We start from the raw sequence: 72,089 nt of genomic DNA, 5'->3' as shown, positions 1-72,089 counted from the left end.
GTGTGTGTGTGTGTGTGTGTGTGTGTGTGTGTGTGTGTGTGTGTGTGTGTGTGCTGTGTCCAGGCTGAGTGAGGAGCAGATAGCCACAGTGTGTGAGGCGGTGCTGCAGGCCCTGGCCTATCTGCACTCCCAGGGCGTCATCCACAGAGACATCAAGAGTGACTCCATCCTCCTCACACTGGACGGCAGGGTGAGCGCGCTCTCTTGCATATGATAGCAGAGTCCAGAGAAGAGGCTGGAAATACTCAGTGCTCAAGTTATATAAATACTGTGGCATATACCATGTATTATGCAATTCAACAATTTAACCCTTTTCAAAGCAATTTTAGGATGATTTAGCCTCAGTATGGCTATGCCTGTGCCTAACATAGTCACCAGACCTCACACCAGATAAGAAATCCTGCCCAACGATGTAAAAATAATTGTAAAGTGCTATTTTTTTGCAATATTGTGTAGTGTATGCAATGGTTTCATATGTTTCCAATCCAATGTATCAAGGACATTGGTGTAATATATTACCGTACATCTGTATTTCTGCATGTCTCAATGTACAAAGCCTTTTATAAACTGTAACCTTTGCAAACCTTACTAAGTGAATAAAATGGGCAGGCTTTGCGACAGATCCAACAAAGCCATGACAGGTCATTCAAACATTTGAACAAAGTTACCATGACAGGTTAATGACATAGAGAAGGAGAAAGCAAAGCAGATAAAGCAATTATGACACAAATGACATTCCACCCACAGATGACATGGGACATATGTTTAGCAGGAGCTGTGTTGGCATAATGGCCCTACCATAAGGATGGTGTCAAATGAGAAGATTAGCTTGTCTATCTCTCTGGCTTTCATCTGTCCCATGGTTCTCTTCTGCTCTGCAGTTAGTGAAGCTGCTCGGAAGCCAGAGGCAGTTGCCTGTTACCCACTGCACATGAATCATCAGTTGTCTTAACTGTGACACTGACAAACACAGTGTACATCAGTGTCACGATGAGCAAGAGACTTGCAGCTCTTAAGAAGAGCTGATAACAACTAGATGTCGTATTTTTACACACACATGAATTTATATAGCAAATTTCATACAGCAATGCAAATCCATGTGCTTTACACAGACAGAAATAGAGAATAGCAAATACTGATAAATTGTTCATTCATTAGCATTTTTAATGTCTTCTGTAAATTGGTTCCAGAGCTGAGCTGCATAGCAGCTAAACTCTGCTTCACCATGTTTGGTTCTGAGAATCAGGGGGACCATAGACATTAGGCAACAGGGCTCAGGAAATGTGGATGTCATCAGCATGGCTGTAGCTTTGCAGCATCAGTATGGCATTGAAGATGAATGTTGATCACCATCAAAGCATATTTTGATAAATAAAAAGAGAATTGCCAATGTTTCTCAGTCAGATATTATACTTGTAAAATACATTTTGAAAAATAGTTCAAGGCTCTTTATATGGCAATTTTTATGAAGTATTTGATTGTTGCCAACTTGCTATGTTATCTCATGTTAATGTTTTCTATTGCCCTTATATTGGCTATATTATATGTTGCTGTTCATGCTGGTGTTGCTGCTCATTGAAGGTGTCCCAAATCTGTTTCTTCTCTAGGTTAAGCTGTCAGACTTTGGGTTCTGTGCCCAGATCAGTAAAGACATCCCTAAGAGGAAGTCTCTAGTGGGCACACCCTACTGGATGGCACCTGAGGTGATCTCGAAATCACCCTATGGCACTGAGGTAAGCACTATTGGATTTACATCGCTACATTTTACTACTGTTCTCTCTCTCTCTCTCTTAATGTTACATAGTGTGGGCTAATTTCCTGTACATGGCTTCAGTCTAGTCCTAAACTAATTGAGAACATCTGTGAAAATCTCCACTGACAAAAGCTTTTAGTCTACGGACTAAGATTAATCCATTTAAGGGAATCCGGCCCTATAGGTGTAAGGTACAGTATACCCTATAAGTTAGTATTATGTTGAGTGCATGATGCTTGCATAAGATTCTTGTATTGTGTGTAAGACATTTTGTAATCAGGTTTTGTGAAAAGTATTCAGCTGAAGTGCCCAATGTCCAACAGCTGACTTTCATAACACATTAAAAAATCCATTTAGCCATGACTGAGCTCCTGTCGTTGTAGTTTTAAAAATAGACTTAAATAGACTCTCCAAATGTGTCCCTCAACCATGTTAAATAACTGCTCAGAACAATATTGAATAGCAAGTGTTGTATAGACATGTTACAGCCTTGCTTTTGATCTTAACTTAGTCATCGAGACAGGCTGAATGTTCTTTTTCTGCACAGCAGTTTAGATTTGTATAGAGGCTTGTGGTGTCTGGTGTGAGGCTTTAGGTAACTCACGTTAGGTAACTGCTTCAGGTAGGTGGACACAATGGTCCTTGGGCATTTAAGTAATCCACTTAAAAAGGGCAGGTGAGATTATGATATTTTCCCTGTGTGTCATTTTTTTCCATTTCTGTCACAGTCATTTTTAGAATAAATGCAGGTTTTGTCCTCAATCTTTTTTGGGATCTTTTTTATGTTTCTTTGAGCAGGTGAAAGTTTGATCCTTTGGTCATTTTTGTCCTCGCAACTTTGTTCCTAACTCTGTATTATGTTGGCCGATGGGTATGTAGCCAGTGCCCTTTGTTGATGAATGCTGTCTTGGCAGGTGGATGTTTGGTCTCTGGGCATCATGGTGGTGGAGATGGTGGACGGCGAGCCTCCATACTTCAGCGAGACACCGGTGGCAGCCATGAAGAGGCTACGAGATGAGCTAGCTCCCACTGTACGCAACATCAACCAGGTCAGTGGACACACACCTCGTGGACCAAAGGCTGGAAGCACATGGTCAAACGCATACTGTATGCTCACATGCACATGTTCTAACACATACTGTATGTTCACATGCAGATGTTCTAACACATATGCAAACATACACAATCATAGACAAATATATACACAAACACACACACACATACAATTATATATTAGCAAATGTATTCTCATGTGAATGAAGGGACAAGTGCAGGGACACATACACACCAAAATGCTTTATCCACAGTGAAAAGCTTATCCACAGTTGATGCATGCTTTCTTCTGTTGCCTGTTTCTCCACAGATCTCACCAGTTCTGAGGGACTTCCTGGACCGCATGCTGACGCGGGACCCACTGGACCGGGCCACGGCCACGGACCTGCTGGAGCACCCGTTCCTGCTGAAGAGCAGCTCGCCGCAGTGCCTGGTCCCCCTGGTGGAGCAGTACCGCAAGCGCATGTCCCGATGCTGAGGCTGGCACACCCTCCTACACTACCCTCACAATGTGCTGCTGGAGTCCTGTCAGACCCCCCTGCCTGCCTACCACACACACAAACACACGCACACACACACACACACACACACACACACACAGACACACAGACACACACACACACACACACACACACACACACACACACACACACTACTCACCAGCCAGGCATCCTCTGACATGCCAAGTCATCACGTCCGGCTCCACTGGCGAGTTTGTGCCCACGTGGGAATTCTGGGATGGCATTTTGCAGGGGGAGAGAAAATGGTTCCCTGCATGGTTCCGTGAATGGGTCCCTCCTGGTTGGTTGAAGTATGGAGTAACCACAGCAGGGTTATCCAATGCAATGACACGAGAGGAGGAAAGCACTTTATGCGTCTGTGGGCTACGCTTCAGAGACAGTCATTTTCCCTTGTAATTGTGACAAGCGCAAGACCGAGGAGAACTCGATTCCCTGACTGGTTCCTCACTAAATGAACCTCTGCGGTGGTGGAAGGTTCCCCCCTGGGAATTCCTGAACTACTGAGCGGTCCTAACTTGTTTTTTTTTTTTGTTTTAAAAAAGGGTTCTCCCTTTTCAAATGCTCTACTGAGCACCATTGTTCTTCAGTTGATCATGCTTTTTAGGCTGTTGTTTTGATTATTTTTTATGTCCAACTGCAAACTTTTTCAACTGACTCTGGCTCTGCTCTGCCATGGGTCATGAAGAGCAGTGCTTTCCTTGTGTTCCTCTGAACACTGTGCGGTCGATTTGGACTTCCTCTGCATATGATATGCATGATTAAATCAGGGGCACATTTAGCTTGAATCTGAATGCGCAAAAAGCTTCCCATGTTTTAAGAAAAAAGATATTATGCTTCGTTGCCACCGACCATAATGGTGTTGTTCACTTTACAGCTGTGGTGGCAGACTTTTTCAAATGAGATTACTAAGTTGATATTATTGTTAGAACTATTCCCTAAAAGTGGTCCCTATACTTTTCCAAAAAAAGATGTTTGTATGATGTGATATTTTAAATATGGCACTTTGACCTCTCAGTGGTTTAATTTTGAAATTGTGACTCAAAATCCTAGCTGAAGGTCAAGTGATGTATATTTCAAAATCAATATAAACCTGTATGTGTCTGCAAGATGGCTGTAGTCGAATTATGAGATAACAAAAACCCAATTTATTATCACTATCACTATTATGTTATTTTGATTCACTTTAATTGGAAAGTGTGAGTGTTTACGTTGGGGATGCATTTTGTTTATGTTGTTAGGTGAGCATCCTATCAGTGGTACTGTGATAGCTTTTTTTCCCAGGATGTATGTATTGCTACTGAAACAACAACAAAAAAATCATTGTGAGACTGTTTTCTGCATTTGTTTTGCATCTAGACAAAGCACACAGGCTTGGTACAGTACATGACTCTAAAGGACCTCACCAGCTGAGATCACAGTGTTCATCACCTTGGTATTCTTTCCAGAATACATTTCATGGTTGTATTTGTATGTAGGTCATTCATGAAGAGAAAAGCATTATTTTAATTTTGTAAAAATGAATAAATTATGCATATTGAATATTCAACAAGGGCTACTTGGTAAGTAACTTAATTTTCACTGAGTCATACCACTACCCGGTCCTCCTCTGCTCACCCCAACCCATTATCTCCCTATCTGAATCAAGTAATTCATCAGAGTTTTCATTCAGTGAGCCAGTTCCATCAGTTGAGCAGACACATGTTGTTTTTTAATTGATTTTATTGTGTAGAGTATCACGTCGCTTGATCGACCAAAGCACAACCAAACACGTTGCAAACTGCAGTATGCATATGATCACATGATATGTATAGCATTAGACATTAGGCACACCTATACATATTCATCATGTACGAAAGAATAGTCATTGGAGCACGTTAAGCTGGCATCGGATCATTCTTCAACGACTCAATTGAAGGTAAATTATCAAAGCAAAAAACATCATTCTATAAAAAGTTATTCATTCATGATGTTCACGATATTGCATGTCTTGTAGCGTATTGTAAGCACTCGCATTGCTAACATGACAGATTAATTCGCATTATTATTTGACATACAACGAGGGCTGCCCTCAAATTCACACCTCACACCACTGATGCTGTCAACGCTCGGCTGACTGCTGACTCTCTGGTGCGTGTGTGACAGTGGAAAGGTCTCCGACCGGGCAATCTTCCCTTTGCCATTTCCCAACGGACAGTCTCTGACGAATCTCATAAATTCTGGGGCAGTGAAGCGCCTCAGTAACCTGGTACCTAGACCGGTGTAGCCGGGTGGACGGACGGTAATTTTTTCCGGCTGGATTTCTTCTCGGTGGAGGAGAAGCTTATTCTGTCGCGCGACCTGTGGAATGCTGCCACGTTTGAGTGCGTCTCTTCTCACCAAAAAACACCCGCCCTTGCCCCCGATGGTTTTTGACTCGTCCTCACTGCTGTTTTCCTCTTGAAAGTGACTGGTGCCATTTGAAAGTGGCGCTAGTTTGATAGGATTGTCCTTATTATTCGCCGGCTGTCGTGTTTTATGTATCTTTTCAAGGTACTCGATCTTCATCAAAGTTTTTTCGTCCTGCAGTGAGGCTCTTTTGAATTGCCTGGCGGAATGGCGCAAATCCTGGACATCACCCTGATAGGACTGTTTTCTGCCAGTTAGGAGCTCTAGGTTAAATGACTTTGCTTTGCCCCAGAGGGGAACGTGCCCGTTCACCTCCTGCCTGCCCCCTATGTCATGCCTTGTGCCTTTCTCTTGGCTGAAGTCTGTGGTTTTCCCTACTCTGGTGTCCCTCAGCATAGAGTTCTGGATCTGTTTGGTATTAAATAAAGTGTTTTCATCTTCTTCCCCAAAACTGTTTGTGGAGGGGCTGTTTGGGCACTGTCCATTAGTCATTCTCTCAGGGGAAGGGGGCTGGCGCTTGAATCGGGTCAGAAACCCATTGTCCCCGACACATACCTGTCTCTGGAAAAGAGCTGGCAGTGAATCCTCATTCTTACTGTGAAACGGCTTGGAGAACCTTTCAAGGACCTGCCTAGGGAGTTTGTTTGGCCTTCTCGACTCCCCATCTGGGTCTTTCCAAGAGTTCCCCAAACTCAGCCCCACCTCTTTCTTTGCCGGACCATTCAGAGCCTGGACGCACTGACTGTGTCCAAAGTAGTCGGCCACCTGTATGGCGGAATGTCCAGCCCGGTTTGTATGGTCCAGCTGCAGCCCCAGCCTCTTGAATGCCCGGACCAGGAACTCAAGCACCTGGTTGTGCCCGGCAAAGGCGGCGTACATCAGGACGCTGTTCCCCCAGGTGTCCATGATCTCAGGGTCAGCGTTGAACTGGACCAGCAGCTTGACCACGTCCAGGTGTCCAAGCTCACAGGCGAGGCTGAGGGCAGTGCGCCCTTGCTCGTCACGCGTGTTCACATCTGCCCCTTTCTCCAGCAGCATCTGGATGAACTTTGACCTGCCGGCGGACTCCTGCAGCGTGGCGGCGAACATCAGCGGTGTGCGGCCGCTCTCCGTCTTGGAGTTGATGATGCGGCCGTCCAGAGCGTCCAGCACGAAGCGGGCCAGGTGCAGCTTGCCACCGTGCATGGCGTCCAGGAAGGTCTTGGTGCCGGAGCCCTGGCACAGGTCCTTTGGTCGGAGCATACTGAACAGCAGAGCAGCCTCAGACTGGGAAGGTTTGTGCTCAGAGCAAATTGAGTTCTTTCTCTGATTGGTGTCTCTTTCACAGTTCTCTAGCTCTCTGTCTCTGTTTCTTTCCTCCTCTCTCTCTCTCTTTCTATCTCTTTCTCCTTCTCTCTATCTCTGTTACTCTCTCTCAGAGTTGGCAGTGAGCTTGGAATTGTGAGCCTGGCTGAGGAGCGCTCATTGGTTTTATACCTCCCTCTCTCCGCTACCCTCCCTCCACACACACACACACACACACACACACACATACACCCCCACACACACATATGCACACACACACACACACACACACGTTTGCTCTTTGTTGCCAAGGAAACAGTCATCTGAGGACCGTGATGCTGCTCTCTGCTTCTATTCAACATTACCTCCCTCACCGAGAGAAGAAATACACTGTTCAATACATACAGCAGACTTACAGGTGGAGAATTAGTCAATGGAAATTGAACAATGGTAAACATGGGTTTGAACATTTGAATCTCTCCATAGGAAAACAAAGTTTTCCGAGATAAAAACAGTCAAACATCTTCTCCTTTTTGTCTTTGCATCTGTTTCTCTCTCTTTGTCTGTTTCACTCTTGCTCCCTTGTTTCAACGTGTCACTCACTCCTCTGCTCCTGCTCTCTCCATATCCCTCTTTGTCTTCTCTCCGTTACCCAGGTGACCATTCATTCATTCACTCTCCGAACTCGTTTAGCCGTCCCAGAGAGGCACGTGCAGGAAGAATGAGCATGTGCTGAAATGTCCCGTTTTCAGTCTTTCTGTTGTGAAATGTCAGTCTCTCCATAACACTCTGCAGCATTAACCTCTCTGTTCTCAGCCATTTACTCTAAAATATCCACATCACTCTTATTCTTGAAGCTGTGTCATATTACATTTATTAATTAAATAAATAGATAAGCTGTATCGAGGGAGAGAGCTATTATGATATAGATAGATACAGTAGGTAGTTGCATGACAAAATTAAACATTTTCTGTTTGTATTAAAAAATTACTGAATGATTTGGAAAGATGTGTGTCGAAGCAAAGCAACTATTTTAAAGTGATTGAAGCTGTAGAATCACCTGTGGAACTGCATTAAATACCATTTCATGGTGACATTTTAGGTGAAGATGACATTTTAGGGGGGGTAGATTAAATCAACATTACTTCTTTAGGGGAATAGACTGCACATTACTTATTTTTTTACAACAAGTAACACGTCTTCATTTAATGTTGATCATTTGCATCTAAGCTGTCACTTTCATGATGTGTCACTGGTGCAAACTGCTGTCGCAGCTCCACAGTCATTCAGTGCACAGCAGGTGAGAATGGCATTGGCACTGAATAAGAGGCGAGGCCAAAGCTGCCCTCCTCCAAAGTAATGAAATAACCTCCTGCCGCTCCCGCGCCCCTCACTAGTCCCTTGGAAGAGCACTCCAGAAGATCATGCTAATCCATACACAGTCCTGCTGATTTCAAATTGCACACACACACACACACACACACACAGACATGTGTACAGCACACTGTTTTATATAAACCAAGATCAATATATAGACGTACACAAGCACACACTGATACATGCACGCTCCTACACACATAAATACACACACACACAAGGAGAACTCTGTTAGGACACAGTCAAAGTAACAGAACCTTTGTGCCCTATTGCTTGGCTGCCAGCAGCTCTCACATGCTGTTTGTCAATATGAATCTGACCACCCGAAGCAAACTCAGCTCCTAATGACTAGTGTGTGTGTGTGTGTGTGTGTGTGTGTGTGTGTGTGTGTGTGTGTGTGTGTCTGTGTGTGTGTCTGTGTCTGTGTCTGTGTCTGTGTCTGTCTGTCTGTGTGTGTGTCTGTATCTGTGTCTGTGTCTGTGTGTGTGTGTGTGTGTGTGTGACTAGAAGGAGAGGGACTAGGGCATGCTGCTCAACAGTGATGCATTTTGCACATGACCTACATTTGTAAATTACAAGCATTTTCCCAAATTCTCAGGGATGACACGATGAACATCTTCTGTCCTCCTGTCTCATAACTGATGTAATCTCAATTTGCTCCAGCCAGCACACATAGCTCCTGTAATGTCAAAATTGAGTTTTGAAAGTGACAGAATACAGTAGGTTGCCCAAGTTGCATGATGCTTTCAGCTCAACTCAGATAAATGTCCATTAAGCCACGTTGTTTTATTGCCAGGTTGTTATATTGCCATGTTGTTATATTGTCACCTTTGCCTCGCGCTTTTGTTTTAATTAGATTTTAATTGCTTAATAAGGAAAAATCAGGTGGAGCAGGTGTGAGGAAGCGTTGGCAAAGTTGGTGCCCGGCTGTCGCTAAGTGCCACCTGGTCTTGGACACGTCTCTTCATTAAACGCCACAGCAGGGGTCTGCAGAGGCCACATCTCTCATCCCATTCCACAGGGCTAGAGGGGGCTAGAGGTCAGAGCTGCTGAGGCACACAGTTGCCCCCTAAAGTTACATGGAGAGAATGGCTCGGCTTCATCAGCAAAGCAAGGTAGAGCACCTTTAACTATATGTACCAGATATGAGTGTGTGCAAGCGTTTGTGTGCCTGCATGTGTGTGTGTTTACTTGTGGGTGTGTGGGGGAGTTTTGTGTGTGAGTGCGTGCTTCTAGAAATGTAATATGTTTCAGCAACCCTTTGTTTTACTCCACCATCTACAAGCCGATTGGTTTAAAGTCACTAAATGTACACAAATTAATTTATTGTATGGCCCCCCATTAATGGAATTCCACAAAACTTGCCATGCATTCATAGTGATCCTACAATAGGGCTCGGGATCATGACGTAAAAAACTTCTCGGGCGCAGCCATATTGGCAGCTTCACTCCTAAGTTTACTTTGGATTACTATGGATTTACTCCCGCCTATATTAGTGTGTTCCTGTTACTTAGTTTTTGCCTTCTTGGTCGTGTGTTGCTGTGTAGTGGGGTGTAACAGCACCACCCATGATCGCAAGAGGAAAAGAATCGCTAATACTACATTTCTGCTTCTTGTCTTCTGCATCTGAATGAATGGATATTACGCTCGGTGCGCTACCAATATGGCGGCTATTCCTAGAATGCAAGGCTTGTTCCCGAGCCCTATTCCAATTTTGTGCAGTTTGAAAAATATCTGCAATTACAACTAAATGTTATACCTCATTTCTGCTTTTCATATTTAACTAGTGGCACTGGTCTACCGCAACTGAATGGTTATAAAATGGGTTGAGATTGCCCTTTGAGACCAACATACAAAAAACTTTGGTCATTATATAGCCCGGTTCACACATATTATTAACTCATGGTGCTTTACAAATGAGTAGACAAAGGAATATATAGAGATATGATTTAAAAAGATAGAGCATTAAAACAGTTAAAAGAACATTGGAAAGCATCCCAAGACACTGCGCTTTTTGCACTCTGCACTGAAATATGTGTGAAGGCTGGGGCTTGGTGCTGCCAAGGCTTTGACGGTGGGGAGCGAAATGGGCAAAGGACCTCAAGGCAGAGGCAGACATGTCTTACATGTGAAATGCAGCTTGTCTGTGTCTGTTTGGTAATGCATGTTCCCTTGACAAAGTCATCTTATGGCTCATCTGATCACACTATAGACAAGCCAAGTGGGGAAATAGAGCTCTAGTTGGCTTCATGTTAGGGGTTGAAGGTCTGTGACTGATGTGATTGTTGCTTCGGCCCATTTAATTACTCTCCCTTCCTCAGGACAGTCACCCGTCCGTCCTCCATTTTTGGCCCCACGCCCTAATTACTACAATGGATTTGCCGACTGATTCAGTGGCAGTGTGTTTGTGATCCAGCGCCCATCGCGCCAATGTCTGATTCATTACAGCCCTAATCAGGTCAGTGCAAAATCTGCTCACTCGCTCCTCCAGCAATGGCTCCCAGTCAAACCCCAACTGCCCCCCGCCAGCTCATCATTCATGTGCCAACATAATGACTTGTAATGACTTTCATCTAAACTGGGTACAATGAGGTCAGGCTGGATCAGATCTTGACAGCCATTTTTGTCGTGTCAATGTCAGTAATGGCAAGTAGACCTATAGACAAGCAGCCATGGGGTTTCAGTGGTGTGTTTTTTACCCCCAGCAGCAAGGCCGATGGAAATAAACTGAATTTGAGCACTTCTAATTATGTTGAGGGGGCGAAGGATAAAAAATAGCAGAGAGAATTGCCATCAGCTATCCATCGGCGCTATCTGGTTTTGCAGTGAAAAGGCTTTGGCCGGGGGGACTTAAAAGAGACAGCGGCCGCTCTAGAAATAGACTCCAGAATCCTCTCAGCCTGTCTCCGGGCTCTGGATGAGTTATTGTGCCGCTTCGGTCGCTTTAGGGTGTCGGAAGATTATCCGTGCTTGACTGTGCTAGCTTAAGGGATGCTCCAGTTGCTATTTTTAGGAAGCAGGAGTTTGGGTTGACACACTGCAATACTTCTACTTACAGAGATACAGAGGTGTGTGTGAATATTTTGTTTTGTTTTTGAATTGGTAAATGTAAGTTGTGGATATTATGGAACTCAGACCTGCTACAGCACAATTATATATTTCACAAATGCACACCAATAATTTACTGCTACAGGCTTTTGTAAGCAAAAAACTACAGTCAACTCTGGTCCCAGTGCTTCCACCATTAATCTGTCTTCAATACTGAGGCATGGAGAGAAGTGAATCCTTTCTTTGCCAATTTACAATATATCAAGGCTGTTTGCGTCCCTCCATGTCAGACACACTGACAAACATTTGCTCAGAACTGATAGAGGATAGAGCTCCAATAGCGGCGGCGCATATGTTGTAAAATGTCCATTGTCAGTTATGTGTTTTCATGAGAACGAGCCCTGAACCATTTGACCCACTGGAATAGGCCTAAGAAACAGTTAACATTGCTCGTAGGGAGTTCAAACATTTCCCATCTCCACTTTAAAAGCACCGAGTAGGTTGATTTTGTGGAGAGAACACAGAGAGCTTGCTGAAGGTCATGCAATATCATTTCATTTTCGGGCATTCTTTTACACTGGGTTTGGGTGCATCTGTATTCTATGCCCCCTCTATAACACCGGGCCCCGCAATGTAAACCATCTGGGGATAGTCTAAAGAGCACAATGCCCTCCAACCAATGTGACTCAGTGCTTTGTTTAACACAATGACTTGAGGCTGTGCAAATGGTATTACATAAGACTCGCAAGTCTTGTCAAAAGGAAGGAAAAAGAGAAAAAGTCTAGTTAGCTGACAAGGACGGTGTTAGATCCTTTTCTGCTAGATAGGAGCTGCAGTGAGGGCCACTCAGCGTGAGCATGGCCAGCACGTGACAGCAGAAAAGGAGAGCTAATTAAAAAGCATGGGCACAGACCTCACCATTATCACCCATTCGTTTCACCCCTTTTGGAAGTGTGAAGTGATCGCCTTGATAGAGGTTTAAAAATAAGCGCTGAATTATGCAAACAGTTGGCATGAATGGCAAATTAATCGAATGCCACTGGTGGCCATGCTTGATAATTGCACAGATGTATGCACACACCTATGCAGAGAGAGAGAGAAAGAGAGAGAGAGGGACAGAGAGATGGACACAAATATTCACGTGGCCCTCGCTCAGTGTCATTAAAGACGATGCCTTCGCAGAATAAATGATTTGAAATTTGAGTTGGTTTGGCACTAATGCCTCATCTCGGGTGCCTGTGAAGAAGTGTGTTGGCCACATGGGGACGGCTCTCCTCCTCCTCCTCATTGCGTTGGAGAAGATGAGTCCCCTCAGGAGCTGCCGAGGGGACCTCTCTCTCACTCACATGTCCCCCCGTGTCTCCATGGTAGGCCAGGCTGAGAGAGAGAGAGAGAGAGAGAGAGAGAGAGAGAGAGAGAGAGAGAGAGAGAGAGAGAGGCAGGCGAGGGAGGTGTCATAGCGCGATCACTCTTCCACTGACTAGCCGTTAGTGACATCGACACCCACCATGACTGGCACAGGATAAAAGACTCAGAGACGAGGAAACAGGATTCTCCCCAGAAACCCAGCTCAGAGTTGAGAAATCAGAGTGGATGCTGAGCGTTTCTGTCGTTGGTAGAGGTGAAGACAGAACTGTTTTGAAAAGATTAGCGATTGTTAAAGATTTCATTGGGAGAATAATAAGTACAGCTGGTCACTTCATCTTCTTTTAAGAAAGCAAAACACACACTTCCAGATGATCATCAGGAACAGCTTTGAAAGAGTCTGAGGAAATTTCAATCAGAAAACAGTAGTCTCTTCATGTCAGGGTTATTTACTGTACTTTTTAAACCCTGATGACTGTTGCTGTTTGATTTTCACATACAACACCATAAGGTGGGTAGGCTACAAAGAGGGTTTCTTTTAATGGCTGAATTCAAAACAAGATGACCACAGTACTGTGATCACTGACAGCACACACCACACACACACACACACACACACACACACACACACACACACACACACACACACACACACACACACACACACACACACACCACCTCTGAGAGATTATTCATGCTTGTCACGGCTGAAATTCACATCTCACGCTGCATTCATTTCTCCTTTTGACTCAGAGCTTTTCCACTATTGCATAATGTCAAGTGCCAGCTTTGTCTGCTTGGCGAACAGGGAACATGACATGACTGTTAAAATGGGTTTTGCCTGATTGAACTGTCTGTATGCAAGTGTCAGGCCTGGGTCTGGCCCTAGCTCACACATTTGTTTTCCTGCTGTCACTCTCACTGCCTCCTTCATCTCGCTCTCTGTCTGCCTCTATTCCTCTCCATCTCTCTAGCACTTCCTCTCTCTCTCACTTGCTCGTCCTCTCTTTTTAGCACTCTATCCAACTCTCTCTCATCTCTTTCTCATACTTCCTGGCTTCATCCCTCCATCTCTCTTCCTCTCTTCTCTTCTCTCTCTCTCTCTGTCTCTCTCCCCCTTTATGTCTATTTCCTGTATTGCCCTTTGCTTTTCAAGTGAGGACGTACGACAGCTTGAGTTCAGCGAAAGTTTCACACTTTGTCATCCTGAACGGGTGAGCAGCTGGAACACTGTCACGGTGCCTGGACCACGTGTCCGTCAAGGACGAGGAGGCATTCTGGCTCTTCAGGTCAATGCTCTCTGCCAGGAAGTACTTCCATCAGCAGAGTGATCTTCCTTCCTGAGCTCACACCAGCACCATTACGGCAGGAAGTTGCCATCACACTTCCTTTGAGACATCCTAAAGGAAACATCGAGCCAAACTAATGGCAGTACTCAACCTGAAGTTAAAAAAAAAAGTTTTGGGATGCAAAGTCATTACACCAGATGACATAGACAATACATGTGTGTGCAGTACAGTATATCACAGATAAAAAGTTGGCAGGGAATTAAACTACATGAGACCAACACAAACATTTCCCAGTATCTCACTACAAAAATATACTGAAGGGGGACATGCACTACTATAGAAGGGAACTGAAATGAAACAAAATGGACTCTAAATATGATCCAGTTACATCAACAGAAAACTAGTCACACACTGGTGTATGTTTTGCTGCATTGCATTGCATGATTTAAAAGCAAAAGTGGGCTAGAGTCTGTGGAAGATGGCTATTAGAGGACCACTCCAGTGACCTGCTTGTCAGTACTAAAAGGGTGGCCATCACAGAGTCAGCCTCCCCAAACGCTCACTTGTCTCTCGACAACCTATCAATTACAGAGCCCTCTCCATCCCTATCAGGGCAGATGGTGTTCAGCAGGGAGTAGGACTTCTCTAATTTAGGTGAGTCTAATATTAGTCCCTCCACTGGGGCCGAGCCTGACAACTGGAAATTACAGGACCGAGGGCCATCTCTGACTGAGCAGCTGCAGTTCTGGCCGGTCATCGCATATCACACAAAAATGTATTTGATTTTTGGTCTAATTATGGTTTCTATAGCACACCAGGGGAACACATGTGGAATAGTGTGATTCTACAACAACAATATTGGATCTGTCATTTGCAGACCAAAGATTGTGGGAATGTATGTGGGAATGCAGCAGCAAACAGTAGAAATCCAGTTTAATATAAACAGGACTTTTATCGGCCTCAAACACTTTGTACACTGCCACCGAAAGAAAAACGGGTGGACACTGTAGCACTATGGACACTAGGGCTGTGGACACCATAGCGCTGGACACTGTAGGACTGTGGACACTATGGCACTGTGGACACCATAGCGCTGGACACTATAGGACTGTGGACACTGTAGCACTATGGACTCTATAGGGCTGTGGACACTATGGCACTGTGGACACCATAGCGCTGGACACTATAGGACTGTGGACACTGTAGGACTGTGGACACTACAGTATAGGGCTGTGGACACTGTAGTGCTGTGGACACTATAGAGCTGTGGCCACTATTGTGCTGTGGAAACTATAGAGCTGTGCACATCTCGCGAGATTCATGAAACATGCCGTAGCTATAGAGGAACCCTCTGGACAGGATTTAGCACAGCTTGCAATGAGTGGTCTCCTTTGATCTAAACATTCCCCACATGTTCACCAGAACCTGGGGGTGTAGGTGCCATTCCCACTGATGTGGGCAGCCTCTTCATTTTCATCTTCAGCCTCTTCAGTTTGGCTATCAAGCGCTTGGAGACAAGCAGGATGATGGTGAACTCTCACTGCTTTGAATAAAGCACAGACACTTCCTGTGTCTGCTAGCACTGTCCATATTTGGTCAATAATTCCATATCTAATCAAAAACAACAAATGGTTACTCAGGTGAATCACCATTGTGTGGTGTGGGAGTGGCAAACCCCCACGTTAATACAGTCATGCAGATAATCCAGTGCTCAGAATGGCAGATATGATTCCTTTTGAAGGGGATTGAATGAATAGAAGGATAGCAGCAACCCTATGCAACCTGCCTCTCTTCTAAACCACCATTCCTCCAACTCTCTCTATCTGTCTATCTATCTATCTATCCACTCTATCTATCTATCTATCTATCTATTTATCTATCTATCTATCTACTCTATCTATCTATCTATCTATCTATCTATCTATCTATCTCACAGACACAGACACAGACAGACACTCACACACTTGTAAACTGACACACACGCACACACACACACACACACACCTTGCAGCCTCCATCCATCACGGGCTGCTCTCCCCTGCTAGCAGCTGACAGCTCCATAAATTGGACGATTGGATAACAAATGTGTGGCTCTCATGCCCACACCACTGAGGGATGGACCCCTCTCCCACCGGACCCTGTAATGGCCCCCACAGTGGCTCCGCTCGCTCTCTCCCTCACACACACACACACACACACACACACACACACACACACACACACACACACACACACACACACACACGCCACAATGTAGACAGGAAGCGACAGCAGTTGGAGGAGACATCCAATTCCAACATCTCAAACATACTCACTCTCTCTCTCTTTCACACACACACACACACACACACACACACACACACACACACACACCAACATGCCCCTGATAATGATACAAAAATCATGAAGGAAAGAGTAAAGAGTCACTTGTAACAGAAATCGAACATTTCTTACTACTCCTAGCCTCATGCTTCTCAAAGCTCTTGTAATCCAAATACCTCTTGCTTACCAGTTTTTCAAAGCTGCTTTAGAAGCTTCGTTAGATGAATTCCAATGTTTGCCATTCTCTGCAACATATTATGCAATACTGAAAGACGTAGCAGTGTCAGGGACAACTCCACTGCCTATACCTGAATGCTGCAGCAAAAACTCTGCTGCTAACACCAGTTGCTGCAGAACCTTTGTCCCCTTTATTCCTCTGCCGCACAAATGCAACACTACAGACAAGCCAGCACCATGGACAGCAACCCCCCTCCACACTGACACAGACACACACACACACACACACACTCACACCAATTCCCTCTCAGTTCCCTTCAGTGAATACACACACAGCCTCTCTCACACATTCCTTTTTTTTTTTTTACGACCAATAACCAAAAGGCCACTTTTATTTGATACCTTTTGAAAAGGAGAGAAAGGAAAAGAGGAGGGATCAGGGGAGGCTGTACGGCTTCAGAATGTGCCTCAGCAATCACATCACATGCATGTAGATGGTGTGATGGTGTTCAAATGTGATGATGGTGTTCAAAAAGTCTGCTCCAATGGTTGACTAATTGACTTATTGTTTGACTTTGCACTCTGACTTTTCATTTCTTCTCTGAAAGGCAGCTGTGTGTTTCTGAATGATGTGTTCTGTCTCATAATACAGTAAATAGTATTTTTTCTATTGAGTTTTCTGTCTATTGAAAATCTCAGCAATCGACCTTGTGCTTCTAGTACACAGACAACGTGGCGTTTGAAAACTGACTTTTTCTGCAGTCCTTTTTCTCCTGTCTCTCTCTCTCTCACTTTATGTCTCTTCCTCTTTCTCTTGTTCCCTCTATCTTTCACTGCCCCTCTCATTATCTGACTCCCTTGCTCACTCACTGTTCCCCTTCACACTTTTCTCTTTCCATCAGCTCATGTTAATGTTGTGTGCTGTGGTTAGATGCCATTACCTGGGTGCCCTGCGGCCACAGGCTTCCTCCTGTTTTGTCAGTGCCAGCTGCTGCTGCAGCTGCTGATGCTAAATTGTTTTTAGGGAAAACTGACTAGGTGATGCAATTGGAAATAAACACTTCGGGGAGATGGCGGCACTCCTAGAGACAATCACCCAGTGTCATTGCAAGCTAATTATAACAGCAGGGCAAACAACACTTACAAGGCATTTTCAAATGGTGGACCCTGACATAACATGCACAGGACACAATAACCTACTGTAAATGTAAACAAAGGTGAGGGTTCACATGAATAGTAACAAATATATGGAGTCAGTAAAACATGCTGTTGTGCAATCTGTAGTCACCTTTTCAAAACTCTAAATAGAAAAGTAGCACAAGCAGCACTCTGATTGGCTGTTGGAAGCCTGCAATCTGATTGGCTGTGGGAATCATGCAATCTGATTGGCTGTGAGAATCTTGCAGCCTGATTGGCTGTGAGAGTCATGCAATCTGATTGGCTCCCAGAATCTTGCAATATGATTGGCTGTTGGAATCCTGCACTATGATCAGCTGTTGGAATCATGCAATCAGATTTGCTCCCAGAATCCTGCAATCTGATTGGCTGTTGAAATACTGTACTCTGATTGGCTGTTAAATCCTGCAATTTGATTGGCTCCCAGAATCCTGCAATCTGATTGCCCGTGGAATCTTGCAATCTGATTGGCTGTTGTTACATTAAATCAGATGCTCAGTTGCCTGAACACATTCCTTGAATAAATCACTCTTTTGGCAAACCCATAATTCAACTAGAAAAGTACTCCGAGAGCGCAGACCTCCGCCAAGCAAAACATCCTGGATCAAGGCGGTGATACAGATCACTCCCAAAATGCAATGGTTTCTTCCTTGGGTCTTTTCAGACCTTTCTTGAAAATGTAATCGAAATCCATCCATAACCTTTTGAGTTATCTTGCTAACAAACAGAGACACAGACAAACAGACTTGTAAACAAACATACAAACAAACCCCGATGAAAACATTATCTCCTTGGCGGAGGTAAATATAAAACACAACTTGTAGATCTCATAGACTTTTTGTGCATAACCTTTGCAGCCAAAGTGTTTGTCTTTCCTGGATGCTGCCCTATAATTTTTAAGAAATTACTGTAAGAAATTACAGTTGTTTGAAATATCTTTGCAGACTGTCTGCTTCTTTTAACAGAAACTGCTGGTAAAATAGTCCTTCAGACTTTTTACATAGATCAAAGAAGTTGAATCAGTGCTCATTCTAAATGTTTTTAAGCACCTGTGCTTCTATTTGAGTAGGCCCATGGAAAGTTTGTAGGCTACTTTTGCCAGCTCTACTCTGGAGTTTGAACTTGGAAATGAAGTCACTTGGCAGGATGTTTACCTGAGTGGTGGAGAAAAGGCCACACTTTCCTCTGCCCTAAGTTACTATTAACCTGTCAAATCCTGCCAGGGAAAATAAATAAATAAAAAGAATTGTGGGTTGAGTGAGTGGAGAGCTGCTGAACGCCGTTTTGTATTTTGTTTATTTTTAGAGCCTTCCCCTGGTCAGCCACAGAAAGAGGACAAAAAAGGCTCTGAGGCAATCGACCATGAGAGTGCAGGCCTTTTTATAGCAAAAGCTCCTATACCCAGCTTGAGAAGTCCCCTGAACAAAGCATTAAGAGCTACCTGAGAAAAAAGACTGACTTTTTTGCCCCCCTACCCAGGGGTTAAAGTGGGCTGGAGCGGTCTGGAATGCAGTTCTGGCACTTCAGACAAATTAATAATCATTCACACCAACATACAATGGTACTGTGTGAAAACAAAACAAAACAAAACAAAAAAAATGAGTTGAAATGTTCCACTTGCACCGTCAAATTGCAGCCTGCCTCTCCTTCAGGATCACCCTAGACCCACCTTCACTGAACTGTTGTCTCCCAGTAAAATCTCAAGTCCAGGTTCAACTATACTCATGGAGTATTCGGTCACACAGATATCAATCACAGCACATGAGCGAGCAGAATCTAAGCTTTCCAATGATATTAGATATAAACACATAGATGGAAAAAATAACATTGAACTTGCATGGAATTCAATAATGTGAATATGAAGGTATAAAGTATGCCACTGTACAATAAACAATTTCTGAGTAATCCAGTTTTCAAACTGCAACACATTTCTTCAAGGTTCCCCAATTTGGGCTGAAATTTAAATTATTTATGTCAGTACATACATTTTTGTAAATTGCTTGTAGCCATAGAGTATCCTACCATCATGGTTCTTATATTGCCAGATTCTGGACCATCCCACCTACACAGATATGAATATGTACTTCTACTAGCATGCTTCCTTGTGGCATTGATACAAACAAATGAAGGGGAGAAAACCATGAGATGCAAATAGGATTACAAGGCTAAGACATGCAAATATTTTCACATCACACTTTTTCATTCCATCTGTGTGTGCACGGTTGAAATTGTAAAGTGCAAAATAGTTTAGGCTACACTACAATAATTTCCATCCACAGATAAAAAAAAAATAAGTCTAACCTTTGAATTTCTTTTCAACATGCACCAGATTGATTGCCCCCACGATACTCAATAGTGAGTCATTACTGCCCGTTGCACTGGCACTGGATTTGAGGGCTCCCCCACCTGCCAAATCCCACTTTAACCATTGCCCCCACCTCTGAAAGCAAGACTACAGCTGAGTGAGACAAGAAACAATAATGTTCTACATAAAAAAGCAAACCCATACAACTTTAAAACAGGGGTAAATTGTTTTTTTACCTCAAAAAGCCTGGTTGTTTTCGATACATGTCACATAGAATCCCACCATTTTTACACCATCCCAAATTAACCCATGCATTAGCACCTCTTTGTGAGGAAGTTTCAGAGCAAACTGTTACCATGTCAACATGGATATATTTGCAGTCTATGTAGTAATTATCTCAACATTTTTTTTTCCCGTTTGTTTCAGAGCCTGTTTTCTTTAGAGAAGCATTATGGAGTTTTTGGTGGTAAACTAGCAAACCACTAGCCTAACATGTAAAAACCTTGCAAACACTGACAACCTCTGCAAAACTGAACAAACACCTCAAACCAGTTGTACCTGTGCTGAAAATCAAACCATGTCTTCATATCATTCACAAAGCACTCAAAATGAAAACACTACTATGCAGTCATTATACATTACAGTTATCTGTCCCTAAGACTGTTTGGTTATGGTTATCAAAAAATGGAAAGATACCAAGGCACTCATCCAGTAGAACGTTTAAAATGCCTTTATTCTACTTGGCAATACATGATAAAAAAAAACATGCACTCCGACGCGTTTCGGCTGGAGGCCTTCGTCAGGGAGTGAACAGTCTCTGTTCTGAGACTTGGTAATTAGTCATTAGTCATCATTCTGTGAGGGTTAACAGGTGTGTAGATTGGACCATCAATTAACCAATGGTAGACTGCTCTTTGACAAAGGTAGCCACTGAGATTACAATGGAGGTCAGCAGGGGGCCTCACTTGAAATACAAAGATATACCAAAGATCATTAAGGGGCGGAGCAAGATACTTCATGAGAAGCCACTTCCTGGAACCCGAATCGCAAGAGGGGGGGTCAAAATCCCCCTTTATGCAGAGCAGAGGCAGCAACTGTTCCATTGAAGTCTATGGACATAGATCAGAATTTCAACTATATGCTAAAATCTCCATTCTCTAGAGTTAGGAATGTGAATTTTGGGCACGGTTTCATGACCCTCAACCCCTTCTGACCACTTCAGGTACCTTTTCAGCATTTTTGAGCATTCCCGTCTCGACTTTATATCAGGTGTGCCCCTCTTTATTCTGCTTATGTTGGCCGGTTGCTACGTACGCTCTACCTTGACAACACATTAGCCAGCCAGCTGAACCAAATCCTGATTTGTGCTAACGACGATCAGATGGCGCTGGGGTAACTTAATGAGAGCGACATATTTCCATTATTCCATTGATGTTTTTATTCAATTCCTTGAAATGTATCATTTGTGTGTGTTACTTCCATATTAGAACTAATAAATGTAGAGGGCTTGAAAGAGCAGCAAGATTATTTTGGAACATCATCAAGCATTGATAATCGAGTGCTTGATTTTGTACACCTGTGGAAAGGGACCTGATGAAACCCATGAATACGTCTGACACGCAATGACGCGCCTCTTTATGCAGAGGAAGTGATCCCCGTTTTCTTGCTACGCCTAGGGATCTTTGGATATACGCGTCAGAGTTTATGACGCAACCGGTCTACAAATCCGGCCTTAGAACCACGCAGCCCCTGGAATGAGACACAGCTTGTTAGACATACATATATATACATACAAGTACAATTACTTACATTTATATATAAACTACACATAAAGTCAACATTAGAATTCTTGGGAAGTGACAATATTCTACCTCTTCATTAAGACCCGGATAGACAGTAGCTTTCAATTTAAAGATCCAGTAGCTCTCTCGCTGGTTGAGTTGTCTGAGCCCATTACCTCCTGTTATCGTTTATGGTATATGGTCTATGCCTATGGCCCTTAGGATAAAGGGGTCACTATTGTGTTGATCCTTAAAGTGACGTGCCATTGGATAGTTATCATGTTTTGTTTTAATAGCATATTTATACTCTGACACTCTGTCCTGTAATCGGTGTTTAGTTCTGCCAATGTAAAATACATTGCAGAGTGGACATTCCAGTTTATAAATCACATGAAATGCTTCTATACTGAATCTTGTGGAGAAGAAAACCCTTCCGGAATTCTGTTTAGAGCTCCCATTTTTTAACAGTGATTGTCAAAGTTTTTTGCTTTATCTTTGGCATTTCTGAGAACTTCTTTTCCGTCTCTTTGAATAAATCTATTTTCCATTTCTGTAGCTTTGGTCTCAAACACATCCGTTTCGTCGCAGATTCTTTTAAGTCTCTCTCAACAATCTTTCATTGGATATGGTTATGGTTATAGCCTGATTTGGCAGACACTTTTGTCCAAAGTGACTTACAAATTGTGACGTTAGTTTTCCCACATTATCCTTAAAACTATTCTAGTTCTAAGTAGCTTCAGGCTAACCTAGGATCTGGTTAGGATAACCTTTCATAACGTTAGCCTACTTGTACAGTTGAACTATTGGGGAAAAAATCTCTTCTCCTCTAAAGTTTAAAACAATGACTCATCAGGAAATCACTTTAAAACTGACTTCAGAATGATGTACAGTAGGGCTGTAGTCAAGACCACCTTTGTCGAGTCCAAGACAAGTCCAAGACCAGGACCGGTCGAGACCAAGTCAAGACCGAGTCCAAAGAGGTTCAAGTCCAAGACAGACCGAGTCCAAAAGACTCAAGTCCGAGTCAAGACCGAGTCCAGGACAGAAAAAAACAACTTGCATGCATGACAGTATAAAGACAATAATTTTGGGTTGTTATTAATTTTGCTGATCTAAATACCCACCCAGGATTTGTAAGTATAACCATTCCCCTTAAAGGTCCCAGAGAATGGATGAATTGAGTATTGCACTGTGTTCTCTGATGTTAAAATAGTATATATTCAACTTTGATTTAAAAAAATAAACTCAATTGCAATTTTACAAGACTAATTAAAACCATATATTTAGGCTGGGTATTGAAATGGTCTGTTTGACTAAATGGCGCCCTCTTTGGCAACCCCAATTGAACTTCAATGGCTTTGTGAGGTCTGACATCACAAGCAAGCAGTTTTGCTGAATCGCCCGTTTTTTAGTGTCTATTTCTAAGTTCAAGATTTCCATATGAAGGAGGGCACAACCATGCCTCATGTTCATGATAGCTCTTTGTTTATGCACAACCTCTCATAATTCATGAAAACCAAGAAAAAAATTATTTCCATTCTCTGGGACCTTTAATATCACATAATCTAATTTAAAGAAAACAGAATGATATAAGGTGATACCTTAGTTACAACTGATACAAACATCAATCCACTACTATTACCACTGCTAGGTACTAGTACTGAGCATTGGAGCAACTAAATTACAATAGCTTCACTCCAGACAAAGACAAGAATGACCAGTATTACAGAGTGTACTCCTACTTCCCTTGAATATTATAACATAATAAAGATGCCTGGACTCGGTCAAGACCAAGAACCATATTTGGCAAGACCAGTGGCCGAGACCGAGACAAGTCCAAGTCAGATACCAGCGAGTCCGAGACAAGTCCGAGACCATAAAAAAACGGACTCTAACAGCCCTGATGTACAGTACAATATAAAGTAGGTCCCATCGATCCATGTCAGTGACTTGAAAGACGTTTATTCTGCCTTCCCCCTTTGCAATTTTTTTCAACAAGATGTGAGTACATCACAGTGCAAAATGTGTTTTACGCATTGAGAATGTATTACTGTAAGAATTTTGTAAGAAGAGTCTATGAGGTCTGCAAACTGTGAGAACTATGAGAATATGTGAGAACTGTTTATGGTTTTGCCAAAAGAGTGATCGATTCAAGAATTGTGTTCAGGCAATTGGGGTTTAGTGTTTTAGCAAGAGAGAGAGAGAGAGAGAGAGAGAGAGAGAGCAAGCAGAGAAGAGATTGAGAAATAGAGCTAGCCCTACTAATCACCTCAGCGGACTATATGACACACACCTCTGTTAGCGAGGCAGCCAGTAAAGATAAAAACCAGTCCATTAGAATTCAAGAGGTTGCCAAGAGAGCCCTCTGAGGTTCAGTTCAGCACACCTGGAATCCAAGTCCATTTTCTGGAACTGAGTACCCATCAGGAAGCTCAGACTGCAAGTGTGAGGGTGTGAGCGTCTATGTATGTATTTGTGTGTGTGAAAGAGTATGCGTGCAGATATCTGTGTGTGTGTTGTGTGTACGTACGTGTGTGTGTGTGTGTGTGTGTGTGTGTGTGTGTGTGTGTATGGCAGCGGAAGTCCGTGGACTCATGCCGGGTGACTCAGATGTCAGGCTGTGGCCGAAAAACACCAGAGAAAAGAAAGCCAAGCCAAGCCACTGCAGTGGAGCAGAGCAGCATGTGTGTAGGATCAGGCACAAAGGACTCTCCTCCGTCCCCATCTCTCTCCTTCCCTCTCCGCGGAGCCCAGACTCGTGTCTCTATTCTGGTCTCGTCGTGGCCTTGCGTGCCCTGCTGGAGGCTGTGTGTCCATCTTGTGCGCTCTGTGTGAGCCACGTTTAACCCTCAGCCGAGTCCAGACTTCTTAGCAGCTGACACGTGAGCACCAAGCGCCATGGTTGTCCTCACCACCCGACTACACTCATTCTACAGTTTAAAACACTGGGATTTTGTGTAAAACATCAGTTAGATTCGTTAAGATTTCTTCTGAGGTTACTTTACACGTGAGTAAGTAAGATAACCTCTGTATGCCATGTACTGCACAGTATACAGTATATACATGTCAAATAAGATTTCAGATGCAGTAAAGGCATTCTTAATGAATTATTTTCCACAGAGAGGTTAAACAGGCCTGGACAAAAGTTTAGGTGCAACCATTATTTTGCTGGTGTTGCAACTTTATTATAATATAAGGGTGATAACTGATGAATCAGAACACATGGGCATGTGAGATTCTATTCTTTATTCCTGAAATACAAGCATTTCTTTTAGTCAGTGGCCTAGAAACGGATACTGGCATGAAGCGTTCGAATCAGCCTACAGCACCCAACACTCCATGCCAACCACATCGGCCATCTCTGCTCAGTGTTGTGGTCCTCAATCGCTGAAATGATGCATAAGCCACACGTGCTGGTTCCAGGAGCTGGTCTCTGGCCATTGTACACACTATGTGGTGAAAAGAGAGATGAGTCAGAGCAGTCACGTGGTAGCTCCATTGTCATTAATGAGTTGTTATTAATATCAGTGGTCCATTCAGACTGTCAGAGACATGTACCGGGAAGGCCATTTCTGTCAAGCAAACAGATTATTACAGTCTCCAAAGATAGGTATCTGAATGGCATTTACAGTTTTTCATACTTGCTCAAACACTAAACTCTCAGCTAAATTAAACTAAACTAAAATAAACTAAATTCTCAGTTGCCTGAACACATTTCTTGAATCAATCTTCCTTTTGTCAAAACGTTACACATTTTCACATATAAAACACAATTTGCAGATCTCACACTCTTTTTGCAAATTCTCATGCAATATGACACCTTTTGCATTGTGATACATAATGGTAACCACAAGTACAAAAGGTAAACACAAATAGAGTACAGATGTAATGCATAAACACAACTATTCAAAACTGATCGCACTTCATTTCAAATTTGATACAGCCAACAATGCAGGTTCATATCAACAATGGACATTCATCAATCAGTGAGGCATTCATAGTACATTGTAGGCCAGGGCTCTTCAATTAGCGGCCCGCGGGCCGGATTCGGCCCCCGAGATACTTTGTAGTGGCCCTTGAAGTGTTGGCTGATGATGTTATATAAGCAAATCCTTATATTCGGTAGAGGCGTAAATAACTGGTGGAAAACACGATAATGGAGGTATAGTGATAGGCTACACTGCGAGTAGCGCCTAAAAATAATGTTCGGTGTGGTGCGTTGCCGTAGACTACTGTATCATGCAAAGACGTTACTTGCCTTGCTTCGTTTTTACGCAGCGTCACCAACATGTTGACGTGCGCCAAATCCAAGTTGTTTCCCTCAAAGCATGAAGCATTTTTGGTGCATGAAGTTTCACCGGTATGCGCCTCTCCAAGCAGATCCTTGCGAAAACATTCGCCACTCGTAATGTAGCTATTGGAGCAAATAGGAGTAACTTTGGTGGCATCATTTCTGTTGCATGCTCTCACTCGCTCTGAAGTCCTGCGGCCACTGCACCTCAGCCATTATTGCACGTAACGCTTAGAACGAGTGAAAGCTTAATTTCAACGTAAATTGCCACTATATGCTGGAGTATATGAGCTACTAACATTTTAACGGGTTGCACCTCGCAAATAGTTTCAGTGTGAGACTAATACACATCCATCGCCTTGATGTCAAGTCTACTGTAAGTAACATTGATTTGTGAACACGTTCGTCCAATTTAAATGGTGTTAAATGTACAAGTATGTTGAGAAGAGTTACAAATGCGACCGATAACGCATAGGCTATTTAATTAATTTGAAAACTGTTTTAAAACCTGTTTGTACCCATTGGAAATTGTATGGACCTAGCAGTTACTTCGCAAAGCTCAGATTCCATTGCTGTTAATGTTATCACAGATTTCATATTAGCCATATTAGCAATGTAGACCCAGTGTCACCTTCGCAATGCCTACCACTGTGGTAGTCTGGGACTGTGGCAGAAATATTCCCAAAACACAAATACAGCAAAATAACCACCAAAGAACTATATTGTGTTTTTACAAAATGCAACATATTAGCATTATAGATCCAGTGTCACCTTCCCAATGTTGGCCTACCACTGTGGTAGTCTGGGCCTGTGGCAGAAATATTCCCAAAACACAAATACAACCAAATAACCACCAAAAAACAATATTATGCTTTTACAAAATGCAACATATTAGCAATATAGATCCAGTGTCACCTTCCCAATGCTGGCCTACCACTGTGGTAGTCTGGGCCCGTGGCAGAAATATTCCCAAAACACAAATTCAACAAAATAACCACCAAAAAAATGATATTATGCATTTACAAAATGCAACATTTGAACACACATATTGGTGCTGTTGTAGTTTATTATCTACATTTGTTCGTGATTACTCATAGGCCTATTCCAAGCGATATTTCTCAGGCCCCTCAGTTGTGATACTTTTCATGAACTGGCCCCTATTACACACTAATTGAATAATGTGTCCTAATGGCACGAGTTTGTGCAGTGCCAAATTTCATGTTATAGAACATGAGGCGGCTTGTTCGCTGCCCTGGAGAATCCAATAGCCTAGGCAGAACTTTTGCAAGATGACGATCACACAAGTCACCAGGCATACCGGTAGGCTATGTGAGTTCAGGCAATCGTTATTATTTGTAGGCTACACCACACAGAAACCACACATAAAACAACATGTTTTTCCCTTGTTGTTCTGTATAATTCCGAAGCATCTTCATAGCCTACAAGAGGCACTAGTATTGCTTAGAGATCAGCGCTGTGTGTGTAGCCTACCCCTACCCGTGTCTGTGTGTGTGTGCCTTATGACATTTGCTGGTCGTTTTAACTTTGTAAACGTCATTTTTCGACCAGTTTTATATGATTCACGTAGGGGGGAGGGCCTAGAGGAAAAAATTGAGCCGGGGGGAGGCCCCTGGGAAAAAAAATTGACCAGGGAGGAGGGCCAGGCAGAAAATGTTTAACCCGTTGGTCTGGCGACCAGCCCTCCCCCCACCCCGCTAAATATCATACAGTCCCTTACTGTAGTATTTCAGCTTCCTGGATTGTGCAATTACAATTGAAGATCTTATACATATGCGTGTTTGAAACATGAACAAGAGAAACTGTGGTTTTGCAGTGAGAAGGACACGAAGACAAGATGGCTTTAGTTCTGAGGGTCGTTCTCATCCTGTTATTGGTCGCCGAGCGCAGTCAGCTAAAACTAGATTTGGAGATGAAAACCTTTGGTGAACAGGGAGAAGAGGTTTCATTTCAAGTCATGTCACCATCACGACATCAAAGCAACTTTTCTGCTATTTTATACCGGTCTACTGAAGATGGCTACCAGTTTCTGATGAACACGTCTGATCCATCACAACGCTCTGATTCAGAGCAGGCAAAGAGACTGGTCCAATTTGCAGGGGAGAACTCCATCCGGCTCAGGAACCTGACCTTGTCAGACAGTGGCGATTACGTGACCAAACGCTGGAGAAAGGGGATTCTCAGGGAGGAGAGAAAGTACAGCCTGGTTGTTTGTAAGGACCAGTGTGACATCGAGAGACGAGGCTTTGACTGGGATGTGAACAACATCAGCCACAGTAACACACTGCAGGTGTATGAGACTCTACCTGAAGGCCTGACAACTTTGGTCCTGGACATCAAGCAGCCACTGGAAGTCCTTCCAGATGAGAGTCCGAGAGGGCCATTTGGGGTGTCCAGGTCCAACACCACAGTCCACATTTCCTTCAAAATGCAAAGGAAGGGAGCCATTTTCTCTGTCCTCCTCTGGAATGGTCATCAGTGCTGTTTATCAAGGTTTGAATCTCAAAGTCTCGCCGGCATTTGCCTAACTTCTCTTCCTGATGATCATTTCCTGAAGCCAGGTGAGAGACTAACTATACCTTGTAGAGGCTTTACGGACAATACAGAGGAGATTCTTTGGAAGACTCCAGTTAGAGGTTTCTCCGTTGACGTGTCTGTGTCCATCAACATGTCCCATCAGGAGAAAGAGGACATGTACATAGAGACAGGGAATTACTCTCTGGTCATCCCGTCAGTGGAACTTAAGCATAGTGGTATGTATGAATGCACATCAGATTATGCTGGTCTTCCTAAGAGTCATAAAGTCTTTGTTTGCTCTGATCTGGAAGCCACACATGTGTGGTTCTCACTGGGGGGCACTGCTGATCTGGTCTGTGGTGCAGAACTCAATGCATTTCGGGCTTTCGGTACTTTTTATCGCCTCGACCAGGAGCAGGAGCAGCTGTCTCTGAAGCTTGAACACACTGACCCCGTTCAGTTCACCCTGACCATGTCCAATCTCACTCTGAATGACAGTGGACTGTATCTTTGCCATATATGGGGATACACTGAAACGGGGAGCTTCTGCTTTGACAGGAAATACCTGCTCTACAAGCATCCGTTTGGGATCGACTCCACTTTCTACAGAGTGTACTCTTCCCTGATGGCCTGTGGGCTGCTGGGGATGATCTGTGCTGTGGTCTCTGTCCATCTGAGGGCTGGACGAGGGGACCAGGCCTCCCAGGAGAGACTGAGGAGAACAGCTGAGCCGTCTGGACGTCCCATCAGAGAGACGGAGCAGAGTGGAGGTGAACCTGATGATGATGATGATGATGATGATGTAAATACTATTGAGGACGTCTGAGAATTAAAAGCCTCATTCACCTTTATACTGTTTTAGGCTTCTCTGTGGTACACTGCAAGACAGAAATATATGTAGGATAAAGTAATCTTAAATTTTATGTTATCTAAGTAGGATGAAGTAATCTTAAGTAATTGCAATACTCTTGTTTTTAGTGTGACATGACATGTAATCTTTCTTTAGTTAGAATTATGTTTTTGTAGTAGTGTTTTTTTTATATAATTATTGTAACTGGAAACTGTTGGCAATTGTGAAAATTGTCGTTATTTGGACATACAACTTCAATCAAGCAAAGCAAAAGAACCTTCCATCAAAATAGGAAAATGTAAACATTTTAGGCATAATCAGTCTTGTATAACATGCTCAACTGAAATCTTAATTTCTTTGTTGCACTTGTATCTGTGTGCATGTATTGCGATCAACCACTCCATGTGTGTACTGTATATCCACTCACGTAACTTAAAGGCCCTCTAAGTGAGGCTGGGTGATATCACTTCTGTTAATGTTCAAACAAAACAGAGAATTTGCCTGCTACTCCCTCCCCCTCTCTCCTGTGCAATGCAAACTCTCCTAAATGTGCATCTCGTCGATGATTGCTGGAACAGTTTGTGATGTTTTTATGGCTCAGGTTGGCACAGGTTTGTTGCTGTTTTTGGAGCCTCGGCTGGCCGAGACCACATTTTCGACAGTGTGTTCAGGGCACAGACAGCTAGCGGATGGTGAGGTGATGATTGCTGTAAGTGACAAAAAAAATGTCTTGGGCATGATGATGGAGTGGTAGAGTTTGGTTAGCCCACACACAATTCCTTAACCTGTAGCCACAGTGTCTGTTACTTTGGATACGGTCTATTGGACGACACATTTTTGTTTAAGGCGGAGAGTCACCATATCTCGGTCTTTCTACATGAATTTGGCTGGACTTTGGTTCATATTGAGTGACAAGGACAAAAGTATGCAGTGGCCCTACTGCTCTTCTTATACATGTAATGGTTCAAGTTCTATGCATACAATATTACTTATTACTTATAATATATTATGTTATTGTGTTTGTCATTCAAGCGTGACAGTAAATGGTTATGATACCTATGTGTTTATTGAGTTTATTTGTATGTGTTTTTGGGTGTGAGAGTATCTGATGGGCATTCATGTCACCAAGTTTAGTTGATCTTGTTCAGGCTTTCTCATGTGTTGGTAGGAGATAAGAGTTGTACAATGACATCCTGAAATTCATGTTGATGAACACGCAGAAGCATCTTTGAAGAAAGCATTTAGATGTTCAAGCACAGGATCCAAATCTTTGCACCCATGCAGTTAGTATTATTGCATGAAACATATTACACTACAATATCACAAAGTGAACAGGTGTCTATTAGGGCTCATTTAATTAGATTATTAAAGGGATATTCCGCCATTTTTGGAAATAAGCTCATTTTCCACCTCCCCTCGAGCAAAACAATCGATATTTACCTTTTTCCCATTGGTCCAGCCATTCTGTGAGTCTGACGATACAATTTTTAGCTTCAGCCTAGCATAGATCATTGAATCGGATTAGACCATTAGCTTCTCGCCTGCTATTGTATTGATTGTTTTGCTCGAGGGGAAGTGGAAAATTTGCTTATTTCCAAAAATGGCGGAATATCCCTTTAAGAAAAATAAAGTTATGTAGGCCTACTTTTAGAGTGCTACACCAATAGAAGTTATACTGCCTTGTGCTTCCTCTGTGAGATAGAGTTAGTGATCGTTATCAAGGTGATGATATCTCAGCAGAAACCCTATCTTTCTTCTGAGAATACTGAAGACTTCTACCATGTAGTACGTCAGAGATTATGCTCACTGATATCTTCTTGAAGATAAGATGTAAGTCTGCAATATTAGTGATATAATAGGCTGTGTTTTATGTTGCCATGTACAGCTACTGTAGTTGTGCATATTGAAGGGTTTGTTTTTAAAGTAATGTTATGACCCTTTAATGTTTAATGCACCAGCATGGACAGCTGCAGTCTGTAGAGCTGTGTTAAGCAAGTGTTTTATTGGCGGCTTGGCAGGAGCATTCACTTTTGATATTGTATACAGTCAGGTTATATGCTAGACACACATATGTATAAACAGACAGACAGACACACACACACACACACACACACACACACACACACACACACACACACACACACACACTTGATTTTACAAAGTACTTGTACAAAGTATTTTCAATTTTCAGTAAAGGCATAGGGTCAGAATGCTTATCCTGGATTTAGGTTTCACTTAGTTCAATATTGTGAGCCTTTCTGTTCATGCACTGCAGCTTTGCTAAGTTGACCTTTACATATTCACTCTCTCAGTCATCTGAACAGTCTGAACTCTGCGGTTCTTATCTACTGATATAAACCCTGCAGTTGGCCTCTGAGAAGCTCATCTCCGCTGTCCTCTACAGAACTGGGACACATTTACCATACAACTACGGTTAGGTTTTTACTAACATGTTACGATGCATCGTTCAACTAACCAACTAACCAATCTAAACCAAGTTGTTTCCCAAAACTGTACACATACAGTGCATGGTAGGCCTTCTTTGTAAGTTTTGATCATGATAGTTTCCAAACTTCAGTAGTCTTGACAAAGGTGGTTAATGACGTATAACACGTGAACTGGCAAACCTGCAAATAACATTTAATGATGGACTACTTTAGTGTAATCTTTTTTTTTTTTTCATCCAGTTAATTAATTGGTTCATATAGGCCTGGGTTGAATTTGTAAATTAACTATGCTTTGAATTAACTTGTAAACTCCTAATTTTAACAATAGTTCATCAATATCATGTAGCCATGTTACTTAAAAACTCCTCAATCCAGAGTGTTAAAGTTGGGTTAACTGTTGGCTGTTGGAGGCGGTGCAGAAGAGTGTTGATGTTCACTATATTGAATGTACTGTAGAAGAGAAATCCAGGTAAGATCCTGACAAAGGAGTTGGGAGAGTCGTCAAGGTGACATATCATGAGATATCATGAGACATACAGGATCATTGTTCATTTCATTGATATTGATGTTAACTTTTCTCATGTTTTTGTTATCTTTTAATCATGAAAGTAAAACTCTCACAATAATTCACCAATTTCTCAGTGACATGACTAAACCATATGTTTAAACAAAACCATCTGAACTACGCCAGCAGAATAGAATCATGTCTTATTAAGTGAAATTAAATTGAAATTATCATCCAAATATGTTAACACATAAGGACTTTGGATCTGGCTATTGGTGTTTCTCTAGCAGCACATAGAAACTCAACTCTTCAGACTGGAGGTTCCCAATGCCAGCTGGTGCTCTGACAACACATTTGCCACCATCATCATCACCAGCCCAGGGACACTGTGGAACACCAGTGTGTTTGTGTGTGTGTGTGTGTGTGTGTGTGTGTGTGTGTGTGTGAAAGAGAGTTATCCCCCAGCCATCCTGTCACCATAGCGGCCTGTGTGTCCCCTTGACAGCAGTGATTTGTGTGTGTGTGTGTGTGTGTTTTGCGTGGGCTGAGTTTGTGCTGTTAGCTTAGCACTACCGCCTGACTCTGTGTGGAGAAACCCCGGGTGTTTGTGCTCACTCACTGAGGGAGCGGGAGCCAATGCTAATGTGCTAAAGCTAATCCTGATGCTAATGAAATCCTCCTCCTCTCCCTCTGTGACTGGAGATGGAACCCCGCTAATGTAAACCCCCATCTCACCTGGCATTCCCATCCCACCCCCAGACAACTTACCACACCCTATTAGGCAGCTCAACGATCTTTGTTCAATATACACACACACACACACACACACACACACACACACACTGAGGCTGCTGCCCACACATGACAGGTTTCTGCCCTATTCCTCCTCCCTCAATGCCCACTCAGGGTCTGTGTGGCTGTGTGTGTGTTCTGGCAATTCTAAGGGTGTGTGTGTGTGTATACAGTATGTGTGTGTGTCTGTTGAGTGTGTACCTGCATGTATTATGAGTGTGTGTCTTATCTGTTGAAATATGATACTTGGCTCTTCTCTCAACTTCTCCATCGTGGTATTTCACACACACACACACACACACACACACACACACACACACACACACACACACACACTGAATGGCATATGACAAACACAGGGTATCATGGGGACATGGGCTATATGATTGACCAATATGAGAAATGCCATATAAATCACTTTTCCTTGCCCAAGGTGAAAATCAGTCTCAGCTTTGCACCACTGGACGTGTCCATGTTGACTGACCCAGTGTGAGCTACTGTATGTCCAGAGCAGGCCAGAGGATGAATGTCAGGGTCCTTTCACACCTTCTTTGGAGCAGTTGACTGGGAACATGGAGAACATGGATCTTTCCCTCAAAGATTAGTTTCCAAAGATTGAGATGAACATAGGGAACACAGCACTTGAACTTTGTGAGTGAATCACTGCAGTGACCTAATTTTGCTGAGAGAAACAAGATCTCAGGGCCTTCACTTACCCTTTATCCTCTCTTTTGTGTTAGAGAATAGAAACACACTCGCTTTCTCTCCTTCAACCTCTCTCCATTTATCTTTCTCTTTCTCTCCTCTCCCTCTCTGTGTCTGTCTATAGCAGGCGTGCACTTGGCACTGAAACACGTGCAGTGCACATCACATTGAGTCGTCTGGAATGAAGCCTTTCAGGATACCCTGATGAAAATTCTAGTTTTAATGCAGTATACTATCATGATCACCATGCTCCTAACCAAATGTTAATGGTTATAACTGGCCCAAAATGCCTTGTAGGCCTATGTAAAATAATAATAATAATAAAAGTTTTTGAACTTTAATGTCACTAATGCTGATTATTCAATGATTCATTTGAATTTAAATATTTGAAATATTTTCACAACAACAATTATATATCGATTGACAGCCCTACTATGAACATGGTCTATAAGGGATAATCAACGACGCGCCGTGCATTTATAGGAAAATAATGCACGTTCGAAGTGGTAATAAGGTCCCGACGCCACAGGCGGAGGGGCCTTTACACTTCGATAAGTGCATTATTTTCCTATAAACTGGCATGGCCAGTTAAACCAGCAATTTAGACCAGCAACACCAACTAAAATGACCAGCTTGAGGTGGTAAGACAAGCAACACCAGCTGAATTACCATTGTAAACTTAAACCAGCTGAATGTTGCTGGTCTAGCCGATCAACCATCATATGGTGGTCAAACAAGCTGGTTTACATGCTGGTCAACCAGCAAACCACCTTAAGTTGGTCAGGCTGTTTTCTTTCAGCAGGAATGGTTAATTTTCATAAGGGTGCAGTCATTTAGCTGTGCTAAAGAGCTTTGTGATTAACTGACATTATGAAAATGTGGCTAAGCCCATCATGCCCAGGACTGCTCCAAAACAGCATGACGGCAGCCCAAGTGTAGGGCCCACAACAGTGTAGCGTGTGTGTGTGTTTATGTACTGTATGTGGTTATGTTTCTGTGTGAGAGAATGTGTATGGTTGTCTGTGTGTGTATGTGTGTGTGTGTCAGTGTGCGTGAGTATCACGTGACATAATGGATCCAGTGGTTGGACGGACACACACACAGAGCGCACAAGGGTTTGTTTCCACGTGTTGTGCACCCTCGCTCCTTCAAAACAAAACTCTTCTGCCGTCTATCCCTGTGGCCAGAAATAGCAAACTAGCCTCTTAACAGGCTTTTTGCACCTCCTGTAAAAATGCCATTCAAGACGACATTAGCTGCACATTAAACTGCACTTAGGTAGACTCATGCTGTTATAAGTGCTCACTGTACGTTTGTGTACGCTATGCATTACCAAAAGCATCTTACAGTAAGTACACATCCATGTTCAAACAGCAAAATTCACAGAGACAAATCAAATTACCAACATGTTTATTTCAGCCCATTGTTACTAGCATGAAATCTTAATATAATTGCAAATTCAAAGCACTGTAATTGTTTTTTGTTTTTTATATGTTGTTACCTCCAGTTCATTATGTAAGCTACACCATTACTATGTACTTTGAAAGCGCATTGTGCATCATCTGTCAACAAGTTTAAGAGGTCAAAGGCACTTGCAGTACAATGCATCTACACTCCATGTTCCCCTAGTTACATATGAAATGATCTACAATCCTAAAATCCTATGAGATTCGTTAAGAGGCATTGGAGAGTACAATTCTGTTAATGATGACGATCGCTAATCACAGAATTAATTCTCAAACAGGATGACAAAGGAAAGTGAGAAGAAAAGAACTGACAATTTACTGTCATCTTGTACAAAAGACAGGCCTCTAAAAGGAGCTTGGAGAACAGGCCCATGTCCATCTGAGGTATGTGAGTTTGAGTCACTGACTGGCACATGGAGACTGATAAAAAACAAACGCTCTGATTCACCGTGTTCTCCTGCTCGACTTTATTACCCATAAGCCCCTTGCCCTTTGGAAGAGAGAGGAAAATGAAAAAGCCTCACTAGACAGGCAAGCCACGGGGCTCTTTTATATCTGGTTTCTTTTCTTTTTTCTCTCTCTTAAAAATAATGTTAAGCTCTAGCTCACATGCCAAAAAGTAATGAACAAGAATAAAAAACATCTTAAAGGCCATTTAGAAATGAATTTGTTTGAATGTCTAAGGATAAAAAAAAGACTAAACCTCTTTGAAAAGTAGGTCAGGATGAATCAGCAGAGACAGTGCTCCTGCCTCCCCTCCCCCACACTACCAGACACCTGATGTGCACATTCATTTGAGATGCTAACTGCCTGCGCTTCCATTAAAACATAACTAACTGCTCCATTAGCCCCCTCAACCCCCACCTCACCCTCTCAATCATAAAGGGAATCCTTTCACTATTCAGATTTGAAATGTATTGTAAGTAACAATATGGGCTCACACACTTTTACTCCACTGGCAGATGTAAAAGATAGCTCTATACACACTACCGTATACTATATGTACAGTACCACTGTACTCTAGAGGTATGATATATCATAAGGATTTCATACATAACACATATCAACTAAAGCTAACTAAAATCCACACAATCACTTAAAAATAAATATTCTAAATCATTTTGGTAAGATGAGAGAGATGATTCTTAAACTCAGGTATGTATGCAGAAGCTAACAGAATGCGTTCACCCCAGGAAGACGTGTCCGTACTGGCCGACCTTCTCTGGCTTGTTGTCAGCGAGCTGCTCCGCCTGCTCAGGGAAGTGTGCCCCCATGCAGGTGTTGACCGCCACCTTCACGTCACACGGCAGCGTGCGCATCTTCTCCCCATGCTCGTCCAGGGCCTCTCGGACCAGCTACGGGACAAACAGACCGGATTGGAACCACAAACTCACTCTTCACTCACTCAGTTAAACGGGAGCAGGCTTCACTCAGTCTTTTCTCACAGTTCTGAGTGCTGCACTGAACGTATGGCGCTGGCACAGAGAACAAGAAAAGATTGCACTTTGCATAAATGACTTCTTTTATTGGCTCTCTTGCAGAAGAAATGTACAAACGTGCAAGTTCCATTCAGTGTAAAGTGCAGTCTTTTCTCTTATCGTTTTCTATTGAATCATGTAGACCTGATCAAAAAGCTGCACAGAAAGTTACACCCATATAAGTGCAAATAAAAGGGCCTTTCAGATGAACTGTAGGAAGAGATGGCATATCCTTTTAAAAAAAAAACATATTTATTCAACCATACCAAAAAGCTGCATAGAAAGTGACTCGCATGACTACACTATCCCAAACAAAAGCTGAGATTTATACATTCTCAGCAGGGTGCCAGCACATGCCAGATAACATTTTCAACTTGAAAAAAAGTGTTCTTCAAAACATTGCAGTTATCTACAGAAAAAGACATTTTCTAAGAAACAAGCATCACTCCTGACACTTTTCTGTGATCTAAAAGTGTAGCCTATTTGAGCTGTGGTACTTCAGAGATACACGGATAGTACTTTGTAAATCCACTCCAGTCTAAGTTTGGGAATATGGGCTATAAATATGTAGGATGGAGTGCCATCAGGGTGCATCTAGGTCCACAAATAGTGAAATCTTGTGCCACGGTTTCAAGTGCTTCACTGAAAAGCCTAGCACAAAGTATATTTGGGCCTGCTGCAGGGGAAAAGTGTGTTGTTGCACTTTACGATGATTGGACAGCTATGAAGTCAAGTGCAGCTTTAATCAGATGCCATCAGCTGTTGCCACTTGCAGAGCTCAGACTTGCACTTCTGTCATTATCTTTGCATGAGAAAAAGGCCTGCAAGAGACACCATCCCAGACACGTCCACCTACATGAGTGCTGATCACTGATTAGCCCGTAAATGACAAGCTATTAAAAGGATTTGAGTAGGACAACTCTGGGCCTTGCAGCCTTAAGATTTCATGTTGGATTAGGGGACAGACAAATAATACATGAGGTTGTTTATTACCATAACAAGTGTTCATTAAATCTAAGATAGTTCTATGAATACGAATCATTACTAAGTCATTATTCTAATGGCTACTATACTACCATAGTATAGTAACAGTAACATAATGTTAAACCACTCAGTTCTAGACCACTTACCAAAAACACCTGTGTCCTTTACAAATGATATTAGCACAGGTTTGAATGGCACAGTAAATGGTTAGACTTTCCTTTTGAGTTGGCATTAGAGTAATTCTAGGAGTGGCTTGCCTTCTGCAGTAATAATGCTTGTGATTTATGGTAAAAAATGTATGTGTTGATAGTTTTGCAGTTATTTGCAGTAATAGGGCTCGCGATCATGACGTGAAAACTTTGCAGGCACAGCCATATCGGCAGCCTCACTCCTTAGTTTACTATGGATTACTATGGGTTTACTCCCGCCTATTAGTGTGTTCCTGTTAATTAGTTTTTACCTTCTTGGTCGTATGTTGCTGTGTAGTGAGGTGCTAACAGCGCAACCCACGATCGCAAGAGGAAAATAATCGCTAATACTATATTTCTGCTTCTTGTCTTCTTCATCTGAATGAATGGATATTACGGTTCGGTGCGCTACCAATATGGCGGCACTATTCCTAGAATGCAAGGCGTGTGCCCGAGCCCTATTTGCTGTGCTACTCATTGTTATTGATGCATGCTCAGGAACATTCAGTGGAAGTGCTGTGATGTCGCCACCTTGCCAACATAGCATCTGAATGTCTCCAGAGTGGCAGCCTGTCTCTTCCTCAGAGCCTCCTCCTGGGCACTCGCGCCGTCCTCCGCCTGTAACAGAGCACACAGAGGCCGTGTGAGAGGGCTGAGGGGGTCAGCAGAGGGGCAGCTGGCATACTGAGAGCTGTGGCCTTCTCAGGAGCCCTGCTGGCGGGTGAAGGCGAGTGGACATTTTAGCGGTGGTCAATGGAAGCGAAGGGGCAGGCAGGCAGGCAGGCAGGCACAAAGAGGCTGCTGCTCCCAATGTTGCTGAGCGCTGATGAGCAAACATGTGAGGAGGGAGATGAACAACAACAGAGGGTGAGTCATCGCACACATGCTCTCAGTCACTCACTCACACACACTCACATACACACCCCTCCTCTACCCAGTGTACACTCATCCTCCCCTCCTCATACACACACACACACACACACACACATACACACACACCCCTCTCCACTGAACGCTCCCCTCACCTTCGCATACATGCACACACACATACACCCCTCCTCTCCATAAACACATACACCCCTCCTCTCTCTCTCTCTCTCTCTCTCACACACACACACACACACACACACACACACAATCTCACACATGTCCACTGAACGCCCCCTCACCTGCACACACATGCACACACACATACACATACACCCCTCCTCTCTCTCTCTCTCTCACACTCACATACACAGCCATACACACACGATGAATAAGAGGGGACCATTCTCCTAGTCAGAATGTTCTAATCACCAGAGTGCAAGTATTATGGCCCAACAGATTGCAACACGGTTTGTCCCTTAGTTGAGAGATGCCAGAGGAGGAGTAATTGCCGGGGTTCTTGGTGAAGCGCAGCCCCATAATTGTGGCTAAGGGACTGGCACCGTGCCCCCTCCTCCTCGGTGCAGACCTCCAGGCTGTGCCACCACGCTGTGACTCACGCTTCAATCAGATCATGACACATGCTTATTCAAGGGCAGCATCCCCTGTTTGCAATTATTGCCCTCTTGTGTTCCCACTCCCCACTGATACGAGGCAAGCACAGCTTTTGGAGAGGAGAGAAATGTTGCAGAGGGTCTTTGCACAGAGAGACTGGTGTCAGATTGTGGGGCAAAACATCTAAAAAGTCCAACTCTAATCACATACCTCTTTGTTGTCAGGAACATCCTCATCAAGCAGCTCAACACTCTTGCTCTTCTTCAGTCTTTCAGAGGAAACAGATCAAATCAGTGTGTTAGCATATAGGGAGCAACATGTTATACCAATGCACTATAAGGTTTGACAATATATATCCAAACACAGCACAGTGTTATTTCTGAAGATCATGCAGACAGAACAGCTGACATTAAATGTATGCCATTTGTGGTATAATCTGATGGCCGCATCACTAGAGCCCTCTGAGCAGGTGGCCGGCCAGCTCAGCGTCTGTGTGGAAACTGCTGGAGGCTCCAATCTGACACGGCTCAATTGAATAAGCGGAACCAGGTGTATGCTGGTGTGGAAAAAACAGACGCTGCCGCTGGGTTTCGAGGAACAGATTGATATAGATAGATAGATAGAGAGGGACAGAGAGAGAGAGAGAGAGAGTGATGGTCAACCAAAGCATTAGACCAAGACATGATAGAGGAGGCTGTCAAGAACTAAAGGGGCCAGAGGGACAGGCCAGGTGACATGAAGTCATGGTGAGCTCTGTGGAGGGTCCGGCAGAAGGGTGCTTGAAGAGACCCTGAAGACGCTGGTGCTGGACTCTATTGAAAGGGTATGGTTCTGTCAAGCGTCTTTTTAAGAAATGTGTTTTTTCTTGATAGCAATTTTATGTTATGAGGAAATGTGTGGTGAGGGTATGAAAACAATGTCTTGATTTTTGTTGTTCCACTGATTTCCACTAACAGTTACTAAGACCAGCCCTGCCATTCCTGAGACATTGTTCAGCTTTACCTCGGAGCACCAGTGTTGTTTTTAGACATCCTCAGCTCTAGCTACTGAGGGATTTGGTGTGAAATGTCAATGTTTGTCTTCGCTGGTGAGGACACATTTTAGATATACAACCATCTGTGTTTTATGGCAAACCCAAGGAGAGAATAAGTCATTCTCCCTTCTCACAACAGACTTACGTCCAAATGATGCTTCACTGATTTAATATTTAAAGAGCGTTATTAATTGACAATTATTTGATTTTTTTTTTTTAACGTTATGCTTATTACATTTCATTTTCTTATTCGAGCAAAATACAGTGTTCAACAATACAGTAGGTTGCTATCAAGTGGAGATGTTCTATTCCTTGAAGCCACCTGACACCACCAGCTCCATCACCTCACCTGCTCTTGTCTGATCCTGATCGCTTGGAGTCTGTTTTCTTCCTCATCTCTTTGTTCTCACTGAGAAAACAGAGGAGGAGACGCAGAGGAGATGGAAAAGAGAGAGAAAAGCCGATTTCAGAATGTCACCAACAGAGCAGGACTCTACCTATATGACCTACAGTAATCACTGTCCCAAGGAACCGTACCTTTCCCCTCAGAAACACTCATCTGAATTAATGTGAGGGGTATTGCCACCACTGGCAGGGTTGACATTTCTCTGAGGCCACATTCAGACTAAATGACGGAGGTTAAATATAGTCAGTAAATGCTGTGTGTTCTGGCCAGCAGTGTTATTCAAGGCTCTGCAGCCTGAACAGCAGCAGGTCACTTAGTAAGCTCACAGCACACTGATGACCATCGGCCAGCTAACAGAGAGAAGGCGTGGGGCACCAGGGGAGAGCAGCGCTTTAAGCAAAGCACATGAACAGACACATGTGCACGCACACACACACACACACACACACACACACACAAACACACAGGTCCTTAAGAACAGGTATTTGCTGCAATTTGGTGCAATAACATCAAGACTGTAATGAATATGTTAAAAAAAATTGCAGATATATGAACATGTTAGCAGGCAAACACAATTAAAGAAATGTTTAGTTAGACAAATGTGCAAACAGGTACAAAAGCAGCTTGCCGCCCACACGTTCTCATAACACATCAGTCTACAGTGGTTGCATAACCTGGAGGATTGGAACTGTATGTTCAGCATGTTGTCTGGACACAATAAGCACAGCTGCAGGAATCAGGAATCAAATACATTTCAGAGACTGAGTTCTGCCACTTTTCCACAAAGTGGCATACTGGAGTTAGTATATGTGTGTGTGTGTGTGTGTGTGTGTGTGTGTGTGTGTGTGTGTGTGTGTGTGTGTGTGTATGTGTGTGTGTGGGGGGGGCATGAGCCTCACCTGAGTAAGGCTTTGAGTTCGCTGGAGTGTCTCTCTGTGGCCATCTCCAGCAGCTTGGTCAGGCACTTTTGCACAGGAAACAGCACACAGGACACATGAAGTCACAGCATCTCATCTCACAGCTCAGCAACACAACAGGTGGCCATCTGGGCCATCCCATTCAAAGTGTGAAGAAAACACAAGATCTGCTCTTATGAGTCGCCCTTTACCGCTAAAGCTAAGGACAGCCTGTTCATTCAGCATTCTGCTTGGATGACTAGCACTAACAGTATGGCTATGTACAGCATGTCCGTTCAACTCTGTGGTCTCTCATGGCTACCACTTGAATGCTAACACCATGGACAGCATGTTCATTCATGGCCCACAAGAATCACACTTCATGTCCTATGTAGCCACTTATATCAAGACGGTTCCTATTTCCTGTTTGCAAATGACAAGTGTTTGGGTGCACTGATGCTCTCCTCTCAATGGGTCTGCGTGTGAGTGCACACTTCAAGTGATCAGAAATCAAAACACTCGGACAATACAAGTAGAATAGAACGTTTTTGCTTGATTCTGTTCGGGTTTCTTCAGTTGTGTTTTGTTCAATTCAAGGCCTACTCTATATTTGTCAGTCCTATTCTATGGACATTATGTCCAAATCTTTCCTAGTTTGATAAATACTCTAGTTCTGTCCCAGGATCTGTGCCTTGGATTTCTAACTACTTTATCGCCCATGTCCTCTGACTCATTCCAAATCCCAGCTCCTGGAGCCAGGGAGCGTGAGTGTGTGTGTATGCGTGTGTGTGTGAGTGTGAGAGTCCCAAAGAGCTGTTGACTCCACGAGATTTTCGCCTGAGTCAAGGGGCCCAGATGTCACTGGGGGGGTGGGGGTTTAAGTGCTATGATTGACCCCTGTGATCTCTCTCCTGATCCCCCTGATTAAAGTCCAGGAGGTCCATCGGTCGGTCTACCCTCAGCACTGATGAGGAATCAATGCCCTCGGCAGCAGCCTGGCCCGTGTCCAGAGAGAGGAGACCGCACACCCTGTGACTGGGGCAGTGAAGCTTACACACCAATATGGGAAAATCCATGCTGGACTTTAAGGTCAACCACCTGAACTGGTGAATTACTGAATTAAGGTTGAGCAGTAAAGTGGAAAGCTAGAAATGCTGAGCAGTTTGTGTTAGATTTCAAGAGTGGAGAGTTTTGGCTTTGAATTAATGAGTGTGTGTGTGTGTGTGTGTGTGTGTGCACCCATGCAGCTAAAGCATAAGACAGGCATACCTGCATCTACAGGTAAACTGCATGGACAAGACGCCTTGAGCACTATGACCAAAGAAGAACAACTGATGTTCCACAACTGACTTTTGATGTTTCTAAACAGGCTTTAGGCCACATTTAAAAACACTGATTCATACACATTGAAATATCATTATGAAAGGGCCATTTCAATGTGTGCTCCTCCGTGAAGTGGGTGATAAGTTGCGATCAGAGCCCTACTACACCCCCTCCACTTCCTCTCTCCCTATGAGCAGCATGTCCTACTTCACTTTTATGACTGCTTCAGCAGGAGCTCTGGCTCTGGTGCGCTGCCAGGCCTGATTGTAAATACAGGTTTATGGGACAGAGTGGGCTTACAGTCAGATGGCTGAATGGGAAAGTTGTGATTGAATGCACCGCTTGCAAAACCCCAATAGCCCCAAACCATGGCCTGATTGTACAGTGCTGCTTAACAATACCGATCCCATTCATGTGGCTCCTTTGGGACTGTGACCACATAAACTGGTAAATGCAGCAATATACAGTACAATACAGAGAGAAGGGGGAGTGGAGGGAATCATTTAAATTGACATGGCAACCATGCAACAAGTTATTTCTCTTATGCATCAATTTGAATATTTTTCAAGCAAAGCAAAAACATTCAGATATTGAATAATATATGCACACAATCACCTTTGTTAGTAGTGTTCAAACCCTCTGTCTATTTTATCTGTCAAAAGGTCTATTTATGGTGGTTAACAACTTCAAACTTTTGATTGAGAGTAAAATGACCTTAATTGGTGGCGTTTTGAGCAAGACCATTTATTTGCATTATCACTGGATGGGCTCACAGTGATGCTAACAGGGCAAGGTGCCACATGGCTATTTTATACCACTAACAATGCTCAAAATATAATTACACTTCTGTGGTAGTGTGGTGAGGGTTTCAACAGACAAACCACAGTGTTGTAAACTTGAAAGTGTTCAGAGAGGTTGTGACAAGACCTTGAAGAAAAGGCCATGGCTCCCTGGTCTGGTATGGTCAAATCACTGGGCATGTTCTATTGAATCAGCGCTTCCTATGGCTCATCTTATGCATTACAACTGTGGTTGTATAGCAAACAGTAAAGGGCCCTAATAGGTCTAGAATAATAATGTGCTTCCCTGTAGTCGGGTGAACTTGGGTTTGGTAGTCTGCCTTCACATTATCAAAACAAACTGAACCAGTGATTCAAAGGAAAAGAATCTCCTAACAATGTTTTGCCTGAGAAAGTCAGCAAAAAAATATATATAAAATGTTTGATAATTGCAGAATTTAACAGTCATAATCACAATTTGATTGGCTGTGCACAGTAGCCTACATTATTGTGATATCAGGTCACTGGTGTATACATGGAGCTGTTTTACAAAATGTTGGACACAAGCTGCCACTGGCCTATATAATGCAGACCCAATTTTGGTCCCAGACACTCTGCGTTACAGTAGTAAAAGCAAATAAATGATCATTAATGGCAGTAGTAGGTTAAACAATGACTTCATGTGTATAAGCATGGACAATAAAGGGTGCGTACCTATGATCCCCAGGTGCTATGTTCCTCACTTTGTATGGGACCGGGGAACAACCTTTTTTACATTTGAATGTAAATGTTCCCCGTATGTATTGTGATTGGGGAACATAGGACCCTTTTGGGAAAAACCGGGGAACATAGGACCCGTGGAACATAGGGATGACCCCAAAAAGAAATATGCTACATAGCATACATGTACCTAGCCTACCCAGCCCTAATAATAAGTATAACTGTACTGCTGGTTGGTGAAAAAGTTTGCCAATATTACTTTTATATATTGAAGAGGATCTGTGAGTAATGAGGACTAGCCTGTGTTGTACCTCAGTAGCATGCTGCTCCTTCTTCTTCCTGGTGAAGTGATACTGCTCAGTCCACTGAGCTCTGAGCTCCAGCTGCATCTTCTCCTTCAGATCAAGCACTCGCTCCATCTGAGGTTTCCCACTCTCCTGTTCACTTCCAGCCCTGCAGGGGGCACCATGACAAAGGAGTCAGACCACAGAGCATGCATGTATTCATAGGCCTATAGACTCTTTCAACTGCAGAAATAAATATGTGCGTTCCGGCAATTCTGTCACTGAAAGTCACTGAAAACAATACTGAGCTAATGGTAACTCGGGGCCAAACAAAATAATAACTGTGGCATTTTGATAGGTTGTGTTTGAAAGATGATGTTTGTTTGTGTGTCAGGTAGAAAAGTTAGCCTAGAAATCTAGACGCCCCTAGCAAATTAGATTTGCAGGCGGGGTAGTCTAGCAACTCTCCGTTTGACTTGGGAGCTGGGCTCAGGCTCAAACCACCGAACCAATCACATTGTGTATAGACAAGTATTGACAAGCAAAAATGAAAGCAGTTGAAAAGGACTATATCGGAAAGTTACCTATTTTTGCTCAATGCCCATGCCCTTTTACGTGTATGTGTCACTTGATATTCATGCCCTTTTACGTGTATGTGTCACTTGATATTCATTTCTATAGTACAAATGTGGGGACTCATGGGGTGCTAGGCAGAACCAATTGCTTTCATTATTTTGTATCGACAGTACTCCATGACATTGAGAGATCTATGTGAAAAATTACCAGAATTCTCCTTTAAAGATTGAATCTTGTGAAGTTTCTTCTATTCTTTTGCAAAAGAGATGTTATTTCTCTAGAATATAAAATTTCCCTCTAAATGAGAAGACTTCTACTAAGCCTGAATTTTTTATTACAGCTGAGCACCTAATCATTTTGATTGATTAATTGATTTTCCCTTTTGTCCAGGCCTAAATGCATTAACTGGTGAGGGACTGAGAGCTCCACTCTTGGGTTACTGCACCACCCTCACAGGGTCCAACACAAATGAAACTGCCCACCTTCCCTGCCCACCTTCCATCCACCCACTTTGTGCAGGCAGTCACCTTGAGTGCAGACTCTTTAGAATCCTCTCAACAGGAATCCAGCTGAGGGCTGAATCACCACATAGTCGCGGTACGACCCCAGAATAACTCACCCGACCTCCTCTCTAAAATTCCTCCTAGCTCAGGACAGGCCTTCGGCACTGAACTACAACAAGAGTGTTTCTTGAACGCTGGTAGGTAGGTCGGTTGAAGAGATCAGGTTAAAAAGAAAGACCCATTAGCAATTTGCATTCTCTGAAAGGTGGATTATCTATTAGGCATGGAATATTTTTATCATGGCTGCTGCCGCCTTAGAACAGAGTCTAAATATACTCCAATTAAGAGACCCGCTCTGAACAACAACAGCAGCGTCATCCTCATCTCTCCTGTCGGAGATAATAATAGAACATCAGCAGCACATTTGATGCTGCAAGTGCTGCCCCCATGCTGTGGCCAATGCAACATGCATGAGACAGAACTTCATAAGATAACATTGTGAGAGTTGGGGAGAGGGGAAAAAAGCAAGAAATGAACTTTTACTCTTTCTTCTTCATGGAGGTCTTCTTCTTGAGGGACTTGAACTGGTCACTGTATTTCTGTGTCAGCTCCTCGCCTTTCTTCTGGGCCTTTCTGTCCAGCTCCTTCAGCTCCTTCTCCTGCCTCTTGGTGAGCTTTAGGAAGCTCTTGTGCTGGAGCAGCTCCTCAGAGGACACAGTGGAGGGTTCTGTGTGAACGGACACAGAAGCGGCAGTTTCTCTCACAGTCATAAAAAATGAAAGACATTCTCAGAATATCATCAGAGCAAACTCAGGGCAGATACATAAGATATGACAGACACAAAACACTGAGGAGGTTTTCGAAAGCAGAGATTTGGAAGCAGGTCATAAAGACCTGTATATTTTATATTTTACATTCAGCCTAGTAACAATGCAGTTTGCAAATAATGATTTATATGAGCAGTCAGGTGACTGTAGACCTAGGCAACCATAAATTGGACCAGTACTTTGTAAGTTGTTTGAGTGGACACACGTACAAGGAGACAGACAGACAGGTGTAAGGATGACCGACAACTGAGTGACCACCCATACCTGTTAAGTCGGTGGATGAGTTGGTAATTAATGTGTCTGAGGCCACTTCACCAGCGACTGCCTCAGCTCCAGAGGCAGGCTCAGAGGGGGGGTCACCAGCCTCACTCCCAGTAGACACAGGCTCAGCAGCTGGAGCTTCAGAGGCAGGTGGCTCATCTGAAGTCTCCATGTCTGGATCTGGGGGTGGTAGCTCTGTGTCTGGGACCGGCACAATGTTTGCCTCTGGTTCAGGGGGTGTCGGGTTGGAGGTGGGGGCAATGTCGATGGGGTCTAGGGCTGACCCGTTGAGAATGGGGGGGTCAGGGAGAGAGACGGGGGCTGTCACTGGCTCTGTAGTGGTTTCTGGAGGTGGAGTGGGGAGTCTGTCCTCTGTGACTGGGGAGGAGGGGGGTTCAAATGTGGCGGCAGCAGTTGCAGCATCAGCATCAGATACAGGAGATTCCTCAGGTGGTGGAGGAAGGACAGCGCCCTCTTCTGGATCCTTACTGACTTCTACATCTGAGTCAAACACAGCATTCTCACATGCTCCACCAATCACTAGTTTAAAAACAAAACTCTTCAATTATTTAATGCTCTACACGTCATTTCCCCTGGTGTTCATAACTGACTAAGCAGCTGAGTAACTGCCTGAAAGCAAATCATGGAAAATAATCAACTTAAGAGCCAGAAAAGTACACTAAAACCTAGTGCATAACTTATCTGTATCTGCTTTGAAAATACATGACAGTAGGCTACAATAGTGTGTTTGTTTGACTTTTTAAACTGACCCCCAAGCCCTCTAAAGGTCTGCTCAACACTGAGACATGCTTTTCTTACCTGCCACAGGTGGAGTAGGCGATGGTGGAGCTTTGTCTACCTCGGGTGTAGCAGCCATAGGGAGCTCATAAGGGGAGACATATGCTGATGACTGGACAGAGAACAAAGAGGGGACTCATACAGTGACCCATGACAAACTGACCAGTCCCACTTTGACAAGCCACAAAACGGAGATGTTTTTTCCAAGGGAAAAATGCACTCTTATCTTAAAAAGGCTGTACTCTCCCTCTGATATCTACCTCCTGTGTCTTTGATGGCTTGTCATGCTTCACTGGGTTGAACAAAGCGTCCGTGAAATCTTGAAAAACAAACAAGACAAAGTGCTTCAGAAGATTTCCAGAGTAACTTTGAATGGCTGTAATTGTGTTATTGTCACATATTAGACACCATTAGTCAATATTACTCAGATGCTTGAACAATCAAGCAATCAGCCACAAGGACTGATTGGCCAACATTCAGGGGGTACTGAGGTGGACTTTAGGTCAGACATGGCTGCATGGGTGTTACCGGCGAAAGCTGCAGGGATGTAGTCCTTCACCTCGATGTACGCGAAAATGGATGGAAGGGTGAGGGGGAGGTTGCTCTCACTCCGTAATCCAATGTGGTGATATCCTATGGTGATCAAATCAATATGTTTCCTTAAAGCTTTTACTTATAAAAGTTCTATGCACTATTTTCCATACGATCTTTGATGGCAATGAGGTTGTCATGTTTAAAAACAGGGTTTGGTTATAAAAATAGATACTTATGGTGAAGTATTTTTAGATCTGTTTTTTTGTATTATTATTACTTTTATTCTGACACTTTTGTCTACCACTTATGGTCTCACCTGATTGGATGGCATCGACTGGGATGATCCTGTGTCCTAGGAACTTCCCTCCCTCCTCGTAAGCCACGATCCTCAGTGCAGCCATCTCAGGAAACAAGATCTTCACACAGACAACAACCAACTTTCAGCAGATTGAAGACACCCACTCATGCACATTTCATGGGAGTGATTATGCTGACATGTCATTGTGAGCAGAACATTCAGATGATCGTTTAGCCGACCACCTCCTAAATAGATATGAGATATGAGACTTGGTGGGAATATAGCCGACCGCATTCTAAACATCAGGAGATATGAGACGTGGTGGGAATATAGCCGACCGCCTCTTAAACATCAGGAGATATGAGACTTGGTGGGAATATAGCCGACCGCCTCCTAAACATCAGGAGATATGAGACTTAGTGGGAATATAGCCGACCGCCTCCTAAACATCAGGAGATATGAGACTTGGTGGGAATATAGCCGACCGCCTCCTAAACATCAGGAGATATGAGACTTGGTGGGAATATAGCCGACCGCCTCCTAAACATCAGGAGATATGAGACTTGGTGGGAATATAGCCGACCGCCTCCTAAACATCAGGAGATATGAGACTTGGTGGGAATATAGCCCCACTTCCAGGGGCCACACCGTCTCTGTACAGTTTGCAAGGAGTAGCATGATTAAGGCATGGAGAGAAAACAGCCAAAATGATATGGCAAATACCACGAAACTGAGATAATATAGGTTTCTGATAATTACATAAACTATAATTGTGCAATTATACTATAACTATATGAATCTTTTTATCATCAAAATATCACTTACATTAAGATCCATTGATGAGATTGCACTGATCAGATACTGTGCAACATCCTATTGATATACTGACATACTGTTTTGACAAGGCGTCACCAACCTTCTCGAAGACAAACGGCTCATCGGTCCATACAGGGTTAATTGAGTTGGGAGTCACACACCACTTGGTCCGGAACTTGCGCTTCTGGTCTCCTGGTAAGCCTATGATCTCAACCTCCACCCCAGTCTTCACACTCTTTTCAGACAAGAACTGACCTGAGTAGATCTGTGTGGTCAGAGGACACATGATCATGGTCAGATTTAACCTGGATGCTCTCAGATTCTTAACTATCTGTTCACACTCATTTAGTATTTTACTGCTCCTTTAGTCATGTTGATTTGTTGATTTGCTTTGTATTTTCCTGTTTACATTGTATTGTATGTTGTGTGTGGTGTCTTAAGCTGCTCTCCATTTTGATTTGGGGTGGTTCAATGGATATTCAGGACTGAAATGACTGAATATCCATTCAGATCCAATCCAAAATACTATTTTTGTATTATTTTGTTGAAAATCAAGTTTTCAACAAAATAATACATAAATAGTCTGTAGATGGACTATTCAAGCAAAGTGCTGCCAACAACTGTATGAAATCAGTTTCCATGTGAAGCAAAGAGAAAATGGCCTCATGCTTCATGACTTCACAAAGAAGAATTAGAGAACTGTAGCCATTCTTTATCTTCTTTTTCCTCATTTCTCCCACATACTGTACATCACCGTGGTTTCATTGATTCTACCTACCTCAGTGTGTGAGTGTTTGTGTGTGTGTGTGTGTGTGTGTGTGTTTGCATGTAAAGAAGTGAGTTGGCATGTAAAGAAATGAATCGGCCCACATACTTTGATGCTCAGTGTGTTGGCCACAATGGTGTCAAGCCTGTCACTATACGGGTCAAAGGTTTTGTCGTTCCTGCGCAAGAGGTCATGCTTGAGGAGGTACCCGGTTCTTCCGTTGTACTCAAACAGACTCATGTTCAGCTGCATGGGAAAATCTGAAGAGGGAGGAGTTTCAGAAAATTGGACCAATGATTCAATTCTTTTCAACAGAACTACTGCTTTGGAACACAGATGAACACAACAAATACTTAATAAAGTTAAAACTAAAAATGCAACCACCACATCCATTCATCCATCCAACCCATCCACTGAGTAATCTGAAATCACTGAAGCAGCAAATTAAACAATAACAATGACAGTTGTAATTGTGACAAGGAGGACTCACCCTTAGGCAAAGTAAACTACATTCTCCATGAGAAAACAGAAAGTGTAATCTGACATTCTGTCTATCCTGTTTGCTTTACATGGGCAGACCCACTCCCACCATCACCATTCATCCGATATGGAATCCTCTCCACCCAATAAAGAGGTAGCTTGACCCAAAGCCTTATGTATCGACGGCTCTGGCTTGACCTATACTAGAGTGACACCTAGTGGTCAAATCTGGAACACTATTCTCTCTCTCTCTCTCTCTCTCTACCCCTATAAATAAAACAAAGCCTTAAAAGCCTTCTGATTATCAACAACAAACACAAGTCAAGAACCAAAGTAAACAACACCCAAAGGGTAGTGTAAATAACAGCATAAATAGCAGCTGCAGAATGAATAATGAATGCTGTTGCTGTTGCTTCTGCTGCTGCCATGCTGCTGCTGTTTGGAATGTAAACTTGAGATGTAAACAAACAGAGAGGGTAGAGTCAGCACAAGTGTACCCATGGTCTGGTAGTTCAGCGCTACCATCTGACAGCCTGCATTCCAGAAGGGCTGAGGGTTGTAGTTGGAGGAGTCCATTCTGGTGCCTTTAGGGTAGATCCTACTCATCTGCCTCTTGTTGTATCTGAACCACCACGCTTAGGAACACATACAGTATGTACAGTAGCAACAATAAAAGAAAATGTATGAAAATATGAAAAATCAGTATATAACATACATAATAAAATACATACAGTAACATGCACTGAATTATTTCTGTGTGACGCTGATTTAAATAAATCATATTCTGGGTCCATATTATACAACGACTACATCTACTGAAAATAAATAATACATAGTAAAGGCATGTTTGTGTTTAACATAGGTTAACTGCAGTAATGATTTGTGTAGAGAGATGCAGCCTCTTTAAAGGATACTCTACAAACTCCACGGCTGATTTCGCAATGAGACTCTCTCCTTTGGTCTCCACAAATGAAGAGATGTTATAGCTCTTATTTTTCCCTGCATACAAAAACAAATGATGTACACAGAAATTAACTCAGTGTCTTTAAGGGAAAGTCTACAGTTAAATAGTAGTATAAGATGATCAGAAATTCATATTTTCACCATAATTTAGACTAAAAGACAATAGAAGACAATAGAAGATAGAACTCGATATGCATATGCACACATCAAACACTTTAATGGACTTACTATTTACCACCATGGACCACTATTAATTACATTTTCACCAGTTTCAAAATGTTCAGTCACAATCTATGTTCAGCACACAGTAAGTGTAATATATTGCAACATGTTCCATCTGATATTCAGGCAAAAGTATGATTTGTCATTATTAAAGACTTATTTGGGCACTCGGATATCTCTAAATAAAGCAAACAGGATCTACCCAGACTTACTTCTGGAAGCCTCTAAGGAGATAAATTTACAAGGCTGTATGTAGTTGACTATTGATGACATTGCCTCGTATGCTGTCACTTCCTGTCCAGCTGTTCCCTGGGAGAGTGTGAGAAACACAGGAAGAGGAAGTCAGTATGTGGCCCTCCAGGACTGTGGGGGTGTAAGGAGCCAGAGAGAAGCCAGAGAGAAGCCATGCATGCCCACTTGAATAAACACTGTTATTTAGAATGGGTGAGCATGTGTAATGCTCAAATCTCAAATCAACATGCAACGTGTAGCCAAGTGTCCAGATATTTCAATATCACTGTCAAAACATTTGGTCCAATACGCAAAAGGCCCTGATTTCAATGATGTCCAAAGTTCAAAGTCTGATGATTTGAATGAATTCAACAAGAATGCTAACTAGATGAACGAACCTCATCTGAGTTCTTCATCTTCTCCTCGTCTTGCTCATCCTGCTCCTGCTGCTCCTCCTCTTCCACCTCTGACGTTCAGAAAGAACCCCCCGACACACACACACATAAAATATACATGAAGCAGGGATTCACACATCCAACAGAAATGTATCTAGTCTAAAGTAGCCTGTGGCAAATGTACTACTGCAAGTGTCCAATAACACAGGCTAAAGCATCCTGCCTATGACATTATTTCCAAATCCCCTCCCTTGATGCCCACCTTGACCAACAGTGGGGGTGCTGGTGGTGGTAGTTGGGTCTGAGCTGGGCTCTGCTGCCCCATCCACTGAGGGTGAGACAGGGGCAGATTCAGACAGGTCACTGGGTGTAGACGCTGTCTCTGGGGCAGGATCAGCGACCGGGTCGGGCGCAGTCACAGGGGGAGCTTCTGCCGGTTTGCTGGCCTGCTCTGGTGCTGGTGTCTTCTTGGCGTTGGGTGTGGTGGACGCAGTGTTCCCCTTCTTGTTCTTGATGAGGATCTTTCCCATGAGCTCAGAGGGGGGCGGGATGGGAAGACCCGCCTTCAGCTGGACACAGGCACACACACACACACACACACACACACACACACACACACACACACACACACACACACACACACACACACACACACACACACACACACACACACACACACACACTCTCACACACACACACACACACACACACACACACACAGGGGAAACACATGTATACACGCAAGAATGCAGAAATACTAAACAAATATAAAGATATACTCATGCAGAAAACCACAAAATACATATACACATCACTTGCACATCAACAGCAACACCATGATCACACATGCACACATGCAAATACACAAACAACAGGGACACACATGGACACATAAAAACAACACCAAATTGTTACTAGACAGTAGATACTAAGGACCAACTGCACGCAGAATTACTGAGAGAGCACAATTTCCCCTCCACTTGGCAGCATACACACACACACACACACACACACACACACACACACACACACACACACACACACACACACACACACACACACACACACACAGGGAGGCTGTCCGCAGGGGGTTCTATGTGAAAATGAATCAGTGGAGGTGTAGCACTGTGAAGGTCACACCAAAGTTAACGAGAAACAAGGGGGAGGGAAGACTGAGGTGAGGTTCACCTCGTCATCACTCACAGCCACCACACAGGGCGCTTAGTAGAGGTTGTGGGGGAAACTGATCTAAGGAAAGAGGGTGGGAATATGCTGATAGCATGAGGAGCAAATGTTTGAAATCGGCTGTTTGGCAAAGATGAATCAGATAGGAGGTAGATGAGTTAGAAGCACTAGTGCATTCCTTCATGGCAGTAGGAGATGGTCAAATTGGATACGTCACGAGCACAGCGCTGGACTCACTGGGTATTTGTCCAGTGTGTCGGTCAGCAGAGCATCTCCAAATATTGTCCTGCAGTAGTTTGCCATTTTCTCCTGTTGCTTCACCCTGGAAAATCCACAAGTCAACAAGTCAAGAACATAGAAGAATGCACTGTTCTTGCCAAAAACAGGCATGTGGTTATTCAAGTATGGTCTACAGTCTCTCTGGGCACAGAGTTCATAAAAGTTCTGAAAGGTAACTGCAGTATGTACTACTGTAATGTTATGAAACTAGATGCAAACTTACATCTTCTGTATCTATATTTTCTGATGAGGAGAACTAAGACATTTTGGATTGGGTTTCATAAAGAACAGTTCTTACGAGTCGACATGGTTCTCAAAGGACAGGATAATGGGGTATTGGGAGGTTTTGAAAGCGCTTTCGGCGATGGCCTCGATCACATCCTGGCAAAGACACAAACACAATTTATTACCCAGATGGACACTGTTGGCCAGCACTGGCCTGCCCTGAACTTTCTAAAAGCATCCCTGCGCTATGACCATCATTGATGGATGGAAATAAATGGACCATTTAGAACACACTACTTCAGTTGAAATGGACAGAGCAACAATACCTGTAACAACACTTTTGGAGAAACATCACCTTGTATAACACCTGTAGTTGCTCTATCCTTCTGCTGATATCTAATCTGACTGCCCCCATCCTAACCATTAATATGTCTGGCACTGATGTGCCTTCATAATTTCATTTTACCTCCAGTCGTATCATGTTTTATGGCTATTTCCATGCCAGGCTGATGTCGTGTGGTAGTGCCAACCTGCCCTGCCATATTTGGAGAGGTATGAGCCCCTGGGGTGTGCCAACATTGGTCTTTTTAATGGCGCTTCAGGTGCCACCTGGTTATGACTACCAGGAAGCTGACAGACGCAGATGTCTACCAGGAATTTCCTGAGGGACAGGGCGGGGAGCATGCTGGCCAGACTACAACACAGACACTCTTCATCAGCCTGCCTTTCAAATAACACATCTAAGCGAGCGGCTAACATTTATAAATAAATGGCCAAACAAATAGCCCTCCTCTTCAGCGTCCTCTCCTGATCTAGTATCCTCAGAGAACTCCTCTACAACATTAAAGGAACAGTTATTGATGATAAAGGAGCTTCTTCATAATTATTACATTTGTGGCCAACACAGGTAGCACAGGTGCAACCACTGACATCAAAAGAGCACAACAGATGCTCAGGGCAGTGTTCTTTTAGAGATTAGACATATCAGCCAGTGTGCACGCAGCATGGAAGGGAGGGGTGTCATTTTGTTGTCTATGAGCTCAAATATCACCAACATCAGAAGAAAGGGCCGTATCTTTAACAAGGTGCTCTTAGACTGGACCTTCAACACAGCGCTCAGAGGTCAAACCTTGAAGAGGATCTCGGTTGTCATGGTGAAGCCGTGGGTGATGATTGGCTCCTCATCGGGCGGCTTGCCCTTCCAACAGTCCAGCTCCAGGCAGCGGCAGCCAGCCAGCAGACACTGGCGGTACATCTCTGGGGACGACACGCCAGAGAACTGGCCCGCTGAGGGGGGGTGCAGGGAGAGGGAGACAGTGAGGTGGGGAGTGAAGAGAGAGAGGAGAGAGGAGAGAGTGCAAATGTGTGTGTGTGAGAGAGAGAAAAACATTGAGGGTGATAAGATAATTAATAATATATAACAAATTAAATCTTAGAAATAAATTTTATTTCAATGGATCTTACTTTGACTCTGTAAAGCGAATTTGGGATTGAGAAATAAATGTAGCATTATGTATTATAAAACTTGCAATTCATTTGACTATAATTAACGATAACGACATGAATAACAACACTTTCAGACCGATTTTGAGAATGATAAAGTCACACTTTTCTACTACAATCTGGAGTGTCCCTGCAGCCTTAGGAAACATGGGGGGTGCCAGGTAGTTGCCATGGGGACACCATGAGTGTGTGTGTGTGTGTGTGTTGAGCTTACCTGTAAGGTAGGTGTTGTGTGAGGACTTGATGAAGTAGTGGTTGAGTGGCTGCTTCATGTCGTGGCTCTGGGCCAGTTTGTCCTGGACCACCACAGATGTCTCAGGCCCAATCAGATAGTGCAGAAGGCCCTCAGGAGTTATCTGGCCTACACACACACACACACACACACACACACACACACACAAACACACAAAAACACACACATGTACTCAACATCTGGTAAATGTGGAATAATCTGAGGAACTCTGATTCCTCATCTGAAAGAGGAGAAAGCCCCTCTCCTTGTTGAGTGGTCAGACTGGCCCACTCACCCCTGTTGATGTTGGCGGAGAGGGGTTCGTACTTCTCGATCAGGGCTTTGACCTGGTCCTGCCTCAGGGGAGGGTACAGCTCCTCGTTGAGTCGAGAGTCGCGCTGCTTCTCATTCAGGAACTTGGCCAGGACCTCTTTTGACATGATGGGTTTGGCTTTGGCAGAGCTGTGTGGCGTGTGTGTGTGTGTGTGTGTGTGTGTGTGTGTGTGTGTGTGTGTGTGTGTGTGTGTGTGTGTGTGTGTGTGTGTGTGTGTGTGTGTGTGTGTGTGTTGAGAAAAAGAAACAATAGCATTTTTTTGTGCAAAATTAGGCACTACTTTGGTTTAGGGAACACATGTTACTGTAATTAATACATAACTTACATGTGTATATATTAGTGCTCAATAAGGTTTGCATTAAACATCACTGCACATTCATTGAGTCTTTATATTGTATGTATGGATCAAAAAAGAGCACTGTCTGAATATGTGACTTATAATGAGATCAATAACCTTAGATGAAGACCATCTAATTACAGTAATATACAGGTTAGTAACCTTTGTAAGAAATTTGAATGCTTTGTCAAATTTGTATGTGGACAAATCTGCAATCTTTGAGCAACCAAGAGAGATCATGTGAGACTTGCCGTTTACATCTTTTTCTCTAGGTTTTCTTTTCTCTAGTGTTTTTTTTGTGTGTGTGTGTGCTGAGGAAATATAATGTCCTTTGCACTGTTTTGTTGTTGTTGTTGTTGGGGGGGGGGGGGGCTGAGGTGAGTTTCATCAAAATGTAACACCTTCTTCCATACCATAGTACAAAATACCATTTCTGTGGACAGAAAGGAGTGTATGACAAACAGCGGCTGGCAGAATTCAGCGTATGAAGGCCTGTGTATGCTGCCACTGCTGCTCTGCCAGGAGACCGATGCCCATAATAGATTCTCCCACCCACATGCCAATTGTTCGGCCAGTGAGTTGTAGAATGCAGATGGTACCTTTGTGTTTTTACATTGTTTGTGTGTGTGTCTGTATGTAAGTGTGTGTGTGTGTGTGTGTGTGTGTGTGTGTGTGTGTGTGTGTGTGTGTGTGTGTGTGTGTGTGTGTGTGCGTGCGCGCGTGTGTGTCTTGAATGTTGTCTACTTGCTTTTTCGTATGGATCCAAGTAAAAGCATCTACGGTATGTGTCTTTCTGTTATGGTGTACAAATGGAAAATGGAGACTCACTATGACGTGAAGATTTCATAAATCTCTGGTCGCGGGCATAAATGACTGAGGAACTCCAGGTACTTTCCCTCTGTGAAGACCTCCAGCTTGACACTGTCAAACTGAGACAATGCAAACACACACATACACACACACACACACACACACACACACACACACACACACACACACACACACACACACACACACACATACACACACACACACACACACACACACACACACACATACGTACGTGTACACACACACACACACACACACATGCCCATGAGCCACTGATGTATATTCATATATGCATCTTTCCGGCCAGCTATTTTAGGTCAAATTGGTCTCACTGGAGGACAGATGGATATACTTACTTTTCCTTTGGGTAAGCCAGATGCAGATAATGCGCTGTCAACCCTCTTCTTATCAGCTCGGAACATCTTATAAAAGCTTATTCAGCCAAATAAAAATAGAATTAAAACATGTGATTGCATAATATCCTCTAGGCCATAGCTTTATACACCATGTATACATTATTAAAGAGGGAAAACTGGCTGCATCAAAACAACACAATGCAGTTCTTTTATGTTCAAATAGTGGGTTCCAACTCATCTTGATTCCACAGTGACTTACGATATGGAGAGTGGAGTCCCTGACATTGTCAATGCATACCTGCAATGCCTGGCATTGCAGAGTGTACAGTATATTGTTGTTGTATGAGTTTTTCATTTTTCATCAGTTTTTCATCAGATGAATTAGGTATCCCCTTAGTGCTAAATGGGTACCCACTATATTGAACAATTGGTGATAAGACTCAGTTCTTCCCATGCTCTATTACTTTCAGTTCTCATGTGAGAAAGACATTGTGCAATGCTAACAACTCACTTTTTGACAGGGATCTTGCCATCTTTGTTGGTCTGCAGAGTAAGTCGGACATATCTGTGAAAGGCAGATTTAAGGCAAAGAGAGCAACCCTTAATCCAATTCAAGAAGGCCCCTCTCACGAGCCTGAAATGTTTAAATCATGTGTCTTTCACAATGGATCATTAAGGGGCCTAATTCAAAATATAGAGTAAACTGCAAGTTTATTCAACAACAAGGCAAAATCTATTTACGGTACTAATCTAACACCAAGAGTAAGATCCTAGACTGAAACATTGGTGTATACAGCACAGATGGCCTTAGTTCAGGCACAAAACACCTAAGTCATAAGAGTGTCTTTGCCCTTAGCCCATTCTTTTGACCCTATCTAACTATGGCCATCATGTATCCCTATACCTAATAAGGATACCAGCTTTGATCACAAGAAACAGAACTGTCAACATTGGTGAATAAAACTAATACATTAACACTTAAGTGAATCTAAGTGAAGTCAAAGTCATTTACAATGCAGAGAGCAAAAACTGCTGTCATGCTGCTTTCTGGCTCACATTTTGTCCAGGAAGACCTGTCTGCAGGCGTTAGCTCTGTGTGGGTTATAGGCAATGGCCAAGATGTCAGCCTCCCAGTTCTAAAGTAGAGGAAGAGCAGAGCATGGTCCACAAGAACTGAGTCATTCAGCAGCACATAAATAGCACTAATACTGAGAGAACAACCTAATACACTAGTGTGGAAAGATGCAACCATTTCAATGTGCAGCAGTGAATAAACAACATGGCAGTACACAGTTCACATCTTGATGTCAACACAAAAAGGCGTTCTTGTTCATGGTTCCTTTGGTTCAACAGACACATCATTATCAAACAATACGGTAAAAGGTAAAGCTCCCTGAGAACTCCCCCCCCCCAAAAAAAAACAGATTTCAACGGCACACCACTGTGCTACAAGCTGCTGTAGGTGCGGACATGAGCATATCAGTGTGTCTGACTCTCTGCCCACTAGAGGGCCTTTGAGATTACTTGCACCTTGAGAGGATGTGGGCTCTGACATCATCCTCACTACCACAGGGACACAATCTGCAGGGCAGTCTGTTAGAATTAGGGACTAGTGTTATACAGCTCATTAAGTCAGACATTTCATTTGGCCATAACCCATAGACAAAGACAATAGTGATGATGATTGCATTGTGTGATAGGCCACAGTGTGTACAGTGTGGTTAAACGGAACTGCATTTACATTAAACGTTCCCTCAGTAATTGGCTTATAGGGCACTTCTGCGGGCATCACATATCTTATTATTCCACATACTGTGCGCTGTGAGGAAAGTTGCTGTCATCTTACAGTAAGTGATCCTGAGATAACCCAAGTGTTGCAGAGGAAAGATAGATTGTCCTATTAGAATGCTCCTGCACATGCACTTGTTCTCAGCTATACATGGGACAACATGCTTCATTCCCTGTGCTTGCCATAAGTGGGCCTCCCACAATGACTATTTCTGTGTCACATACTATATTCAATACTAGATTAACAAACCAGCTGCCCTCGACTCGAGATCAAACCTGTAATTGTTAGATTGTCAGATGCTAGAATATATTAATAATACCAATCTTAATGCTGTGGAGAGACGTTAGCAGGCTTCTGCTTCAATTGACCAAGTCATGTAAGAAAATGTCCTTACTTGCACTACTTTCTCTTTGTTGGCAAAAAAGTTGTGATATGTCAAGTTGACCATGTCAGGGCCTGAGACAACGGTCAGGGTTTTGGCCAGATGATTGCTGTCAGGGAAGTCCATGTTCAGGACATTACGAACCTTAGGGTGCTGTGAACAGAAGGAGAAAGGGGAAACATCTCAATTACCATTCCTATCAAAGACACTCACAAATTCTGAGACAGAATCAGTCTAGATCTGGCTCTGTTCTGGGCCAGACCTGCTGGATCCTCATCAACCGAGAATGAACAAGGTCTATGAAATCAATTTTTTTAAATAAAAAATATCAGCAAATAATGGTTATTTAAAAATAAACCTGTGTCTGAAAAATAAGGTATTTAATTCAGTTGTCTAGACTCAAACATGTAAAACACTAGTCTGAGTTGAGCAAAACAATATTATACAATATCTACAACAATAAGAAAATAAAATTAGTGATAATTATTCCAGATTTTCAATCTATTTTTTCTGAAATGTACACTTAGACCTTTTTTCTGTTGAAGATCTTATATTCTGTGAGGACAAGCTGAAGTTGAAGTTGAAGTGGACAGCTTTTTATTTCAGCATAACTCAAAGACAATCACAAATATCACTGATATTTTCTAATGACACATTCACATGAGCCTTCTTCCTGCTCAGCTGCCACAATTTTAGTCACAGCAAATGTTATAATTAAAGTCAGGACACCATTCACAACACCACCCCTGCTTTCCATACAGAGTCTTTCAGCCCTACCACCTCAACAAACAAGCAAATGCACCTCACAACCCATGCAAAACTCTACCATGTGAAATGTGACCTGGCAGAGTGGTATACGTGGTATAAACAGTCAAAGATAAAGATCCACAAAGATGGGAAAGTGCTACCATCAGGGGAGGTGGTGGTGTGGTGTGGGGGCTACATGTTTATATAGTCAGTTGACTTTGTGTCCTTTGTGCCATTGGTGAGCTGACAGGAGCCAGCGCTTGGGCTCGGCCACAGGGACAGTCTCAGAGGAGGCAGATCAGAGTGGGAGCGAGCGCTGGGACAAACTCAGCCTGTCTCATTTCATTAGGCCCCTTAACCACTGATGTGCCCAAGAGATCACACAGGGCCTCTGCAAACAATCATCTCTCTCTCTCTCTCTCTGTGTGCACGCATACTCTTGACCTTGTACGAGCATACTCCCATGTACGTTTGCGTGTGCATGTGTGTAACTCAAGGCTACTGTGTTTATTGTAAAATGGTTTGCAAGGCAAATGCATAAACAAACATCCCACCCTCACATAACACCTTCCTCCACTGAGGACTAAAGAGATTTTTGTTTAAAACAAAGAAGAGTTTGACTTTAGACCAACAGGGATGCTGAGATTTTGATCTTACTTTCGGGAGTTTGGCATATTTCCCTGATCTGGTGTCCCTGATTGTAGCCACGTCCAGAAACTCTGTTTCCTGCAGAGAAAAGGGTGATGTCAGACATAATCAAATGGCAAGTCAAGAAGAAGCTAAAAATCAATATTTTAAAATCAATACATGATACCTGACTTAATATAAGTAAATATTTCAACCATTTTAAAGCCCTGGCATTTTATATCCTGAACATGTTTAATAGAAATATACAGTATTCTATGTTTAGTTACTATTGTAGATGATGACAATAGACATTGTGGTAAAAAGCATCAGAGCCATGTTTTTGCTAGCAAAAAGCTTTTATTGGTCAAAGCTATTCTCGTCCAACAAAATATAACAGGTTCTTAATTATAAATCCCAAATAAATCTTATGAAAACCTATGCTGTGCTCATAAATTGTAAGCTAATTTTGATCCTAAATGTCTCTGTTATGTAGAACCCAGCAGTAACGACTTAATGTAGTTAAAACACAATCTGGGTCAATATCCTCTCCTGAGCATTACTAACCAACCTGCCTGCCTAGTGTATGGAGACAACAGAGCTGTCATGGCCAGCTCAGTTCATGTGTGTGGCTGAGAGAGATTGTTTCATCTCAGGGAGCGGATGAGAGGAGCTATCAGACAGCCTTCACTACACAAGAAACCCCTTAAGCCACCTCAGCTCTTGAGCTCTGATCGATATATTTCATAGAGGGAGGGTGGGGGAGCACAACGGGGACTTGGTGGGTGGGGTAGAGGGGTGGTGGGCTTGGAGCGAACAAAGCTGAGGTGTCTTTGGAGCTTAATGTTCTGGACTACACTGTTCTCAAGAGGAGGAAGCATTTACCATTTTTGGTGAACACTGGATTTAGGTTACCACCGACAATAATCTGGACATTTTCTAAACCAAAGGATACAGTATGAGAGCAGTTGATACAGCACACAAACAAATACAGTACATATCTGTTGAAATACACACACACACACACACACACACACACACACACACACACACACTTAAAATGAAAGAAAGGTTGACATTTTTCTGACCTTGCTCTGATTAGTCCAGTAGAGGTAGAAACCCTTCGAGTCCATCTTCAGAGTTACAGGTGCTGTGCGTGTTGAGTCCTGGTCAAATACAGTACGTTTTACAAACATGAAAGCAGCATATTCAAAGGATGATTATCCCATATTTTTATTAGATGTTTAGCTCATTTGTGATTGAGCATGTATCATATGGACATATGTTACTTTATTTTTACTGACTGCTTTTGGGTAACTAAATCTGTTGCTGCCATACGAATTGATTTTAGATCATGTTGTCTATCTTACAAGCAGTCACCATCACCACCAGCAACAATATACCAGCCAGCTGTTACTCTCTCGCTCTCTCTCTCTCTCTCTCTCTCTCTCTCTCTCTCAAGCACCACTTGCAAATATGCTTTGAACTTTTTATAAAGCTGAATTCCACAACCAACAACTGGGAAATCGATTTTTTGTCTCCCTCTCAACTGGCACCTCCTCACTTGAGAACCCAGAAATAGAACACAGTGTATGTTTCAGGAAAATAATGACAGAAAAGTGATCTGATTCCTTCCAACTTACATCTTTCCACTTGGTGAACCTGTCCCCTTTGACCAGGTACTCCTTCACCTCAGGTTCCTGGAGGAAGTATCTCTTTTTAATCATCCTGCCAGTTATCCGTACACTCTTCCCTTACATTCCTTCACCATACTCTGCTCCTCTCATCACTGATACCTTACACTAGGACTGATGGACCATCAAAGTCCCATAATCACTTGCTGAGTGGCCACCCAACAATATGCATTGCAAATGAGAGAAGCATAGGGTTTCACAAGTGACAAGAGCACAGGCAAACATCTACTACAACAGATTACAGTGCAACGTCATAAGAAATATGCAGAAATGTGTTATGTGTAAATGAAGATAGATGTTTTATATATGAGGCATTAATGATGGTGCATCGATTAGTAATTGGTGGTTATGGCTTCACATGAAGCTGGATAGTCCAGCAGCAGCATTGATTTGAGCTGAGTCAGGCTGCCCAGCCCATTGTGGTCGGGGTTACATTCAAATGTACTCTTAGTGAGCCATTTCATATGGAAATCACACAGACAGAGACAGATTTAAGGGCTGCCACCAATACATACTGTACTCCTGCATGAACGTCTGTGTATGTGTGTAGGTCTGTGTGCCCATTACCTATTTTCATCTCTTCCATTCTATAGCAAATGCTTTTCTTACTTACATAGTAAGTCATTAAGCTGCAATTGTGAGCTAAAATCACTGACACTCTGACAAACTGGGTCTATTTTGAACACAATACTTGTCTGCAGGATCATGAGATGACTCATTATTTTCTGGCCTAATAATCTCTTAATCATGTGTGACAATCAAGAATCCCCTGTGTACTCATGGATATGACGTGAGTCATAGCAGCTCTAGCTCAGAGATTTAGGCTTTTTGCTTTTCTTTGTCTCCTCTAGATTTATATCACCAAGACTTCAGGCAACCAGTGCTCTAAACATACAGTATTATATGTAGCCTACTTCCATAGCAATTTTAGGCAGGTCCCTCCATTTGGCGCCCATATTGTAACACATTTTGGGCACTTACTGTATCGGGCATCTATTTTGGGCAGAACTGCATGTGCAGGCTTCACTACACCAACCTCACTCAAGCTGCGAGATCATAACACATGATGGACACAATGTATTGTATTTACAACATACCACATGATTGACCTAAGAAGGAAGAAGGAGGAGGCCTGAGAAGAATGAAGAATATACAATTAAAATAAAATAATTAGAACAGAATAGATACAGCATTAAAATAATTAACAAAGTGCATGTTTGATATACAGTACACACAAGAGGTGTTAGAATCCCTGTGCTACAGATCAAGGAGTTCCCACAGTGGCCAATCAACAGCCAGGCCTTACACAAACATGAGATGGGATACTCCACCAACACATCAACAACAATGAACCAAAGCAAACGCGGTCAACAATGAAGCAGCCTTTGTGCTAGCAGGCTCCACTAGCAAGAGCAAGTGCAAGTGCCCTGTTGATGTGGGTTCAAAGTAAAGCTAATAGCTACAGTAATTGCCCAGAAATAGAACCAAAGCAGGAACAAACAATATCACAAACAGGCCAGTCTTCATGAGCATCTCACTGGGGTCTTAAAGCAGGCCTCATCCACTCATCGCTCCCTAACATCTCGCTCAGCCATATACATGAACTGAGTTGTGGGTTAACAGCACTGTTGTCCCCATAGGCAGGAAGGTCTGTGCATGTTCAACAGATGATTATTGACCTATTGATGTTTTTCCTGTGCAAATTTAATTTCCATATGTTTCCATATGTTGTGCTGCACAGTTTTGCACAATTCATTTGGAATCTATAATTTTAGGTTCTACTACAATGTGTGGGCCTATTTTTGTATTATCTAAGTGAAAATAAACATACCTTATTGTAAATCATGATATTTTACATTGGACATCTAAAGGAAGCAAAATGGTGGTTTTAAGATGACTGAAATGTTTACATTCAAAATCAGGTCATGTATTGATTCTAAAATATAGATTTCTAGCTTATTCTTGACTTGCCAATTCATAATGTCTGACATCTCCCTTTTCCCTGTGGAAATATTAGAATCAGGGACTCAAGATCAGGGAAATACGACAAACCCTCAACAGTAAGTAGTTTGGGAAATCCCCAAGTCCAACCCAGCACAAAATAAATGTTACTGTCCCTGTTATTTACAGGCAACGAGATAACCTCAACTCTCCTGTTCTCAAGTAAGCATCCAAGAGTTTTGAAAACCTGGTAATGTCTCCAGGTGTAGAGGTGTCCAGGTGTGCCAGGCTAGTCCTTTTTAAAGGGTATTGTTCAATAATGACCTGCAGACAATATCCCTTACAGACAACATAAAGAAGCAATAGACAGAAAGTATCTGAGAACCACTGAATCTAAAGGGCAGGGTGTGAAGCCATGCCAAGTTTCTCAGGGAGCACTGTAGCTATACCTCTCTGATGTGTTTTGTTTGGTCCTTGGTTCAAATAGATTATAATACAAGTTGCATTACACAAAATTGTTTACAAAAACACATATGATCATGAACATAGAGTCACCCAGCATCACTTACCCTACCAGCAAGGTATCAGGTATGCTGCAGCTACCCTTAAGACTTAGGACCAATACGCATTATAGACATTACGTAAAACACACCATGTCATCTTGCCAACGAAAGAATACATTAACAAAGCACAATTATGTTCTGAACACCTTTCAGTATATTTAATAATTCATTTGGTAAGATATTGCAAGGCATAGGAGAAGCACTTTAATTCAGAAGATGTCAAACATTTATAAAACAGCGTGTGTGTAAATTATTTAGGCAGACTCCCCCAAAAGTAATTCTCAAAGTCCCAACAATGCAAGCTGGTTAAATTTGGAAAAAAATGACTTCCATATATTATTTATACAGGCAGTACAAAGAGTAACTGAGTTAATCATTTTAGAATGTGCATGCTATCAAGGCCTGTAGCCTACATTTTCACATGTGCTAAATGAAAAAAAGTGTTAAGGATTATTTCTAAAGAGACAAGGTTCCCTTTAGGTATTGCGTTTGTCCTCTGGCAGGCCCCAAAGATTCTGAGTTGTAAGTTACTTATTAAAGAAGTAAGTACTTCTTTAAAGTATTTGTTTAACAACAATACCGTTATTCATTTATACCACCTCGACTTGCAGAAGAGTCTCCTCTAAAACCGAATTAGCTGTCATTATAGAAGTCACTGTGTGTTTTTAAAAAGACGTTTTCACCTTTTCAGCCGGAGTGGTTTACCTTTTCCCCTCGCAATGAACAGGTGGGGGATGCGGCGCTGTCCAAGGTCCTGATTGCGGCCTAGGATCAGACGTGTCGCAGGCCTCATCGTGAGTCTAGTAGGAAGGCACATACAGTAGCTTACTGACAGCCAGTCTGCTACCGTCGTTTTGGTTCTAAAGACATATATGGGACGTAGAAAAAGCAATCCATGAGCCCAGCATAAGAGCAGGCTAAATAAAACCACAGAATCTACAGAGGACAAAGTGAATGTGCTCCACACTCATTATACAGTAGGCCTAATTATCACAGATGTAACGTACACGTACTTCAGAATGGGTCAGTGCTGCAGATGTTTAAATGATACCACAGGACTGTAAATTAGTAACGCAACTGTGAAACCCTAACTGAATGATTGACTTTAAAGCACTACACTGCCAGAACTGCCTGCAATTTCCTAAAGATGCGTACCAGCAGCAGCTGCACTCCTGCCTACTTAAGCGCATAAATACCGGTGTTCGTCAGCTCCCCGTTTCATCAGTTAATGCACCCTGCTTAGCCATTGCCGCCCCTTTAAGAACCTTCTCCCGCCCCCTCTACTGTATTTTTAGCTGAGCAAGCCACTTCATTTGTTGAATAAGACGGACAGTAGTGTACCTTGTGGTTTCGCTTGATCATTCAAATAAATTACGCACAATTTTACTTCTGGTGGATCAACTGTGTTGTTTATTCACTAGAAACGAATACTGGAAACGAACACTGGAAACGCACCGGGTCTGTGACTGGATGCCTTGAAACCACCAGAGGCAAGAACGGTCAACATCCATGATGAGGTGCAATGCCGTAATGGATTTCTAAGACAGACCGCTGTGCTTTCCAAGGCGAGATGGATTAGAGAGGGATCAATTTAGCAGCAAAATAGAACCGCGGCACATCACTTCCCCTCTCTCCTCATCCTGCGTCTTGTCACCTATTCTTGGATTGTGGATAACCAAAAACCTTCAAGACGGACGGGGGGCTGGAGCATCGAGGCAAACAGAGGGGCAATATGAGGGAGCGGGACTTCATGCCCAACATGGAAAGAGGTAAACCCGCTACGTACACGGGGGACAAAAAGGCGAAAATGGCAGCGAAAACCAACAAAAAATGGGTAAGGCTGGCCACTGTTTTTGCCTATGTGCTATCTGTGTCTTTAGCAGCTATAATTCTGGCCATTTACTACAGCCTGATATGGAAGCCGACGACCGCTTCCTCTGCTGGCAGTAAGCTGCCCGAAACCACCACTACTGCTAACATCTCTACAAATGTCACCACCACCACAAACGGTCCAGACATTAACTCTACACACCTGGATATAGCGCTCAACGACACGGGGTCGAATGGACTGAATGCGACTTCAGTACAGGCTTTTCAGTCAGAAGTTAGAAGCCGAATTGTATCAGAGGGCAAGGATGCGCATTCTCAACCGAGAGGACTGTACACGGCGCCTCGCGGCTACACGCCCTCGCAAGCCACAGGAAATCAAGGAGTGTTTGGGCAAGCATCTGCTACCCGTTCGGACGATGGAGAGCATATCTATGATACGTCGGTGCCAGTTGCCAACGATCAAAGCCAATCAAAAGATGTGCATCGCACGGCCACAGCTGCGGGGAAAGAGCGCCAGTCTGCACAGGCAGCGGAGGATGGTACCCGACTATCTTCACTTGCTGCCCCGGCGGCCCCCGCATCCTCCGCTACCTACAAGAGGGGACAGCGCACTGATAAAAACTGACCAGGCCCTGAAACTCGCTCCTCGGTTGAAGTAGTGTTGGAAGAAGTACAGACGCCGCGGGTCGGACATGTAATAATCTCCATGGAACTGTGGAACGCGGAGGATGCTATCTTTGGAGGATGCGCACACTTAATGCACGTACACAAACTTCTTGATAACACTCTATAAGGCCCTCACGTCATACATCAAATATATGTATTACAACAGGAATACACAGCTGACATTGATGCCACGATTTTTTGTTTTCTGTTTTGCCGTTTAATTCTCACTGGCCTACGATTCTGTTGCCTTATTGCACGTCCTTGTAATGACTTGATAGCAAGGCCGATAATGCTGTAGGCTATGGAATTTTAGGAACTCGATGCATATGGACTTCTCTATGATGATCTAATGGTCACCGAAGGCAATTGTTACTAAAAGGACGGTTGCATTTTAAAACAAGAGACATGCAAATAGGCTATCACATAAACTAATAGTATATTTAAGGAAAAAAATATTTTCAGCGGTGTAACAAACGCTTTTCACATTGCATTTGGTTTAACATATCTTCGTATACTAGGGTGGATTCGGGTAATGTGGGACACTTGGTAATGTGGGACACTTAAGGTTTGGGTGGTTTATTCTGTGCTTAAAGTAAATACAGTCATCAAAACCTTTAGTATTGGTCTACCATGGGTGTCTGTGACTGAAATAGCATGACACACAGGAGTGATGTCAAGAAAAGAGTCGTGGCCAATGTCTTTCAGATGCTCCCCACTGTAACTGCTCAACATGGTCAGTGACATAGGAATTTGGCATAATTAATGTTAAGCTTTTATTTTGGCAAAAATGAAACAAAGTTCCTCATTGTTATTAATTTATGTTTGGGACCTGTTATAGAAGCAATATATGCATTCATGTCTTTGAAATCTGTTTTAGTTCATTTTTTATTTGATATTTCTCTGCTGTCCCACTTTATCAAATGTCTGATAATGTGGGACAGCATGATTTGATAATCTGGGACAGTACTATAAATGAGGAAAATACCCATGAATTAAGTTGAAATTTTCATATTAAAGGTTGTTGAATGTAGACCACAGTTCAGCTAGTCTAACTATCACTATATTTTCACTGTTTTCTAACAAATTGTCTAATTATGTCCAGTTTAGCTAAATTGAGCTAAATTTAGCTAAATTTAGCGATCGAGCTAACTAGCGCATAGGCCATCATTTCACCAGTTAGGCTACATTTTCCCTACTTTAAACTACAGTACCCATTTAAAAGTTTACAAGGCCCTTTGCAGCTCTATCAGACCTACAGGTACACACACATACACACACACACACCCCACACACACTGTAGTACACACAAACACACACACAGGTGATTGTCCCAGATTATCAAACAAACTGTCCCAGATTGTCAAATTCTGACGTTATTTTGGGTTTTGGTGCAATGACCACTAATAAGTATATAACGTCAATTCTATACATGGTATTCCATTTTTTTCTCCTGATCTAGTTAGGACACATCTTAAGGATTATTTTGAGGTACGATTTGTTGATATCATGTTTTAAATAAATTCACAAAAATATAACAAAGTCAAAATTGTAAAAAGTGTCCCACATTACCCGAATCCACCCTAATTAATCAGGATTCCTGAGGTCCAGGAACCCGAATTGAGTAAAGCTCAGGTATGTGCATATAATCATGTAAATGTATTGTGTATTTGGTCATGTACATAGCTCTTAGCCTAGAGCAAACCCTGTACATGCCTTTGGCCCGATCCAACTTTTAGGTCTGTTAGATACTTTTTATTATGACCATGTACGAAAATTACTGTACTGCAGTATATTACCACAAGGCAAATAAAAGTCCTTGTAAAAGTGTGCTGTTGTTAAGATATAGTCTCTATGGAGTATTTCAGTTTCTAAACCTGACCCACTCAAGGCACGTCAGAATGCTTCAAAATCATTAACTATCCTTGTTCAAATCCTGCCATATCTCCTTGAATTTAATTCATATTTTAAGACGGCTACCAGACTAATGAAAGATCTTATTCCAACATTCTAAACATGTTAAATATTCTGAATATCTAAGCTGGAAATCTATATGGGCTGTGTTTATATATCTATGAATCTGGATTAGGTTACCAAGACTAGGGTCATTTAGGGCATACATATCTTAATGCAGAATCACGACATATAGGCTAGCCTACCGTACAGGCCTAATAACATGAACTAGCCGAAGATCCATTTAGTAACAGTCAGATAAACGATCTGCATTTTTATGAGGGACGTTGTCAGACAATGCATCTTGGCCAGACAACATGTCTTGATATTACTATAATTGCTGCCAAAGCACAGTGCGTTTAGAAATCGTGTGTTTTCATATAGGGTTAGTTCCTGCTACGTTTACATCCCTGTGTGTGTGTGTGTGTGTGTGTGTGTGTGTGTGTGTGTGTGTGTGTGTGTGTGTGTGTGTGTGTGTGTGTGTGTGTGTGTGTGTGCGTGTGTGCGTGCGTGCGTGCGTGCGTGCGTGCGTGTGTGAGCGCAACATCGGCAGGACCCACCAGGACATGCAGGATTGTTTATGTTCCGCCAGCTCGTTGAGCACGGAGCCCAGGCTCCTCGCGGGCCTCTGAGTCACTCCTGGTGAACTCTCCAACCTCTCCGCTTCTTCTCTTCCCTCCATCTTATTGATTGAGCGCTTGGAGTTAAGCAAAGGGAGAGGCGCAGTGAGGTTCTTACACATTACACAATGCCTGCGTGCTCTATTTCCAGCTCCATACAAAACACTTCGATTCGGCGCTTATCCGAGTGTTTGTGTTGGTAGACTGTACTGCGAGTGGCACATACGGGGCCACATCATAGTGGAATGTAAACCTCGTGATCTAGGGGCTGTGCACTAGTCTTCCCATCTGGGGCCTCTTGTTTTGCACGGAAATAAACAGTCGGGAGGGGAGGGGCTGGATGATGCAAATATTTGCGTAACCGCCAGACCTGACATGACTTGTCCAGAAGTGCTCCTAACAAGTGATGTAGTTATGGTGACGGTGTCTGAGGTGTGTGGCGCGGCTTTAATTTATTGCGATGGATTGGTGAGACGGGGATTGGTTGGGGACCAAATATATGCTGTGTTAAATAACCAGATCAGTTGACTTCAACTAGGTCACGTAAGTTCACGTTGTTTAAGATGGTGAGGGTTGAGTGTAGTGGCTGATGATAGATTTTTCTGGGTCTGGTTTGTCAATCTCTCCCGTTTTCACTGACCGTTTGAGGACAGCCTATCTGCTCGGACAATGACTTGCACACTGTCTCAGGGAGAACAAAATTAGCTAATAATTTTGGCTTTGCACTCATTTGAACATTAAGGTACATGTCCCATATTCAACTCATTCAAGCTTTTTTTTTTATTTTATTTTTTTTTAATTTACAGCCAGCCATCATAGCCAGCGGGAAAGGTCACTTCATCAGAGTCCTTCCAAGAAGCAAGGCAACTTTCCCTATGGTGTCTTCGAAGTTAGACTTAATGTCTTACAGTATGTGTAGCCCTACATTTAATATATTTCACATCTTATTGACCCTAACCCTAATTTATTGACGTAAGTCTAATAAGCAATGAAGAACAAATACCCCTGCGTTATTCTATATTAAATCACCAGCACGCTGGCAGGGTTATTAATATTAGGCTACAGCCTGTTAATTATTAATGTAGCCTGCCATCCCGTTGCAATAGCAAGATGGGGTAGTGTAGCTCAGGACAGGTCTGTTCAATTAACACCCAGTAGGTATGCCAAAAAGAAACACATCATTTTAATTACAAGCCGAGCCGTAGATCCGTTGCGGAAATGGAGAGGGTGTGAATGGCGTCACTGGGGGGGTATATGCATTTTACACAACGACAACGTCCCAACTTTTTCTGATTTGGGGTGGTATTTAAAGATTCAAAACAATTCACTGC

At 43.0% G+C, this 72,089-nt stretch overlaps 3 protein-coding genes across 3 annotated transcripts in view; 2 read left to right on the top strand and 1 right to left on the bottom strand.

Moving 5' to 3' along the window:
• LOC134068156 (serine/threonine-protein kinase PAK 6) overlaps positions 1–4,867 on the top strand; it is a 28,141-nt gene extending 23,274 nt beyond the window's left edge. Inside the window, exons 6-9 of the mRNA XM_062523709.1 lie at positions 64–190; positions 1,608–1,733; positions 2,668–2,802; positions 3,117–4,867. Of these exons, the coding sequence (XP_062379693.1) occupies positions 64–190; positions 1,608–1,733; positions 2,668–2,802; positions 3,117–3,284 (556 nt within the window). The 3' untranslated portion in view covers positions 3,285–4,867. The remainder of the gene's footprint in view (positions 1–63; positions 191–1,607; positions 1,734–2,667; positions 2,803–3,116) is intronic.
• Positions 4,868–35,427: 30,560 nt separating this feature from the next.
• On the bottom strand, positions 35,428–63,257 carry plcb2 (phospholipase C, beta 2). The gene is made up of 32 exons (XM_062522770.1): positions 63,138–63,257; positions 62,583–62,660; positions 61,528–61,596; positions 60,136–60,276; positions 59,009–59,088; positions 58,464–58,517; positions 57,953–58,028; positions 57,594–57,694; positions 56,390–56,556; positions 56,077–56,223; positions 55,489–55,646; positions 54,433–54,515; positions 54,093–54,177; positions 52,933–53,239; positions 52,674–52,741; positions 52,257–52,353; positions 51,774–51,858; positions 51,357–51,481; positions 50,488–50,639; positions 49,714–49,878; positions 48,816–48,915; positions 48,494–48,598; positions 48,226–48,284; positions 47,987–48,077; positions 47,171–47,668; positions 46,623–46,806; positions 45,028–45,169; positions 41,898–41,962; positions 40,942–41,001; positions 39,770–39,827; positions 38,609–38,695; positions 35,428–36,782 (listed from the first exon to the last, which is right to left on the bottom strand). Exons 1-32 carry the CDS (start codon positions 63,219–63,221, stop codon positions 36,612–36,614), a joined length of 3,942 nt encoding a protein of 1,313 aa, XP_062378754.1. The 5' UTR covers positions 63,222–63,257; the 3' UTR covers positions 35,428–36,611.
• Positions 63,258–67,022: 3,765 nt separating this feature from the next.
• On the top strand, positions 67,023–68,699 carry LOC134067602 (putative transmembrane protein INAFM2). The gene has a single exon (XM_062522955.1). The coding sequence runs from the start codon at positions 67,425–67,427 to the stop codon at positions 68,145–68,147; it is 723 nt and encodes a 240-aa protein (XP_062378939.1). The 5' UTR covers positions 67,023–67,424; the 3' UTR covers positions 68,148–68,699.
• The last annotated feature ends 3,390 nt before the right edge of the window (positions 68,700–72,089 follow it).

Source organism: Sardina pilchardus, chromosome 20 (assembly GCF_963854185.1).
Source record: "Sardina pilchardus chromosome 20, fSarPil1.1, whole genome shotgun sequence".
Classification (NCBI taxonomy): Eukaryota; Metazoa; Chordata; class Actinopteri; order Clupeiformes; family Clupeidae; genus Sardina; species Sardina pilchardus.
Note: the sequence above shows the minus strand (reverse complement) of the source record. Positions and strands in the feature narration are given on the sequence as shown.

Coding starts and splice junctions, on each gene's coding strand:
- plcb2 (XM_062522770.1), bottom strand. CDS start 63,221: ATGATTAAAAAGAGATACTTCCTCCAGGAACCTGAGGTGAAGGAGTAC. Junction 58,029..58,463: donor GGCAAGATCCCTGTCAAAAA/GTGAGTTGTTAG, acceptor TGGCTGAATAAG/CTTTTATAAGATGTTCCGAG. Junction 57,695..57,952: donor CTGGCTTACCCAAAGGAAAA/GTAAGTATATCC, acceptor GCATTGTCTCAG/TTTGACAGTGTCAAGCTGGA.
- LOC134067602 (XM_062522955.1), top strand. CDS start 67,425: ATGAGGGAGCGGGACTTCATGCCCAACATGGAAAGAGGTAAACCCGCT.